This window comes from Lolium perenne, chromosome 1, assembly GCF_019359855.2.
Source record: "Lolium perenne isolate Kyuss_39 chromosome 1, Kyuss_2.0, whole genome shotgun sequence".
Lineage (NCBI taxonomy): Eukaryota > Viridiplantae > Streptophyta > Magnoliopsida > Poales > Poaceae > Lolium > Lolium perenne.
The window spans coordinates 87,881,676-87,953,600 of record NC_067244.2 but is presented as its reverse complement, the minus strand read 5'-3'; the positions used below and the strand labels follow the sequence as shown (position 1 = coordinate 87,953,600).

General features: G+C 44.0%; 3 protein-coding genes across 7 annotated transcripts; all 3 read right to left on the bottom strand.

The window, feature by feature from the left end:
- Positions 1–44,291: 44,291 nt before the first annotated feature.
- On the bottom strand, positions 44,292–45,347 carry LOC127304797 (uncharacterized). 4 transcript variants are annotated; one of them, XM_051335385.2, is made up of 3 exons: positions 44,908–45,347; positions 44,697–44,821; positions 44,292–44,599 (listed from the first exon to the last, which is right to left on the bottom strand). In XM_051335385.2, the coding sequence occupies exons 1-3, from the start codon at positions 45,058–45,060 to the stop codon at positions 44,497–44,499; spliced, it is 381 nt and encodes a 126-aa protein (XP_051191345.1). In that variant the 5' UTR covers positions 45,061–45,347; the 3' UTR covers positions 44,292–44,496. The 4 variants fall into 4 exon arrangements, with proteins under 4 accessions (XP_051191345.1, XP_051191351.1, XP_051191356.1 ...); XM_051335391.2 differs by having other exon boundaries at positions 44,292–44,596; positions 44,908–45,334; XM_051335396.2 differs by having other exon boundaries at positions 44,917–45,332.
- A 143-nt stretch (positions 45,348–45,490) lies between these two features.
- LOC127304778 (alanine aminotransferase 2) lies at positions 45,491–51,688 on the bottom strand. 2 transcript variants are annotated; one of them, XM_051335368.2, is made up of 14 exons: positions 51,532–51,688; positions 51,352–51,402; positions 50,296–50,346; positions 50,094–50,159; positions 49,960–50,021; positions 49,811–49,889; positions 49,627–49,731; positions 49,153–49,263; positions 48,918–49,055; positions 48,768–48,842; positions 48,553–48,673; positions 46,444–46,598; positions 45,962–46,165; positions 45,491–45,719 (listed from the first exon to the last, which is right to left on the bottom strand). In XM_051335368.2, exons 1-14 carry the CDS (start codon positions 51,586–51,588, stop codon positions 45,603–45,605), a joined length of 1,392 nt encoding a protein of 463 aa, XP_051191328.1. In that variant the 5' UTR covers positions 51,589–51,688; the 3' UTR covers positions 45,491–45,602. The 2 variants fall into 2 exon arrangements, with proteins under 2 accessions (XP_051191328.1, XP_051191335.1); XM_051335375.2 differs by lacking the exon at positions 45,491–45,719 and adding an exon at positions 46,301–46,375 and having other exon boundaries at positions 46,043–46,165.
- Positions 51,689–53,401: 1,713 nt separating this feature from the next.
- On the bottom strand, positions 53,402–58,150 carry LOC127304767 (alanine aminotransferase 2). The gene is made up of 15 exons (XM_051335360.2): positions 57,970–58,150; positions 57,032–57,082; positions 56,720–56,770; positions 56,385–56,450; positions 56,256–56,317; positions 55,583–55,661; positions 55,390–55,494; positions 55,186–55,296; positions 54,960–55,097; positions 54,760–54,834; positions 54,539–54,659; positions 54,303–54,457; positions 54,145–54,219; positions 53,855–54,058; positions 53,402–53,729 (listed from the first exon to the last, which is right to left on the bottom strand). Exons 1-15 carry the CDS (start codon positions 58,006–58,008, stop codon positions 53,613–53,615), a joined length of 1,449 nt encoding a protein of 482 aa, XP_051191320.1. The 5' UTR covers positions 58,009–58,150; the 3' UTR covers positions 53,402–53,612.
- Positions 58,151–71,925: the final 13,775 nt, after the last annotated feature.

Below are 71,925 nucleotides of genomic sequence, written 5' to 3'. Positions count from 1 at the left end.
ATTGAATCTGGGGGAGTGACAGCAACCCCTAAGGTTGTGGATGTGCTGTTGCCACTAGGGATAAAACATCAATGCTTTGTCTAAGGATATTTGTATTGTTTACATTACGAACAGTACTTAATGCAATTGTCTGTTGCTTGCAACTTAATACTGGAAGGGGTGCGGATGCTAACCCGAAGGTGGACTTTTTAGGCATAGATGCATGTTGGATGGCGGTCTATATTCTTTGTTGTAATGCCCTAAGTAAATCTCATAGTAGTCATCATGATATGTATGTGCATTGTTATGTCCTCTCTATTTGTCAATTGCCCAGCTGTAATTTGTTTACCCAACATGTTATTTATCTTATTGGAGAGACACCACTAGTGAATTGTGGACCTCGGTCCATTCTTTTACATCTGAAATACAACCTACTGCAATCATTGTTCTCTTTTGTTTTCTACAAGCAAACATCATTTTCCACACCATACGTTTAATCCTTTGTTTTCACCAAGCCGGTGAGATTGACAACCTCACTGTTAAGTTGGGGCAAAGTAGTTTGATTGTGTTGTGCAGGTTCCACGTTGGCACCAGAATCCCTGGTGTTGCGCCGCACTACACTCCTTCACCAACAACCTTCACGTGATCTTCATCTTCTACTGGTTCGATAACCTTGGTTTCTTACTGAGTGAAAACTCGCTGCTGTACTCATCATACCTTCCTCTTGGGGTTCCCAACGGACGTGTGCTTTACCGTCACAAGCACATACTGCGGCACAGCCGGAAATTGCGGCGTTCAGGATCTGAGTAGCTGATTTACTGGCACGGACTGTTGGGGTTCCGAGGAAGGTGTGGTATGCACCCACGCTCTTTTTGCCGAAGGGGTTGGGTTTAGCTGCGGATCCTTCCTTGGTATCCGGCGAAGCGTCATCCTCGTCCATCACCTCGGAACTGTCCTCCTCTTTGTCCTTGTTCTTGCCCTTGCCTCCTTTGCCGCGTGGGCGGTGCTTGCGGGCTCATTTGTATCCTGCTTCTGGGTCAGTTTTTAGATCGTTGACCCACTTGCAGTGGCGGTTAGTGTGAGTGGACTTCCCCGTAGCCAGATCCAGATGGGCTAGGCAGGGAATGTCTCTGTACTCCAAGTAGGTTTGGGGAGCGCGGGTTCCGGCAGCGGTGACCTCATCACCCCGTTGCTGGCCCCTGCTGGCTCCGCCTCCGCGGCCGCGGCCTCTTCCGCCTCCTTGACCTCCGCGTTGGAAAGCTATGGCGACCCTGTCGGATCCGCCACTCTTCTGGTCATCAGGGGATTTTTCCGCTTAGTGCCACTGCTGTTACCGTTATCACGGTTCTTCTTTTGCTGATGCATGGGTATTGTTGTAGCTGCTAGATCTCCGCCTGCGTCGTCATCGGCGGCAGTATGATCGCTGGCAATGGAGATCATGTCATCCAAAGTCAGTTTGTTTGCGTTAGCCAAGCAAGTGAGCTTGTGCCGCAGCAGTCCTCCCCTCTGCAATCCACCTATAAAGGTGTGCATAGCTGTGGTGTTATCAACATTCTCACACTCGTTCCTGGTTGCTAGCCATCGAGTGAGGAAGTTTCTTGATGTTTCACCCTTCTTTTGGATACAGGCCCGTAGGTCGCTTGTCGTAGCAGGTCTTTTGTAGGTGCCTCTGAAGTGCTTTTCGAAGGCGTTCTTCAGGTCGAACCAGCAAAACATGGAGTTTTTCTCGAGGTCACTGAGCTAGATCCGGGCTGGACCTACAAGGTACAACTGAAGCATGCGGCAGGCGATATTAGGGGTTCCTCCAGCGAAGGTTACAACATTGTAGTAATCCTCGATCCAGGTATCCGGCCTTTCCATGCCATCATAATTCTTAAAGTTTCCAGGTAGCTTGAGGTTCATCCTTGGCTTTTGTTCCTCTCGAATCATCCTGCCAAAGCACTTTGGGCCAATGTAGTCAGATCTGTATTCATTGAGACGTTCCTGCGCATCACGCGAGCCATTGCGGGGGGATTTTGAGCGTGAGCGAGATCTCCGGCCACCCCCTCCGCCTCCACCGCCGCCGCCACCGCTAGGTGGTGGGGAGGGAGATCTGCGAGGGGGCCGATGCGACCTCTTGCTTCCGCCTCCTGATTCGCCTCGCCCTTCGCGATGCTGACTCCGGTTTCGACGGCTGCCTTCACCATGGTGCTGGCTGCCTTCGTCGTGCCGGCTTCTGCGAGGCTCCGGGTCGCGCTCCTCGTTCCGACTCCTCCTAGGCTCGGGCTCACGATCACTGTTCTGGCTTCGGCGGGGTTCCAGCGTGCGCTCCCTGTTCCCATTCCTTGGAGGAGGCACGTTGTCGCGGATATTGATCCCACCAGGCCCGTGGGGTCTGGTGTTTCCGGCTGGACTATGTCGGCGAGGAAGTGGAGGACGCGGATATCCGTTGGGCGGAGGTGACGGATTACGGTACTTGTCCCTACCAGTGTACTTCGCATCCTTTCCCTTCTTTTGATCTGACAGAGGTGTCTTTGATGGTACAGGGATTGGATTTGGATGTTCTCTGGTTTTCCTTCTGCGTTCCGAGGATCCGGTCCGTGATTCATCATCGCGATGACGATTGTCATAGGCGTCCTTTGATACGTCTCAAACGTATCTATAATTTCTTATGTTCCATGCTACTTTTATGATGATACTCACATGTTTTATACACACTTTATGTCATTATTATGCATTTTCCGGCACTAACCTATTTACAAGATGCCGAAGAGCCAGTTCCTGTTTTCTGCTGTTTTTGGTTTCAGAAATCCTACAAAGGAAATATTCTCGGAATCGGACGAAATCAACGCCCAATATCTTATTTTTTCTGGAAGCTTCCAGAGCACCGAAGAGGGGCCAGAGGGGAGCCAGGGGCCCACCCCACAAGGCGGCGCGGCCAAGGGGGGGGGCGCCTGAAGGAGATATGCCCAAGAGGCAATAATAAAAGTGGTTATTATATATCTTTATGTTTTGATAAATATTTATATATCATGTATAATTGTATTAACCGAAACATTAGTACATGTGTGATATGTAGACAACAAAGAGTCCCTAGTATGCCTCTTAACTAGCTTGTTGATTAATGGATGATTAGTTTCATAATCATGAACATTGGATGTTATTAATAACAAGGTTATATCATTATATGAATGATGTAATGGACACACCCAATTAAGCATAGCATAAGATCACGTCATTGAGTTATTTGCTATAAGCTTTCGATACATAGTTACCTAGTCCTTATGACCATGAGATCATGTAAATCACTTATACCGGAAAGGTACTTTGATTACACCAAACACCACTGCGTAAATGGGTGGTTATAAAGGTGGGATTAAGTATCCGGAAAGTATGAGTTGAGGCATATGGATCAACAGTGGGATTTGTCCATCCCGATGACGGATAGATATACTCTGGGCCCTCTCGGTGGAATGTCGTCTAATGTCTTGCAAGCATATGAATAAGTTCATAAGAGACCACATACCACGGTACGAGTAAAGAGTACTTGTCAGGAGACGAGGTTGAACAAGGTATAGAGTGAGACCGATGATCAAACCTCGGACAAGTAAAATATCGCGTGACAAAGGGAATTGGTATCGTATGTGAATGGTTCATTCGATCACTAAAGTCATCGTTGAATATGTGGGAGCCATTATGGATCTCCAGATCCCGCTATTGGTTATTGGTCGGAGTGAGTACTCAACCATGTCCACATAGTTCGCGAACCGTAGGGTGACACACTTAAGGTTTGATGTTGAAATGGTACAACTTGAATATGGAATGGAGTTCGAATATTTGTTCAGAGTCCCGGATGAGATCCCGGACATCACGAGGAGTTCCGGAATGGTCCGGAGAATAAGATTCATATATAGGAAGTCATATTCCAAGTTTGGAAATGATCCGGTGCATTTATGGCAGGTTCTAGAAGGTTCTAGAAAAGTCCGGAAGAAATCACCATGGAAAGTAGAGTCCCGGAGGGACTCCACCTTGCATGGCCAGCCAACCCTAAAGGGGAGGAGTCCAAGGTGGACTCCCCAAGGGTGGCCGGCCAAACCCCCTCATGGAAGGGGGGAATCCCACCCCAAGTGGGATTCCCACCTTGGGTAGGTTTCCCTACACATGGAAGGTTTTTGGTTCGGGTCTTATTCGAAGACTTGTAGTCCAACACTTGGGGCTTCCACCTATATAATGAGGGGAATAGGAGAGGGGGCTGACCACCACAAGCCCATAGCTTGGCCGCACCCCTAGGTTGCCGGCCACCCCCTCTCCCAAACCCTAGCCGCCCCCTCTCTCCTCCTCTTCTCCCGCACGCTTAGCGAAGCTCCACCGGAGATCTCCACCGCCACCGCCACCACGCCATCGTGCTGCCGGATTCAAGGAGGAGCTACTACTTCCGCTGCCCGCTGTAATGGGGAGAAGGACGTCGTCTTCATCAACACCGAACGTGTGACCGAGTACGGAGGTGCTGCCCGATTGTGGCACCGTGATCAAGATCTTCTACGCGCTTTTGCAAGCGGCAAGTGATCGTCTACCACAGAAATAAGAGCCTACTCTTATAGGCTTTGGAAATCTTCAAGGGTTAGTCTTGATCATCCCCTCGTTGTTCCCGTCTTCTAGATTGCATCTTGGCTTGGATTGCGTTCTCGCGGTAGGAAATTTTTTGTTTTCTATGCAACGTTATCCTACAGTGGTATCAGAGCCGTGTTTATGCATAGATGGTTGCACGAGTAGAACACAATGGTTTTGTGGGCGTTGATGCTCTTGTTATCTTTAGTTTGAGTACTTTGCATCTTTGTGGCATAGTGGGATGAAGCGGCTCGGACTAACTTTACATGACCGCGTTCATGAGACTTGTTCCTCGTTCGACATGCAACTTGTATTGCATAAGAGGCTTTGCGGGTGTCTGTCTCTCCTACTATAGTGAAGATTCAATTTACTCTTCTATTGACAACATTAGTATCACCGTTGTGGTTCATGTTCGTAGGTAGATTAGATCTCTCTCGAAAACCCTAAACCACGTAAAATATGCAAACCAAATTAGAGATGTCTAACTTGTTTTTGCAGGGTTTGGTGATGTGATATGGCCATAATGTGATGATGAATATGTATGAGATGATCATTATTGTATTGTGGCAACCGGCAGGAGCCTTATGGTTGTCTTTAAATTTCATGTTGAGTAGTATTTCAAAGTAGTTGTAATAGTTGCTACATGAGGTGAACAACCATGAAGACGGCCCCATGAACCTTGACGCTACGCCGACGATGATGGAGATCATGCCCGTTGATGATGGAGATCATGTCCGTGCTTTGGAGATGAAGATCGAAGGCGCAAAGACTAAAGGGCCATATCATATCACATATGAATTGCATGTGATGTTAATCCTTTATGCATCTTATTTTGCTTAGAACGCGACGGTAGCATTATAAGATGATCCCTCACATTAATATCAAGATAATAAAGTGTTCTCCCCTCGTATGCACTGTTGCATTGTTTGACGTTTTGAAGCATCTCGTGATGATCGGGTGTGATAAACTCAACATACAACGGGTGTAAGCCATGTTGCACACGCGGAATACTTGGGTTTGCTTGATGAGCCTAGCATGTACAGACATGGCCTCGGGACAATGGAAACCGAAAGGAGGTTGAACACGAGTCATATGGATGATATGATCAACATGTTGATGTTCACCATTGAAGCTACATCATCTCACGTGATGATCGGTTTTGGTGTAGTGGATTTGGATCGTGTACCACTTAACAACTATGAGGGATATTGTATTAAGTGGGAGTTCATTAGTAATTAGATTAAAACATGAACTAATTATCATAAACATAGTCTGAGTAGTATTTTGAATTAATTTTGTAGTATCGGCATCCGTTTTCTACCATGCGCTAGTCTTGTTATTGAGATAGAAATACTGTTAAAATCTGACAAGAAACTTTAAGGATTGGTACCGTATTGTTAAAGAATCAAGAATTGTTTAAGTCCTATTGCAAACTTTTAGTAAATCTCACATTGTTGATTCAAAGAGCTATGGTTTCAATTAGTACCTAAAGTTATCTTGTCTCCGTGAAACTTGAAGTTCAAATCTATTTGAAAAGTAAGGAGCTGAAAATTTAGTTTTCAGAAATAATCAAGGTATGAGATATATGTGATATCTAAGACCTTATTGCAAGATGATAGAATATAATTTGGTGAGACTACATAAACTCATAAGTTTTATGGGAATGTATGAAGGTTGAAGACGCCAGGCGTCACAATCCTCCAACTATTGGGGCACTAATAATATTCGCATATCCATGAAGTTATCATCCTTAGTATGCACCGTTGCTAAGACTCGTCGTTTCGAAGCATCACGTGATGATCGGGTGTTATAGATTCTACGTGTGCTTACAACGGGTGCAAGCTAGATTTGCACATGCAAATACCAAGGTTAAAACTTTACGAGACGAGCCTAGCATGTACAGACATGGTCTCGGAAAGTCGTCATGATATGATGGATAAAATTATGAGTGAAATTGTTCATCATATTACAAAGTTACTAATAGTGAAATCTGGAACACTTGTCATATGATGATCAACTTCAAAGTAAGAACCTCAAGGTTATTGGTATTTGACCAACAAAACCTAGAAGTTAATGATGTTGAAGTGTTTTTCTGAATAATGAGGAAAGCTAAAAGAGAAACTGCAAAAGATATTTTGGCAAAAAGAAAAGAAAAGACTAGAAAGTCTAGCTCAGGTGTATATAAATGATATACATGTTATGGTAGTATTCCTAGTTAAGTCACACTATGAAATTCTTGGGTATTAGTACTATATTGGTTGGTATGAAGTGTCATACAAAACAACGCAATACAAGAATACAATGGCCTAAGTGACTGACAAGGAATATGATAGGAATGCACGTCTGGAACAAAATAAAGTGTTATTATGTTCGTCGTTGGCATTCTATCTAGCCCTTAGAATTTATAATAAAGAACTTAATAATTGTTATTTTGCTCTGTTCAAATACAAACAATGAGTTGTTCAAATTATGACATTACTCCATGTACGATGGATAAGTTATTATAAATCTTAATGGTGAAACACACATACATAACACTGACGCTAAAATGCCATAAGGCAAATGATTTGAATTCCACTTATTTGTGGAACCGCCATTTAGGTCATGTTAGGAAAGAATGCATGAAGGAACTCCATGCAAATGGATTTTTTTTTGGAGTCATTTGATTTTTGAATCATTTGGCGCTTGCAAATCTTTTCTAAAGAGAATGACTAAAATACCGTTCATAGGCCAAGAGTTGAACGGGCAACTAAATTAGTGGAAAAATACATGATGATGTATGTGGTTCACTGGACATAGTTGTGTGCGGGAGATTCTTCTACTTCATGAAAACTTCAAACAATGAATTGAGTATATATATATGGATATATTCGATAAGGAAGAAGTTTGAAACATTTGAATGGATTCAAATAAATTTCAGCATGAAGTAGAAATCATCGTAATAGAAAAATCAAATATCTATGATTGGATCATTGGGAAAATATTTGAATTACGAGTTTTAGCGAACATCTAAGAGAGTCATGACATTGTTCTACAACTCACATTTCTTGGAGTATCATAATGATGATATAGTATCTGAGAGATGTATCCAAACCTTGTTGGATGAATGATGAGATAAAATATTGATGCCATTATATTTTTTGTGGATTATGCTTTAGTGACTACCGCTTTTACACTTAATAGAGCATCATCATGATCCGTTGAAATGACATCATACGAGTTATGGCATGGGTATAAACCCTGATAGTCCTTTCTTTAAATTTTGGTCTAAGAGTTTACAACCAAAATCGGATAAATGTCTTTGTAGGTTATCCCAAAGAATTGATTGGGAATTCTTTCCACTGTGAAGTAAACGACAAAAGTGTTTGTTAATGTTACTTGCTTATTTCAAAGAAATTGTTTTCTAGCGAAATATTTGAGTGGGAGGACAATAGAACTTGATAAGGTTTATGAACCTGAGCATAATGATCAGAGTAGCGCAGCATCGGAAATTGGTTCCGGAAGCGACCACGACGATCATGGCTCCCATGACTACAAAGTGTTTTTGCCATGGAGATCGAAGTACATATTGAACCTTGTAGGTATGGTTTACTTTGTGATCAAATAAATGATTTGTGGACAAAGGATTGATTGTGAACAATGATAAACCAACTACAAACAAAGAAGTTATGATGGGCCCTGACTCCGTTAAAATGGCTATACGCCATGAAATCCAAATACGTTTTGAAAGTAAATGGATCTATAAAATTGATGGACTTGGATGAAATATCCTTGAAGAAGCTCGACTTGTCGAAAAATTGTTTACGACAAAGTTCAAAGAGTTGACTACGATAAGATTAGATCTTCCGTAGCAATGCTTATAGTCTATGTGGATTATTCTAGTAATCACTACATATTTCTTTTATGAGATATGCTAGTAGGATGGAAAAATACATTACTTATCAGAAGTATGTATTAAAAGGTGTATACAAGATACAACCAAGAGTTTTGCTGGTCCGTGGAATACTAGATAGGTATACAAACTTCAATTTGATGAAGTAAGTATAGCGGAGTTTGAATCTTCACTGGATGAAATAGTCAAAGAGTTTTTGATTTCATCAGAGACGATGAAGAGGCTTGCATTTGCAAGAAATTAAGTGGGAGCGCTGAGACATATTTATAATACTTTATGTAGATGACATATAGTTGGTTATTGATGATGTAATTATATACTTGATTAAAAGATTTCATTGAGAATTAACTTCAATGAAAGGATATGGACTGAAACAAATTTAGTGTCAAGATCTATGAAGATAGATTGGAACACATAATAAGTTTAAGTCAAAGTGCATAGAATAGATATTGAAGTAGTTCAATATAGAAATATTAAGAAAATTTTCTTGTCATGTGAAGTTTTAACAAGACTTGAGTGTATCTGACACTCAATGAGTAAAAACACATGAGTGATTATAGATCACAAATAATATGTACACAATCAGATGTCATGTGCTCTTAAAAATGTTATGAGCATGTACCAGAATGATTCATGTGATGATCATTGAAAAACAGTAAGAATATTCTTGAGTACTTAAGAAGAACCAAGGATATATATATATATAGTTTTGTATGGAGAAATGACAAACAAATCGCTGTAAAGTGTTGCACCGATATTTGTTTTGTCACATATGAAAATAAAATTTCAATCTCAAATTAGACTAAGTGTTGTTTAAAAGGTAGCACAATGAGCTAGAAGTTGTTTATGCTAGATTTAGAAGATTTCTAAATATTGCGACGGATTCTGCAAAATAAGGTAGAGTATGTCATTGTTTTGAAAATGACAAAGGATGTTAAAGTCAAGAGGTTCTTTGAGAACTTGGTGTAGTTCCGACAGAGTCAGAACTTTGAAGCTATATTGTGTGTGACAATATTAGTGACATATTTTAGACCGCGGAATTAAGGTTCCACCAAAAGACCAAACATATTTAATGCCGACTCATTTGGAAATAAGTGATGCGTTGAGACGCAAATGAATTACAAAATACATACGTTTCTGAGCGTGTCAGATACGTTGACTAAAACCTCTCCCGTGAGCAATACATGATAAAGCACCGGAAGGCCAAGGTGTTATATCTTTACAAATGTAAACTAGATTATTGACTCTAGTGCAAGTGGGAGACTGAAGGAGATATGCCCAAGAGGCAATAATAAAAGTGGTTATTATATATCTTTATGTTTATGATAAATGTTTATATATCATGCTATAATTGTATTAACCGAAACATTAGTACATGTGTGATATGTAGACAACAAAGAGTCCCTAGTATGCCTCTTAACTAGCTTGTTGATTAATGGATGATTAGTTTCATAATCATGAACATTGGATGTTATTAATAACAAGGTTATATCATTATATGAATGATGTAATGGACACACCCAATTAAGCATAGCATAAGATCACATCATTGAGTTATTTGCTATAAGCTTTCGATACATAGTTACCTAGTCCTTATGACCATGAGATCATGTAAATCACTTATACCGGAAAGGTACTTTGATTACACCAAACACCACTGCGTAAATGGGTGGTTATAAAGGTGGGATTAAGTATCCGGAAAGTATGAGTTGAGGCATATGGATCAACAATGGGATTTGTCCATCCCGATGACGGATAGATATACTCTGGGCCCTCTCGGTGGAATGTCGTCTAATGTCTTGCAAGCATATGAATAAGTTCATAAGAGACCACATACCACGGTACGAGTAAAGAGTACTTGTCAGGAGACGAGGTTGAACAAGGTATAGAGAGATACCGATGATCAAACCTCGGACAAGTAAAATATCGCGTGACAAAGGGAATTGGTATCGTATGTGAATGGTTCATTCGATCACTGAAGTCATCGTTGAATGTGTGGGAGCCATTATGGATCTCCAGATCCCACTATTGGTTATTGGTCGGAGTGAGTACTCAACCATGTCCACATAGTTCGCGAACCGTAGGGTGACACACTTAAGGTTTGATGTTGAAATGGTAGAACTTGAATATGGAATGTAGTTCGAATATTTGTTCGGAGTCCCGGATGAGATCCCGGACATCACGAGGAGTTTTGGAATGGTCCGGAGAATAAGATTCATATATAGGAAGTCATATTCCAAGTTTGGAAATGATCCGGTGCATTTATGGCAGGTTCTAGAAGGTTCTAGAAAAGTCCGGAAGAAATCACCATGGAAAGTAGAGTCCCGGAGGGACTCCACCTTGCATGGCCAGCCAACCCTAAAGGGGAGGAGTCCAAGGTGGACTCCCCAAGGGTGGCCGGCCAAACCCCCTCATGGAAGGGGGGAATCCCACCCCAAGTGGGATTCCCACCTTGGGTAGGTTTCCCTACACATGGAAGGTTTTTGGTTCGGGTCTTATTCGAAGACTTGTAGTCCAACACTTGGGGCTTCCACCTATATAATGAGGGGCATAGGAGAGGGGGCTGACCACCACAAGCCCATAGCTTGGCCGCACCCCTAGGTGTCCGGCCACCCCCTCTCCCAAACCCTAGCCGCCCCCTCTCTCCTCCTCTTCTCCCGCACGCTTAGCGAAGCTCCGCCGGAGATCTCCACCGCCACCGCCACCACGCCGTCGTGCTGCCGGATTCAAGGAGGAGCTACTACTTCCGCTGCCCGCTGGAATGGGGAGAAGGACGTCGTCTTCATCAACACCGAACGTGTGACCGAGTACGGAGGTGCTGCCCGATTGTGGCACCGTGATCAAGATCTTCTACGCGCTTTTGCAAGCGGCAAGTGATCGTCTACCGCAGCAATAAGAGCCTACTCTTATAGGCTTTGGAAATCTTCAAGGGTTAGTCTTGATCATCCCCTCGTTGTTCCCGTCTTCTAGATTGCATCTTGGCTTGGATTGCGTTCTCGCGGTAGGAAATTTTTTGTTTTCTATGCAACGTTATCCTACAGCGCCCCCCTACTGTGTGGGCCCCCTAGGACCCCTCCGAGGCTGCCCTTCCGCCTACTTAAAGCCTCCGTCACGAAAACCCTAAACGAATAAGCCAAGATACGAGAAACCTTCCAGAGCCGCCGCCATCGCGAAGCCAAGATTCGGGGGACAGAAGTCTCTGTTCCGGCACGCCGCCGGGATGGGGAAGTGCCCCCGGAAGGCATCTCCATCGACACCACCGCCATCTTCATCGCCGCTGCTGTCTCCCATGATGAGGAGGGAGTAGTTCTCCCCCGAGGCTGAGGGCTCTACCGTAGCTATGTGGTTCATCTCTCTCTTTGTGATCTAGTTGAATATCATCCATGTGCTACTCTGGTGATGTTATTAAAGTATTCTATTCCTCCTCCATGATGTAATGTTGACAGTGTGTGCATCATGTAGTACTTGGCGTAGGTTATGATTGTAATCTCTTGTAGATTTATGAAGTTAACTATTACTATGATAGTATTGATGCGATCTATTCCCCCTTTCATATCCTGACGGTGACGGTGTGCATGCTATGTTAGTACTCGGTCTAAATTGCAATGGTCTATCATGCACTCTAAGGTTACTTAAATATGAACTCCAGATGTTGTGGAGATTGTTAACTCCGGCTTGAGGGAGCTCTTGTAGCCCTACACAATGAATGGTGTTTGTTATCCAACAAGAGAGTGTAGAGTAGTTTCAGTTATGTGATCAATGTTGAGAGTGTCCACTAGTGAAAGTATGATCCCTAGGCCTTGTTTCCGAATATCGAATCTCCGTTTATTTACTGTTCTGCTACATGTTTACTTGCTGCAATATTTATTTCAGATTGTTATTACCACTCATATACATCCATATTACTTGTATTTCACTATCTCTTCGCCGAACTAGTGCACCTATACATCTGACAAGTGTATTAGGTGTGTTGGGGACACAAGAGACTTCTTGTATCGTAATTGCAGGGTTGCTTGAGAGGGATATCTTTGACCTCTACCTCCCCGAGTTCGATAAACCTTGGGTGATTCACTTAAGGGAAACTTGCTGCTGTTCTACAAACCTCTGCTCTTGGAGGCCCAACACTGTCTACAGGAATAGAAGCGTGCGTAGACATCATCCTTCTGCGTGGTAGAGATGCAATGATCCGGGTTGGATTCCAACCTGCGCGAAGTATCTGCCTTGCTCTGCTGCTTCATTGCTGAGGCGACGAGTGTACGGACGTAGTCGATGTCGATCTCCTCGCCCTTCTTTTTCAAGATCTCCGCAGCCTTCTTCATATTATCCTTTGGAGTTGCGAATGGCTGTTGCTCGGTGGGAGTTGCGAAGGTGATCTTGCGAGGAGCTACAACTTCTCGCCTGATTCTATCAGCCTCCTGTTGAGCCTCGGTGATCTTGTCTTCCCAATGTTTCCGGAGTTGCTTGACTTTTGCCAATGATTCGTCCACCTGACGTTCTCGTTTGAGAATTTTGTCCACGAAATTCGCGGCCTCCTTCCTCTCGTCTAGCATTGCTGCTGCAGTGGTGGCGAATTTTTTGGCTGTCACCAGCATCTCCTGTCTCTTGGCTTCTAGAGCTTCCGCATTTGCTGCGTCTTCAGGTGTTATTGGTTTGTTGAGGATATCCGAGTGTGCGATTGCATACATGCCTGCCTGCTCAACCAGTTCTTCTGGGGACAGGACTTCCTTCTACGGTCGTTCCCGTGATAGCGGAGATCCTGCATTGGATGGCTGTGGATCGGAGTGGGTATTCTCATCTTCCGATTCCCGCTGATCCAGCGCTGCCAAGGTTGCGAGGACCTGCTTAGGCTGGGCGGATTCGACTTCAGTCTGATCATCGGCTCCAAATTCCTTCATCTTGCGATCGAATTCTTTGGTATCCATAGAGGAGGTATCCCCGGAGATTGGGCTCAGGTTGCCCAAGATCGATTCTTCACCCGGACCGCCGCTTTCTCCGACAGCCTGCTGCTGATCCGGAGCGACGCTCTTTTCCGGTGCCTCAACCTGCGTGGGGCCAGCTCCGACTTCCTGAGGGACGGCTCCTGCGGTATGGGCTAAGAAGTGTACGAAGTGACATCTTTGCTTTTCTAACACCTGGGAGACCCAGGCGGATCTGCGTTGGTCTTCCACCTTTATTTCCTGCTCAGGGGCGGATTGGGTGGGTTTTGATTTTTCCAGATCTAAGGCGGAATCTTCGCTAGGAAGCTCCAGCATCTCAGATCGGATCTTCGCGACTGCGTCCTGCTCGGCGGCGGTCGCGTCCATGTTACTTACCAGTGCGTTCCCGTCGGAATCGACGGTTTCGCCGATGAAGATGTGTATGCCGCCAACTGGGATGATGGAGAGCTTGGTGGGGTTGGTCCTACCCGGAATCCAGCACTCGTCCTGGGGGACGATCGGAAAGTTTCCGGCGTAAAGGACGTGCCCCACAGCGATGGAGTCGTCGTAGCTTGCCATGGCGGAACCCTCCCGGTTCCGGCCTCCAGACGCCGCAGGCCCCACGGTGGGCGCCAACTGTCGTTGCCTATTCGACAATACCACGAAGGAGGTATCCTCACGAGGGGGAGAAGAAGTAGGGGCCATAGGGCGGAGAGCACTCGGGACGGTGGTACGCGATTTACTCAGCTTCGGAACACCTGCACGATGGAAGGCCTACTGATGCTTGTTTGGAATTATCTGGGCGCTTTCGCGTTGTTACAATGAGTTGTGGTTGTCTCGCTTCTTGCTCGAGATCTGCCTCTAGGGCTCCCGGGATCCGGCTTATAAAGGCGCACGGATCTAGGGTTTACATGGAGAGTCCTAGCAGGATTACAGATTGCCTAACTACGGTACAATGTCTTGCCGTGTACGTCAAGGATCCGCCTTCCATCTACGTCGTACTGGATCCGGGTTCCTCATGGGCCTTCATGGATCCGGCCTCCTCCGAAGGTCGGTTAGGATCCGGCTTCCCTATCCTGGGCTGGACTTCATCCTTCATAATCAACAGCAACTGGGCCGCCCGATGGGCCACATACCACATCACCGTCTGTGGGCCACCCGGGCTTGCCGGATCTAGGCACTGTCGATGGTACACCCATGAAGTATACCCACAACAGCCATCGAGCTGGACTTCATCGGGATCATCATCACAATCATCTCCACCACCAGCACCATGATCACGGCCGTCTCCACGCCGTCCCACTATAACATCTTGGGTTTGATACTTGTCTAGTTCATAGGGGAAACTTTCCAGGTGTTGATTACTCCTTGTAGTTGATGCTATTGAGTGAAACCATTGAATTAAGGTTTATGTCCATATTGTTATTCATCATTATATCACTCCTGCTTATGATCCATATGATGTCTCGTGAGTAGTTCGTTTAGTTCTTGAGGACATGGGAGAAGTCATGTTGTTACTAGTGGAACTATGTTGAGTAATATGCAATGATCTGATATTTAAGTCTTGGTGCTATTCTTCTAGTGGTATCATGTGAACGTCAACTACATGATACTTCACCTTTATGGGCCTAGGGGAATTATCATGTATTTGGCTACTAATTGTGGGGTTGCAGGAGCAACAGAAACCCAAACCCCCGTTAGGAAACCGGTGCACGAGGGAGTGTAGGATCTCAAAGTTTAAGGCTGTGGTTAGATTTATCGTAATTACTTTCTTGTAGTTGCGAATGCTTGCAAGAGGTATAATCACAAGTATTTATTAATCCAAGTATGGGGTAGTACATTAGCATAGATTCACCCATACAACACTTACCAAACCATTGAAGATTATTCAGCTATGTGAAGCGAAAGCACTTGACGTAATTCCCATGTGTTCTCATGAACGTTTGGTCAGCATAAGTAAAACAACCGGCTTGTGCTTTGCTCTAAAAAGTATTGGGCCACTCGCTACAATTATTATTACTGCATTTTATTTACTCGTACTTTATTTATCTGCAATTTCAAATACCCTTGCAAACATGTTTGCTAGTGTTTACAGTGAATCCTCGATCAAAACTTCTCGTCAACACCTTCTGCTCCTTGTTGGGTTCGACACTCTTATTTATCGAAAGTACTATGATACACCCCTGTACATGTGGGTCATCAAGCTCAAGTATGGATCATGGTGGGTCCGCGCTTACGACGACATCATCCAATGGGCGGAGAGGATCGATGACGTCAACTTCTTGGAAGAGGTACTTTGCCAAGCAGCTTTGCGGTCTGCCTGCTACCGGCAAAGCCTCAAACGGTACCACAGTAGGCGGGTGCGCCCCCGCGAACTCGAACCTGGGGACTTGGTCCTCACGCGAAGGTTGTACACCAAGGGCATGAACAAGTTGTCTCCAAAGTGGAAGGGACCTTTCCAGGTAGCACATGTGACCAGACCCGGCTCAGTCCGGCTGGAGACTGAGGATGGTGAGCCCGTGTCGAATTCTTGGAATATCGAGCACCCGTGTAAGTACCACCTCCTCAAATATTATCCCTGAAAGCTCCACTACCTGAGGAACAGTCATGTTCAGGACCTTTGTTTTTTTTTTACTTTAAAAAGCCCGGAAACAAGAGTTTTCCGGCAAATCCAAAAGAATACGACGCACGATAACCAGGCCCATAGAAGGTGCCCTGGGCGTCATATAAGCCGTCGTAAGCGATAAGTACTGCATTTGAGGGCCTGGCCAACCCAGAGTTAACCGTTGTTATCAGGGGTTTTGCCCTACCATTAATGATAAGATTCCACAACTAGAGCCTCCCTAGGTCGGAAAATCTGAGAACCTTGTCATTTATAACCTTGTAGTGGGCATAGTGCGATGTTCAAAGCTGAATGTGGGCAGGGGGTTGGGTGTGGGGACGCCTCGATACGTCCTATTTCTTTGCCCCCATCAACTCTAACATCCCTATGCTTAGCAAGGGATCTGTGGTTGCAGAAATAAACCGCCTCCAAGGAGAGGGCGAGGACACGCATAGGCGAGCGTCGTCTGAGGCTGACAAAATAGGTAGTAAAAGGAGATAAGTATAATCATATATGACGCATTTTCTTGCTGCAAACATTTACTGATGATGCTAGTTCATGATTACTTGAAAAGTACGTTAAACGCTATTTGTTATTTTAATTGATGACGCTGCCAAGCTACCTGTTACAGTAAAAAAAAAGATACAATAGAGGCAAAAGACCGACATCAAACATCACACTTCATCCCTGCGACTATGGTAGCCACATATGGAGCAACGGCCTTCTCTGCACCCAACTGTTGAAGCCCGTCGTTAGAAGGCTCCAGCAGCTTCAAAAAGGGAAAGCCGGCGGCCAAGGCGTACACTGGAGGAAGGATGAGCTTGGCAGTGGCGGCAACTACTCGCTCGCCATCCACCTGCATAACCTCGTCGAGCCTTGGATGCAAAGCCCGAAGCTCCGAGACCAGGTGGTCGAAGAACGGAAGGAGGGTGGAGATGCCTGTCTCGTTGATGATCGTCGGAGACATGTCAAGTTGCTACATTGGAACCAGAGCGGCGCGCGCCAAGCCGGCCAGCGCGCCGGCTTCGGTGCAGCCAAGTGACGACAGATGGTCCAACCCATTGGCGAAGTTGTTATGAGCTGCCTCGGCTTCGTCTCTGGCCTTGATGAGGCGTTCGATTTGGCGGTTGCGGCGGATGAAGCGTTCGCCTAGCAGCCTCTCTGAATCAAGCGCCTAGTCGAGGCGATGTTGAAGAACCGCCTCTCGATTAGCGGACTGTTGCTGAATGGCCAGGAGCTGCTTCCACAGGGTCTCCTCCCGTTTAGCCGCGCTGATGGCCGCGCCAGTCTCGTGGCGTCGTATCTCCTGAAGCTGTGATGACGACCACTCCTCTAGGGGCTTGAGGGCCTCGTCGCGGTTGAAAAGCTAGCCCTGCAGGGCCTCCACCGTGGAGAAATGATCCGTCTCACGGGCGTTCCCCTCCTCCATGACTCGTAGCAGCTCGCGCTTGAAGGAGCACTCTTGTTCGGCTATGCGCCCTTGAAGTGCGAGGACGGACGGTGCCGCTCCCGCCTCAAGGTCTTTCTTTCCCTTCAGCACCTTGAGAAAGACTCGCTCGAGCTTGCCCTTGGCTTGGGAGGCAGATTTTCTCTCTGCTCGAAGGCTAGCCAGCTCACGGGAGATGTCCTAGCGCATCTCGTCTAGCTCGCGGTGCTGCTGGGCCTAGACATCAGTGGTCCTTTTCTGCCTCTCGTCTGTCTGGAGAGCGCAAAGTGCGAATTTCCGTTGCTGGGTTTCCAAACTGGCAAGGGCACGTCGTGCATCCTGAAGGTTTGGGAATCCAGGAGGAGCCCCGCTGGGGTATGGGCATACTGATGAGGGACAATGTACAGGCGGGGCGGGCTATTCTGTTCGCTATCGAAATCTATGGAGGACCACCGACAGCGCCACAGGTCACTGAGGCCTAGCTCAGCCACTGTCCAGAGGAAGTGCCATCAGAGGCATCTGCCTTTGGCGGTGGAGGGCGGTTGGTGTTGGCAGGGGCGTTGCCGTCACCAGCTTTGGAGTCGGAAGACACCGTTACTAAGCTCTCACCCAAGGGAACCTTGGTCGGGTGCTTGGTACCTGCAAGATGACCAGTGCTTCAGGAGTCCGTCGCTAGAACAATGTTCCCAAATACGGGCAGTCACTTAGAAGCTTACCGGTGCCTAACTGGTCCGCAGGGAAGACATCAACATATGAGGGGGCGGAGCGCGACACCACGAGTGTTGAAAGAGCTATGGGGCTGGGAAGACGGGACCCCATTGCCCGACTCCTTATCCCCGGATAGGGGCGTCTCATCGGCAAGCACGGTACAAAGATAGCGCCTCTTGGCAGGAGGCGAATCCACCGCACAGTTGTCATTGCCCGGTTTCACAGGGCAGGTTGTCATTCTGGAAGAATGAATAAGACTAACGGATGAGCTTTAATGTTAAGAGTAGTTACTTCGGCCAACGAAGGCGAAGAAAAGAAGGCAACAGTGGCGAAACGCCTAGCTGCGATTGAGCAGCACACTCCCTGAGGTCTTGGGCTTGAGGCTCAAGGGACGCACCAAAGAAGGTTCTTCGGGTAGTGTGACAGGAACCTGGGAACGCTCTCCAGAAGATGAGGCACGCCTCTTGCCAGGTGGCGCCCTGCGCGGAGACTTGGCCGACCGGGTCCGGTGAGCAACCGCGCCCCCAGCAGAAGGCGCGTCCTCCCCGCTGCCAGAGGACGAGGTGACGTCCTTGAGGATCGGCCCTGGACAGCGATCGCTGGCCATCAATGGAACAAGCCGCCACCAGCCAGGGATGTCACCCTCGAACTCAGCGGGTGGGGGATGCCCGATGTCGGGCCACGGGGATTCCTAGCGCCAATTCTTGTGTTCCTCGTATTCCGACGAGGAACTCCACACCCGCCGAACCCCGTACTTGTCGCAGAGGGGCATCGGCTTTAGGATCGATTTGATTCCTCATCATGAAAAAGGGAACAACGCAGGAAGGAAGCGACACGGGATGCACCTTGCCCCCGAATAGCCAGTTCACCGTTGCCTTCACCATCCGGGGCTCCGTCCCGGAGGATGGGCCGACGAAGAGTCGGGTGCGGTCTGAGAGCCCGCCATACTCCCATGAGGGAAGGGAACGCTCCTGGAGAGAGGTGATGCATCAAGATATATACTCTTGCACGACATGGTGACCGGTCATGCCGCGCTTTCGCAGCTCTAGTTGTAGGGATTTGTAGCATAGAAAACAAAAAAATTCCTACCGCAAGAACGAATAACAAGCCAAGATCTAATCTAGTAGATGGTAGCAATGAGGTGAAGATCATCATACCCTTGAAGACCGCTAAGCGTTAACGAGATAAATCTCGTGGTTGATGTAGTCGATCACTTGCCTCTTGCAAAAGCGCGTAAGAGATCTTGACGGTGCCACAATCGGGCAACACCCCCGCACTCGGTCACACGTTCGGTGTTGATGACGACGTCCTTCTCCCTGTTACAGCGGGCAGCATATGTAGTAGATCCTCCTCGGAATCCCGCCAACACGAAGGCGTGGTGACGGTGGTGGTGGAGATCTCTGGCAGCGCTTCGCCGTAAGCACCGCGGGAGAATAGGGAGGAGGGGACTGGCTAGGGTTTGGGAGAGGGGGCACTTAGGCACCGGCCTTGGGTGCCCTAGGTGGTGCCACTCAAGTGGTGGCCGGCCCTCTCCCTCTCCCTCTCCCTCTCTTTATATAGGTGGAACCCTCTAGGGTTTTCCCCAAAACCAAATTGAAGTCCAACTCCAAAACTACCATATTGGTGAAACCTAAGGGAAGTGGGATTGCTCCCTTTCCTTCTCCCTTGGCCGGCCAAGGTGGTGGAGTCCACCATGGACTCCACCTTCCCTCTTTGTTGGCTGGTTAGGGTTGGTGGAGTCCATCCGGGACTCCACCTTCCATAGTGATTTATTCCGGAAGGTTCTAGAAAATTCTAGCGCCTTTCATAAATGCACCGGATCATATCCAAACTTGGAAAGTGACTTACTATATATGAATCTTATTCTCCGGACCGTTCCGGAACTCCTCGTGATGTCCTGGATCCCATCCGAGACTCTGAACAACATTCGAACTCCATTCTATATTCCATATCTACTTAAAACGACATCAAACCTTAAGTGTGTCACCCTACGGTTCAAGAACTATGCGGACATGAGCGAGACCCCTCTCCGATCAATAACTAATAGCGGGACCTAGAGATCCATAATATCTACCACATATTCAACGATGACTTCGTGATCAAAAGAACCATTCACATAAAATAACAATTCCCTTTGTCTCGCGATATTTTACTTATCCGAAGTTTGATCGTCGGTATCTCCATACCTAGTTCAACCTCGTTACCGGTAAGCACTCTTTACTCATACCGTGATATGATATCCCTTGTGAACCAGTCACATGCTTGCAAGCTAATTGGATGTCATTCCACCGAGAGGGCCAAGAGTATATCTATTCGTCATTAGGATGGAAAAATCCCACTATTGATTCACGTGCCCCAATCCTATACTTTCCGAACACCTAATGCCACCTTTATAACAACCCATTTACACAGTAGTGTTTGGTGTCATCAAAGCATCCATCCAGTGTAGGTGATTAACATGATCTCATGGTCGAAGGAGTAAGTTACTATGCATATTAAAGCTTGAAGCACAAAGAACTAAATGACTTGATTATATGCTACGCTTACTATGGATGTATGTCCATCACATCATTCACGTAATGGTATGACCTTGTTATTAATAACATCCAATGTTCATGATCATTAAACTATGATCATCTATTAATCAACAAGCTAGTTTAACAAGAGGCTTACAAGGGACTCTTTTATGTTTACAAAACACACATGTATTAATGTTTCCGGTTAATACTATTATAGCATGAGATGCAAACATTTATCATAAACACAAAGATATAATAATGACTACTTTATTATTGCCTCTTGGGCATATCTTCAACAGTCTCCCACTTGCACTAGAGTCAATAATCTAGATTACATTGTAAGGTACCTAACACCCATGGCGTTCTGGTGTAAGTCATGTTTCGCTCTAGGAAGAGCTTTAGTCAACGGATCTGCCACATTCAAATCAGTGTGTACTTTGCAAATATTTAAGTTGCCATCTTCGACATACTCACGAATAGAATGAAAAGATAGCTTTATATGCTTCAGCTTCTTGTGTGACCTTGGCTCCTGTGCCTTGGCTATGGCACCCATGTTGTCACAATAGATGGTCATCGGGTCCAAAGCACAAGGAACCACACCAATCTCAGTAATGAAACACTTCATCCACATTGCCTCTGATGAAGCCTCCGAAGCCGCTATGTATTCCGATTCAGTTGAAGATTTCGCCACAATGCTTTGCTCAGTGTTCCATTCCTGGATTACTTTGATATCTGCTGGTCAAACTAACAGCATGTGCGATATCCGGTCTTGTACACAGCATGTCATACATGATAGAGCCTATGGCCGAGGCATAGGAGATTTTGTTCATATTTTCTATTTCTTCGGCCGTAGCAGGACTTTGAGTTTTACTCAAGGTCTTACCCGGTAACATGGGAAAGAACCCTTTCTTGCTCTCATCCATTCTAAACTTCTTTAGAATCTTTTCCAGGTATGTACTCTGTGAAATCCTATTAGGCGTCTTGATCTATCTCTATAAATCTTAATGCCTAAAATGTATGCTGCTTCTCCAAGGTCCTTCATTGAAAAACACTTATTCAAATAGCCTTTGACACTACTTAGAAGTTCTATATCATTCCCAATCAACAATATGTCATCTACATATAATATCAGGAATGCTACAGAGCTCCCACTCACTTTCTTGTAAATACAAGCCTCTCCATGGGTTTGTATAAATCCGAAGTCTTTGATCACCTTATCAAAGCGTCGGTTCCACCTCCGGGATGCTTGCTTCAGTCCATAAATGGATCGCTGAATTTTGCATACCTTGTCAGCATTTTTAAGATCAACAAAACCTTTGGGTTATACTATATACAACTCTTCCTCAATGTCACCATTAAGGAATGCCGTTTTGACATCCATCTGCCAAATTTCATAATCGAAAAATGCAGCTATTGCTAACAATATCCTCATAGACTTTAGATTCGCTACAGGTGAGAAAGTATCATCGTAGTCAACTCCTTGAATTTGTCAGAACCCTTTCGCGACAAATCGAGATTTATAGACAGTAATATTACCATCAACATCTGTTTTTCTTTTGAAGATCCATTTATTCTCGACAGACTTATGGCTATCAGGTAAGTCTACCAAAGCCCATACTTGGTTATCATACATGGATCCAATTTTGGATTTCATGGCCTCTTGCCATTTGTTGGAATCTGGGCTCATCATTGCTTCCTCATACGTTGCAGGGTCTTCATCATTGTTGTCCACAATCATGACATTTCACGCGGGATCGTACCAATCAGGAGTGGCACCAACCCACGTCGACCTGCGAGGTTCAGTAGTAAATTCGTTCTAAGTTTCATGATCACTATCATTAGCTTCCTCACTAATCGGTGTAGATGGCACAAGAACATCTTTCGGTGTTGCGCTACTCTGATTTTCAAGAGAAGCTTCAGTAACCTCATCGATTTTTTACTTTCCTTCCAGTCACTTCTTTTGAGAGAAACTCCTTCTCAAGAAAGGATCCTTTCTTGGCAACAAAGATTTTACCTTCGGATATGTGATAGAAGGTATACCCAGTTGTTTCTTTAGGGTATCCTATGAAGACGCATTTCTCCGCTTTGGGTTCGAGCTTGTCAGGTTGTAACTTCTTTACATAAGCTTCGCATCCCCAAACTTTAAGGAACACAAACTTAGGTTTGTTTCCAAACCAAAATTCATACGGTGTCGTTTCAACGGATTTAGAAGGTGCCCTATTTAAAGTGAATGTTGATGTCTCTAATGCATAACTCTAAAAAGACAACGATAAATCTGTAAGAGACATCATAGATTAAACCATATCCAATAGAGTTCGATTACGACGTTCGGACACACCATTGCGTTGTGGTGTTCCCGGGGTATCAACTGTGAAATTATTCCGCATTTCTTTAAATGCATGCCAAACTCATAACTTAGATATTCACTTCCACGATCAGAACGTAGAAATTTAATCTTCTTGTTACGTTGATTTTCTACTTCACTTTGGAATTCCTTAAACTTCTCGAAAGTTTTGAATTTATGTTTCATCAAGTAGATATACCATATCTACTCAAATCATTTGTGAAAGTAAGAACATAACGATAACCACTGCGCGATGCTACACTCATTGGTCCACATGTATGTATGATTTCCAAAAAGTCTGTAGCTCGCTCCATAATACCAGAGAATGGAGTCTTAGTCATTTTTCCCACCAGACATGTCTCGCATCTATCAAGTGATTCAAAATCAAGTGATTTAAGTAGTCCATCTGAATGGAGTTTCTTCTTGCGTTTCACTCCAATATGACCAAGACGACAGTGCCACATGTATGTAGAATTATCATTTAATTTCTTTCGTTTAGCATCAATGTTATGTATATGTGTATCACTACTATCGAGATTTAACAAGAATAAAACATTCACCTCAGGTGCATGACCATAAAAGATATTATTCATATAAATCGAACAACCATTATTCTCAGACTTGAATGAATAACCGCTTTGCAATAAACAAGATCCAGATATAATGTTCATGCTTAACACAGACACCAAATAAAAATTATTCAGATTTAAAACTAATCCCGATGGTAGATGTAGGGGAGCGTGCCGACAACGATCACATCGACCATGGATCCATTTCCAACGCGCGTCGTCACCTTGTCCCTTGCTAGTCTTCATTTATTCTGTAGTTCCTGTTTCGAGTTACAAATATGAGCAACTGAACCAGTATCAAATACCTAGGCACTACTATGATTACTACTAAGATACACATCAATAACATGTATATCAGATATACCTTTCTTTTTTATGTTGTCTCTCTTCAGATCTGCCAGGTACTTTGAGCAGTTCCGCTTCCAGTGTCCCTCTTCTTTGGAGTAATAGCACACAATATCAGATTTGGGGCCAGCCTTGGGTTTCTTAGGAGGCGCGTCAGCTTTCTTGCCGCCCTTCTTGAATTTACCCTTTTCCTTAGGCTTGACCTGCTTCTTGAACTTGGTGGTCTTATTTACCATCAACACTTGGTGCTCTTTCTTTAACTCCACTTCAGCAGTTTTCAGCATTGAGAAGAGTTCAGGTAACGTCTTGTCAATGCACTGCATGTTGTAGTTCATCACGAAGTTCTTGTAACTAGGTGGCAGTGATTGAAGAACACGATGAATCCCCAAGGCGTTACGAATCGTTATTCCCAAGTCTTGGAGTTTCTTCACGTGCCCAACGTGCTCGCTAACGGAGCTGCCCTCTTCCATCTTACAGTTAAAGATTTTTTCAGAAGCATCATAGCTTTCCACGGCCGCATGAGTTTCAAATGTCATTTTGAGCTCACTGATTATATCATGAGGGTCGTGGGTCTCAAAGCGTTTCTGAAGCTCCAATTCTAAACCGTAGAGGATTGCACACTGAACTGTGGAGTAATGATTCTTCCGAGTGAGGTAAACATTTTTAGCCTCATCGGTAGCTATTTCTGCAGGTGGGTCACCCAATGGTGCATCGAGCACATAGAGCAGTTGCCCACCAGTGAGGACAATCCTCAAGTTACGGAACCAATCCGTAAAGTTGCTTCCATTGTTTTTCAACTTTTCTTTCTCTAGGAACGAATTAAAGTTGATGGTAGGGGTCGCCATAATCTACAACATATTTGCAAAGAGTTTAGACTAAGTTTATGATAAATTGAGTTTACTATTAATTCTTAAAATTAACTAAGTGAACTCCCACTCAAAACAATATCCCTCGAATTGTCTTAGTGATTACACGAATCAAATCAACTACACCAAGTCCGATCATCACGTGAGATGATGTAGTTTCAATGGAGAACATTAACATGTTCATCATATCATCTATATGATTCATGCTTAACATTTCGGTCTTCCATGTTTCAAGGCCATGTATGTACATGCTAGGCTCGTCAAGTCAAACCTTAGTTTCCGCATGTGCTAATCTGGCTTGCACCCGTTGTATGCACATGTTGAGTTTGTCACACCCGATCATCACGTGATGCTTCGAAACAACGAGTCTTAGCAACAGTGCTAACTAAGGATGAACACTTTATTATCTTGATTTTTAGTAAGAGGGATCATCTTATAATGCTACCGTCGCGATCTAAGCAATATAAGATGCATAAAAGGATTAACATAACATGCAATTCATAATATGATATGATATGGCCCTTTTGTCTTTGTATATTTTATCTTCATATCCAAAGCTCGGACATTATCTCCATCATCAACGGGCATGATCTCCATCATCGTCGGCGTAGTGTCAAGGTCAATGGCGTCGTCTTCATGGTTGTCCACCACGTGTAGCAACTATTACAACTACTTTGAAATACTACTACTACATGAAATATAAAGACAACCATAAGGCTCCTGCCGGTTGCCACAATACATAATGATCATCTCATGCATATGCATCATCACATCATGGCCATATCACATCACCAAACCCTGCAAAAACAAGTTAGACGCCTCTAATTTGGTTTGTATATTTTACGTGGTTTAGGGTTTTCGAGTAAGATTCAATCTACCTACGAACATGAACCACAACGCTGATACAAGTGTTGTCAATTGAAATAGTAAATTGAATCTTAATTATGGTGAGACAAAACTGACACCCGCAAAGCCACTTATGCAATAAGTGTTGCATGTCAAGCGTGGAGCAGGTCTCATGAACGCGGTAATGTGAAGTTAGCCCGGGCCGCTTCATCCCACCATCCTGCAAGATTCAAAGTACACATAACAAGACACAACAAAAGCATCAACGCCCACAAAACCATTGTGTTCTACTCGTGCAACCAATCTATGCATAGACACGACTCTGATACCACTGTAGGGATTCGTAGCATAGAAAACAAAAATTTCCTACCGCAAGAATGAATAACAAGCCAAGATCTAATCTAGTAGATGGTAGCAACAAGGTGAAGATCATCATACCCTTGAAGATCGCTACGCGTTAATGAGATAACTCTCGTGGTGGATGTAGTTGATCACTTGCCGGTTGCAAAAGCGCGTAGAAGATCTTGACGGTGCCACAATCGGGCAACACCTCCGCATTCGGTCACACGTTCGGTGTTGATGACGACGTCCTTCTCCCCGTTCCAGCGGGCAGCATATGTAGTAGATCCTCCTCGGAATCCCGCCAGCACGACGGCGTGGTGACGGTGGTGGTGGAGATCTCCGGCAGCGCTTCGTCGTAAGCACCGCGAGAGAATAGGGAGGAGGGGAGTGGCTAGGGTTTGGGAGAGGGGGCACTTGGGCACCGGCCTTGGGTGCCCTGGGTGGTGCGGCTCAAGTGGTAGCCGGCCCTCTCCCTCTCCCTCTCTTTATATAGGTGGACCCCCCTAGGGTTTGCCCCAAAACCAAATTGAAGTCCAACTCCAAAACTACCATATTGGTGAATCCTAGGGGAAGTGGGATTGCTCCCTTTCCTTCTCCCTTGGCCGACCAAGGTGTTGGAGTCCACCATGGACTCCACCTTCCCTATTGGTTGGCTGGTTAGGGTTGGTGGAGTCCATCCGGGACTCCACCTTCCATATTGATTTATTCCGGAAGGTTCTAGAACATTGTAGGTCCTTCCATAAATGCACCAGATCATTTCCAAACTTGGAACGTGACTTCCTATATATGAATCTTATTCTACGAACCATTCCGAAACTCCTCGTGATGTCCTGGATCCTATCCGAGACTCCGAACAACATCCAAACTCCATTCCATATTCCATATCTACTTAAAACATCAACAAACCTTAAGTGTGTCACCCTACGGTTCGAGAACTAAGAGGACATGATCGAGACTCCTCCACGATCAATAACTAATAGCGGTACCTGGAGATCCATAATAGCTCCCATATATTCAACGATGACTTCGTGATCGAAAGAACCATTCACATAAAATAACAATTCCATTTGTCTCGCGATATTTTACTTATCCGAAGTTTGATCGTCAGTATCTCCATACCTAGATTAACCTCATTACCGATAACTACTCTGTACTCGTACCGTGATATGATAACCCTTGTGAACCAGTCACATGCTTGCAAGCTAATTGGATATCATTCCATCGAGAGGGCCCAGAGTATATCTATCCGTCATTAGGATGGACAAATCCCACTATTGATTCACGTGCCTCAACCCTATACTTTCTGAACACTTAATGCCACCTTTATAACAACCCATTTATGCAGTAGTGTTTGGTGTCATCAAAGCATCCATCCGGTGTAGGTGATTAACATGATCTCATGGTCGAAGGATTAAGTTACTATGCATATTAAAGCTTGAAGCACAAAGAACTAAATGACTTGATCATATGCTACACTTACTATGGGTGTATGTCCATCACATCATTCACCTAATGATATGACCTTGTTATTAATAACATCCAATGTTCATGATCATGAAACTATGATCATCTATTAATCAACAAGCTAGTTTAACAAGAGGCTTACTAGGGACTCTTTTATGTTTACAAAACACACATGTATTAATGTTTCCGGTTAATACAATTATAGTATGAGATGCAAACATTTATCATAAACACAAAGATATAATAATAACTACTTTATTATTGCCTCTTCGGCATATCTCCAACACTAGAATCCGCTAATACATTGGCACCAGGTCCTCATCGTCCTCATCTTGATCCCCCCATCCGGGGCGTCGGGAGGGCGTGGAAGATGGGTCAGAAATGATGTCCTCCCACAAAGGGAATCAGACGAAGCACCACGAGATCTGCCACTCATCCCACTTCTTCTTATCCACCGAGATGTAGGCCTCGGTTAGCCTGTCCCAGAGGCATAAGGTGACCCCGCCTGGCAGAACAAAGGAACTGAGGGCATCACACTCACAAAGTCCTCACGGAGAAACTGGAAGATAGCCAGCACCAGGACGACACTGGGATGAAGCTGTGCTAATTGCAGGTGGTAGGAGGCGAGGATAGCCTTCAAGTAGGAACATAGCGTAGGATTCATACCCGATGCTAGCAAACAGGAGAAGACCCACACGTCTCGCGAAAGGCGGCTGCCGACAGGGGATCCGGCATGCAGGAGCAGGGTGCCCCATGTCGTCTTGAGGTTGAGGGGAAGCTACGATACCGTCCAACTTGTTGAAGCCTAGCTCATTCAACCCCTCGGGGAAGAAGGGGACTGACACCCTCCACTCAACCTCGTGGTGCTCGTGTCGGGTCAGGTGTGTCGTGTCACCTTTCCCACTGACCGGGGCTGATGCGGGGTGGCTTTCGGACACCTCCACCTCAAGACCGTCAAGTGCAGCCCCGCCTATCGTCGACGCTACACCATGGACAAGGAGTCCCCCAAGTGGACCAACAACACAAACCCCCGCCATATATGTCAAGGTGAACTCTTTCCTCTCTATGGTCAACCTCAACACCAACTTGAATGGTATGCTACCTCATGCCTATCATCATTATGTCTATAGGTGCCGACATCGACAAGGACCAAGAGAGAAGGAACTCCCATGGTGCAAGGAAGAGAGAAGAAGGAGAAGGAAAGAAGAGAAGAAGGAAGAGGAAGAAGAGGCGGGAGGAAGAGGCCCAGCCGGCCCAGAGGCCGGCCAAACCGGGCCCCAGGCCGGCCAGGCCGGTCCCAGGGCCGGTCAGACCGGGCCCCAGACCGGATCCACCCCGGCAACAACCGGCGTCGTACCGACGCCAACCAGGGAAACTTTTGCGAACTTCCCGGTCTGGCGCCCGGTTGACCGGCCCTGGCGCCAGGCCGTCTGGTCCTAGGCCCGGTTGGCGCCCGGTTGACCGGATTTCACGGGTCCGACTCGACCGGAAACTGCCCGAGTCGATCCACCGCATACCTTTTCGGCCCAAGTCGCCTTGTACCTCTATATAAGCACCTAGGTCATCCCCTTGACCCCTTAGACAAGATTTAGGCTTAGAAATGGATTTGAGCTTTGTCTCCCTAGGGTTTCATACCCTTTGTATCAAGGCTACCCTTGTTGGATGATTGGATTTGGTGTATGAGATTCTAGTGCTACCCACTCTCTCCCCCACTCCTAGATTCATCTCCCTCACCAATCTCTCCGCTCGGAATTCTACCTCGCATCTCTTATGGGTTGATTCTGTTGGCGTGGTCCATCGAGCCACGGGGTAAGTAATCGATTGTATCGGGTTGGTGTGCGTGCGTGAGTTCCTCGTGTTCATCGTGTTCTTCGCGCTCTCCCTCTCCTCCCCCTTTGGATTTCGGGTCAACCGCAAGATCGGGCCACAAACGGGGTCTTAGACCTCATCATATGGTATCAGCGCTCTTGGTTACCGCGATTTTGACCCTCCACCCACCCGATTTCGTTCCTAGAAAATTTTCCACAAAATCCCCAAAAATAGCCCTAAATTGCCTTTTGACCGATCTGTGATTTGGTTGCATTTTGAGTGGTTTTGGTTCGTGGATTTGGTGTTGTTGTGCTTGATCTACTATTTCCCCAACTTTTAGCCTCCAATTCCATCGTTTCCCGTCGATTTGCTCTTTTGGTTTTGGTTCGGGGAAGAACAGGAGAGAGAAACCACGAAACCCGGTTGAGAAACCCGGTTGACCGGCCCCCAGACCGGACCATCCGGCCCAGCACCCGGTCGACCGGGCGCCAACCGGACCAGCCGGTCCAGAAACTGGTCCAACCGGCCCCCAGACCGGGCGCAGCTCCGCGCCCTCCTCCGAGCTCGTTTTCGGCTACCGCCACCACCACCACCACCATCATCGCAGGTATAACTTGCAGTTTTCCCTTGTAGCCCTCTTCCTTTTGTGATCCATCCTATCGAGCATTGCTTGTTTAGTGTTGCGAGACATTGCACGTGGCCCCGATTGTGAGGTGTGTGTGTAGTGTGGAGTAAAGCTTCCAAGCAAACACTCGTGTGGCAAGATAGCAAAAGTGAGGCTAACGCTAACATAGTGCGTGAAAAAGCCCCAAAAACACAAAAAGAGTGCAAATAGCACCATACATCCATACATACAAAAGAGTCAAAGTGCCACCATAGATACAAAAGAGTGCAAGTGCCACCGTATACAAAAGTCATAAGCTTTTAAGCAAACGAGAGAAGAGAAGAGAGGCCGCATGTGAATCTTGTTGTCTCTTCATTTGCAACCAAAGCTTTGCCTCTCCTTGTGTTAGTGTGACACCGAGCACCTTTACATACACTTTTTCGCTCACTTTTGGTTTCACTAACCCCGCTTATCCCGTGTGTGTGTTCCACAACTTTTCCGTGTTTATAGTGATCTTCACATTGACATTTGGATTTTTGGACCTCACCCACTTTTAACAACATACTCGATCTTGGATTTCGTCTTTTAGCTTTCAACCATACTCACCTAACACCATATTTGCTAGCTTTTGCGTGTGGTTTTGCGTGTGTCCCCGATACACTTGATCTTGCTTTTGGCTTGGTTGATTGCCTCAATACTATCTTACCTTGGTAAGAGTGCGAGGTAGTCTCCTTCCGCTAACATACACCATATAGATCTTGTCATGCTAACATGTATAGTGACGAAGAAGATACGGAGGAGTACACGGAGCACTTCGAGGAGGATACCTCTTCAAGCACCGCGGATGTGGACGAACATGTGGAGCTCGACACCGACTATGGCTCCACGAGCATCACCGACATGACCGACATCGAGGAGCTCTACATCAACAATGGCTCCTCAAGCATGGACGACATGGTGGAGCACCACCTTGAGGACGACATCGCCGAGCTCTACATCGACAATGGCTCACCACTCATGGACGACATGGTGGAGCAACGCCACGAGTACGACATCGACGACATGGCACCACGAGTACGACATCGACACCATGGCGGAGCCTCACCTACGCTCCACGATGAGCAAAGACGATGCTCCCACGTACACCTACGTCGCCAATGGAGCTACATATGAAGATAGAGGACCTCCAAGATGGCACCATCATATGGAGCATCAAGAGCGTCCCCAACATGATCGTCATCGACACTCTTCTACAAGCTCCACAAGGCGCCCCAAGCAATATGCCAAGTCGCATGAGCCATCATCTAGGCATGGCAAGGACCGTCATCGACTCACACCATCTCATGATAGTCGTCGACCACTACCACCTCATGGTCTACATCGGCATACGTCACCACATGAGCTTCGCCGCCACAAGCCACTTCATGATCGCCATCGACCAACATCCCCCAAGGATCTTCGACGACACTCATCAACACATGGTGATGAAGCACGACAACGAGAGCCTCGACATGAAGACGACAAACACCATCATAGGGTGTCTACCACTCCAAGGATGGAGAGGGCACATCAAGAAGACCTTCCTCATAAGGCGACTTCTCCCTCTTGTGCCACCACCACAATGGCCCCTACCTCGTCACATGCCTATGGACTCCGATGCTACAAGTGCAAGCAACAAGGCCACCCTCCACGGGAATGTCCCAATCTCCTATGTGAGGTGTGCAAGGCCAAGGGTCACATGGCATGGCAATGCACATCGACGAACGCCGACATGCTCCACTTCGACGAGCTACAAGGCCAAGCCACCAAGAAGCCTACGGCGCCCACACTTCAAGATGAAGACCTCCAAGGCCATCGCAAGGATGATGTGGATCCGAGCCTAGCTCTCCACGACACTACGGCGCCACCAATGGAGGACGACTTGGGAGGCGATGGAGTTGAGATGGTTGAGCATGGGAATTTCCCTTCAACCAAGGAGGCGCATGGAGATGAGAAAGTCGAGCCTACTCCCCTATGCTTCATTGATGAGTTGGTACCAATCCCATGTGAGCATGAGAGCCACTTAGCCCACTTGAGTGAGAGTGATAGTGAGTTGAGTGACTTCCACCCCATATGTGAGTTTGAGTGCTTCCGTTTGGAGGACATGAGTGATACACAAAGTGAGTTGAGAGAGGTAGATGATAGGTCCATGGAGGACATCGCTTTGGCTAACACATTAACCTCTCCCTCTTTGGTGTCTTCTTATGTTGCACTAGGTTCCACGGAGGACGAGTTCCCGCTCATGGAGACGATGTACATGGTGCATGAAGATGATGATATCTCACCATGCTTGCTTCAAGACGGACATGTCGACCACATGGATCTTCCTACCTCCACAACACCTACCTCAAATGAGTCGGCCTACAAAGGTAACAACATAGGTGTTGATGATGCCATGATCCCACTAGTGGACATGATGCCTTTTGAGTGCATGCATGATCTCGATGATCCATTTGCTACTTCACATGCTACTTTCATTTTCCCATGCAATACTTTGCTTGTTAACATTGTTGATCATGTGGAAGTGAATGCTTGTGATACCATGACCATGCCATGGTATGAGAGCTTTAATTTTTCTACCATTGCTTGCAATATGTCGACCACTTGCTCTTTCCCATGTATTGCTTGCAATGATAATGACAAGGATGACATTAGCTTCCGCATGCTTTGCCTCTAATGTTTACACCATTCCATGATCCTTGCATCCAAGATTGTGAACAATTGCTCTTTCTTATGCTTGATATGCAAGAATGCTTATTTCATTGTCCACGAGATGGCCCCATAGCCTTCTCACTTTTTGATGATCATGAGTTACCACAGGCCATGAATGCACCTTCTTGCCATATGCACCATCGCCATGCATTTCATACTATCTTGATTGACACTAATGGTGATGTGCACAAGACATGGAACATCATGATGGATGATGTGTTCCTCTACCATGCACACACGCTTTTTGTTTTCTCTTTTGTGTGTATAGGTACCCGAATGACAACTTCCACCGCTACGGAGCATGAGCTCACGAAACGCGCAATTGAGAGCTACCCCAACAAGGACGAGATACATGATCTAACCCATGGGATTCACACCAAAGGGTATGTCCCCAAACGCCTTCGCCCTCGTGTGTTTCCGGCTTATCTTGTCGAGCTTCCGGTTGGGACCAATGCCTCGTCACCTCTTTTGCTTCTTATGCAACATATCTTGACACATCTTGTTGGCACAATGGGTGTTGTATGTCTTGATGTTATCATCATACACTCCGAGAATCTCAAGGACCATGTCATACATGTGAGAGACACCTTATGCATCTTGTGCCACATGTCACACAAAAAGTTGCTCTTCTTTGGATTTCTCATTTCTTCGATGGCAATGGAAATGGATTCTTTGAAACTTGAGGATAATCAAACTCGGCTCACGCCAACCATACTTTCCCAAGCTAGAAGTTTCCATCTCCTTGCCATTGCACATAACAATTTTGCCCAAAATTTTGCCGCCGCTACTTGCCTTTTGTGGGACAATATCTCACAACACATTTTTGACACTTTACAAAGCAAACTCTTACATGCACAAATTTTTGCCATACCACATTTTGGATACATCGACACTCTTTTGGTTCCCATTTTTGCCAAATGCCTCTTGGAGAAACGACTTGATGCTTCGTATTTGATTGAGAGCCTCTTGTTCGCCGATCACCAAATTGGCATCCACAAGCTTTCCATTCGCAAGTTGTTTTTCCCCAAGTTCTTCTTCGACCGCGACTTTGTCCATCCATTACTACATGGGAGAACCGTCATGGCCTACATCATCGTTGAGGAGGCGCAAGAGTCGAGGACGACTCTTCCCCAAGGGGGGAGATGATGCTGTCGGACACCTCCACCTCAAGACCGTCAAGTGCAGCCCCGCCTATCGTCGACGCTACACCATGGCCAAGGAGTCCCCCAAGTGGACCAACAACACAAACCCCCGCCATATATGTCAAGGTGAACTCTTTCCTCTCTATGGTCGACCTCAACACCAACTTGAATGGTATGCTACCTCATGCCTATCATCATTGTGTCTATAGGTGCCGACATCGACAAGGACCAAGAGAGAAGGAACTCCCATGGTGCAAGGAAGAGAGAAGAAGGAGAAGGAAAGAAGAGAAGAAGGAAGAGGAAGAAGAGGCGGGAGGAAGAGGCCCAGCCGGCCCAGAGGCCGGCCAAACCGGGCCCCAGGCCGGCCAGGCCGGTCCCAGGGCCGGTCAGACCGGGCCCCAGACCGGATCCACCCCGGCAACAACCGGCGTCGTATCGACGCCAACCAGGGAAACTTTTGCGAACTTCCCGGTCTGGCGCCCGGTTGACTGGCCCTGGCGCCAGGCCGTCTGGTCCCAGGCCCGGTTGGCGCCCGGTTGACCGGATTTCACGGGTCCGACTCGACCGGAAACTGCCCGAGTCGATCCACCGCATACCTTTTCGGCCCAAGTCGCCTTGTACCTCTATATAAGCACCTAGGTCATCCCCTTGACCCCTTAGACAAGATTTAGGCTTAGAAATGGATTTGAGCTTTGTCTCCCTAGGGTTTCATACCCTTTGTATCAAGGCTACCCTTGTTGGATGATTGGATTTGGTGTGTGAGATTCTAGTGCTACCCACTCTCTCTCCCACTCCTAGATTCATCTCCCTCACCAATCTCTCCGCTCGGAATTCTACCTCGCGTCTCTTCCGGGTTGATTCTATTGGCGTGGTCCATCGAGCCACGGGGTAAGTAATCGATTGTATCGGGTTGGTGTGCGTGCGTGAGTTCCTCGTGTTCTTCGTGTTCATCGTGTTCTTCACGCTCTCCCTCTCCTTCCCCTTTGGATTTTGGGTCAACCGCAAGATCGGGCCACAAACGGGGTCTTAGACCTCATCAGTGGCGGTAGCGCCACCCTTCTTGCCTGAGGCCGCGGAAGCCACGTTTTTCCTCTTGGGCACCATGGATCTGAAGGAGGGAGAGAACGCGAAAGAAGCTGAAGGAGATGAGGATTTAAAACCTCCTCACCAATGTGTGTGGGTATATGCATGCTCTTGGCTGGGGATGGTACTCCCATGTAATTGCGAAGCACAACACATGATGATGGGGCTGAGGGTGGTTGCGCCCTTTCATTTTAATTTTTCAGGAATTGAGGACACATCTGGCGCTGCAAAGTACTGACGAGGTTAGACCTCGGCACCAAGGATTCATGGGTGCATAACTGCGTGCACACCGACACACCTCGGGATAACGCGTCTCAAACTTCGCGGTTTGCTAGCCCTCGCCCGGGGGCTACCGTCGGCGTAACAAAACCAGGGATCCTCACGATTACGCCGTGGCTCGCGGGGCCGAGTCCATTGCCTACATCAAGATTCATGATGGAAAATTCAGGTGCGTGTTGTGATGAATCGAGTGTAACTTTGCTAAAATTCACCTTTGACATAGGCAACTTTGAGGCGGGCAAGCACTATTGGACAAAGAAGAGCCAAGACGGCAAGTCAAGACAAGGAGAACATGACAAACAGGGCAAGTAGTGACCCTTGGTCACTCCTCGGGGTCACCCCCAGAACAGGGTCGAGGGACGGCCGAGCAAGGCAGCCAGGACAAGGCGTGGCCCGGGTTGCCCCGGGAAGGACCAGAAAACCGCCTCTCCTTGGCCAGGCGCGGCCCGGGAGCGGAGGTCAACCGAACCTGACAAGGCATGTCAGGTTCATCCTTGGGAACAGGCGATGCTCTTGCAACCCTGCGCGTCATCATGGCGCTGACCGGCAGAGACCTGCATAGTAGACAGTAGTGACAGCTCGCTGCCCGAGTTGTCACACCACCATCGAGTACATCGGCGCACCGCCAGTGGTCATCCATTGGCCACCCACACCACCCACCTGCCCAACGTCCGCGTGGATCCGAACGATTGAGCCCAGGAACACCCTTGGGCGGAGCTCAGATTAGCCGTTCTGGAGACCCCTTATGATATAAAAAGGGGGCTCCTCATCGGCATAGCGGGGTTTGGACCGTTCAACCTTAGTTCATACGTGTTAGTGCGATTTGTACTGCTCGACCTAGCTCAGTAGGAAGAGAGACGTCATGAGAGAGAAGAGACTGCAAAAGAAAGAGCAAGCCCGGGAGGTGTAGAAGCTATATAAAGCATCCTCGCGGCACCTGAGTGATCATCTTGTATAGTGTCCACCCCAGATAATCCACCAAAGTAGGACTTAGGGTTGTTAGCCAAAGGGCGGCCTGAACCTGAGTAAAAAATGATCGTGTGTGCTTTGCGTATGCTTTTCCTCCGCCTTAGCATGATCCTAATGCGACATTGTGGCCGGAACACCTTCGTGCCTACTATCGAACAAAATAGGGGTGTGCTCATCCCCAATGTCTACATAGGCTAGACACGACAAATTCTTTATTCTATCTCAAACAACTAGGCTATACAGCATCTTTCCTTAATATTTATATGTTGACGTACATATAAAATACTAAGAACAAAATTAGAGATTCCACTCATTTTCTTGCAAACATAGATATCTTTTTAAATTTGAATAAAATCCAAATTATTTGATCTTTAACCAAAAACAAAGATTTCTATTTCCGAGATGCCTTGCTTAAATTCTTCTTTAAGATTGCAATCCTTTATTAGTATCATTGGACCTTCAAAACTTTCAAATTGTATTAAATACAAATTTTCCCTTAACAATACTTTGTTGAGGAAAACTTTATTTTGGTGTCCTCTTCACATATAAAATGTGTAATGATTACTAATAAAATCCTAATGGATTGATAGCTTCACTATGGAAGATAAATCTTCTCATAGTTAATTTCCATTGAATTTGCCGGGAACAAATTAACGACTAATCGAGCTATTTGTGAATAGTTGACACTAATAGCATCCGTTATTCATAAATATTAACTCTTTATCCATCAAGTATAAACTCTTTGGATAAATACTAATAGTTCACATATGTGAATTCTGTTTTGGATTAAATGATTATATGCCCATCATCGCTTCCTCATAATTCGTAGGACTAGTCATATTTTATTTCTGAATAAAAGCATGTTCATGATGGACTCATAATGTCTTAGAGAAGTTATGTGACCGTGATGATCTACGAATATAGATTAGAGCATATATCAGAGTTTCGTGATTGTCATCACTTACTCTTCTTTGACTAAGATTATCATGGCTGATGAAGCCCGACCTTCGGTCTTCATCGCATCATGTGCTTCATCGCCAACACGTCAAGCAAAGGTGAATCTTATCCTTTATGTGTGCCTACAATAGCCTATATGGAATGGTATGCTACTTCATCCTCCATCATATGCATATGATAGGAATACATCGCCAAGTATGGAGGGAAGTGAGGACACCATAGATGCTCGAGGACTGAAGGCCGAGGTCACGGAGGCATGGAAGTGGAGATAGAAGAAACTCTAGGTGCAGCTACACCGGAGTCTCTGGCCTCATCGACTCACACCGGAGTCCCCGACCGATGAAGATCAAGACCGGAGTCTCCGACCTACATACATCGGAGTCTCCGACCTACATACATCGGAGTCTCCGGACTAAGTGCGGCGCCTGCCACAAGTCAATTCGGGCCAAGGCCCATGTACCCCCTTGTATGCCTAAAATCCCCCTTCATTAGACTAGAGTTGATTGATATGAAAATTTGCTTAGGCCTCCACAATCCCTAGTGGATTAGGGAAACCCCCTCCTCTCTTAGACATCAATCTTAGAGTTGTATCAAGCCACTCCTTATATGATGTGTCTTTCACACTTGTGATTCTACCGCCGGTCTCTCACACGTGTGACTCTATAAATCTACCAATCTTTCTCTCGGGGATTCAACCTCGTGTCTTTCTCTCGAGAGATTCTATCGGGACAGTGGTTCGGGCTATTGGGAGTGAACCAATATTGTATCGGGTTGTGTTGCATGTGTTCATCGTGTTCTTTGTGTACATCCCTCACCCCCTCATTTCTAGGTCAATTCGTGAGATCGGGCCACACAATCGAGGCTTAGTCCTCATCAACGGCACCGAGAATAATTTCCGATGTTGCGCTATTTCAAAGAGTGTTCAACACTTCATCTGTCTCAACCTATTTCTATCTTGTCTTTTCTTTCATGAGATAAATCTCTAGAAAGTTTCCAATCCTTGGAATACGAGATAGAATTTATAATCACTAATATTCCTTGACTATTTCTATGAGGATGCATCTATCCGAATTTTGAGATCGTGTTTCTCTATCAATTTTTTTGATATCAACAATTGATTCCAAAAAACAAAAACTTAATATTTATCTTGTACAAGATTAGTATGAAGTTGTTTCCCAACGGATTGATGATTAACTATTAGCAAACAAGTGTGGAGGTCTCTAAAAACTTGCTACAATAAGACTTGATAAATGTGATCAAGAACATCCAAAGAAATTCGTGTAAAACAAATTGCATGCACCATATCTTTGAGGTGTTCATGCTTATTTGTGATACTATCACACTCTTTAGTAGTGTATATCAAAATTTCTTTTGACATTTGATATTTTTCGTATATGTGCATCATCAAGAACTTCCTAGTATAAATCAGCAATAATAGGTGCGCCATGAAATGTATTATTCATAAAATTAGAACAACGAGGTTCTCTTATTTAGACGAATAATTTTCTTTACAAGAATATGATAGATATATCATATTTGCTAAAAGCACCTAAAATTTAATTTCTAAGATTTAAACTAATTCCTATGGTTGAAGCACACCAATAACCTTGTATATCGAATATACCTTTGATGGTTCCCGCCCTTTTATCAGCAATGTAATTGGGACAATTTCGCTTCCAGTGACCCATGGCTTGACAGTAGAAGCACTCAGATTCATACTTAGGTCCATACTTGTGTTTCTTAGTTGGTGCAACATTCCTGCTATCGTTCTTTGGAACACCATATTGCTACCAGGAATGTTAAGCACCATATCGCTACCAGGAATGTCCAGTAGGTATCAATAAGGAGAACCACCCGTAAGGGTGGAATAATAAAACTTCGAGAGTGGCAGAACAAATCACATAAATAAATAAAACCATGCAATTTATAAAACCTGTAATAATGTAAGAGTAAGGCAATTAGGATAAGGTATCCATCAAGAGGTGGCTTGCCTTTGTTGGCTATTTGTCCCTAGACTTGTTCTTCAGGAAACTCTGCTCTTCATTTCTCTTCGAAATTCTCACCAATATCTGCTCCTTCTTCTCCGATGGTGTTCGCATTCTAACGTCGCAAAATAAACGGCAAACAATCAATATATAGCCATAGCATCAACCACACACAAGACTAGTAGCAAAGCACTCAACCACAAGCCCTAAACATATCAAATAAAAAGTACCTAGGACAAGATGGTGGTTCTATTATAAAAGGACTATTTCTATTGTTACTAGGAAAGACCTTAACAACATCTATTGGATAAAAAGGCTTTGCACCACACCATGATATAATACACACAGGTACTAGTAGGTAATGACTTTTGGAAACCACTAGAAGGGGTATGGTGCCAAAGTTCATTGTAAAACATTTTAAACTAAAACAACCCAATTTCCTTAGAGGTAAAATAAGCAAATCATCAAATTAACAAGCCACTCCAGAACAATGCACACAAAAATTTGGTGAAATCATAGAGAGTAAAGCTTGACTTTGTAAAACTACAAAAATTGGAGTCACCCAAATTGGATTTTTAAAACAAGAGATATGATTTTTCTAAAACTAGAATTGGCTTAGGAACTAATTAAATGGCCTAAAAATTTATATGTCTCACAAAAATACAAATAGGATATCTACTGGAAGCTAATATCATGTGGGACTCACATGCACTGGAATCAAACATAAATTAGTGTATAAATAATTTTACACAATTTAACAATGCAGAAACTAGAGCAATCCACTTTTAAAGCACACAAACATAAATGACTATAAAGGCAGTAACAAACATACTAACAGATAGGTAATGAAAAATGTGATCCACCAAATTTGGTTTGGTATTTTTCTGAGCTTTAAAATAATTTCCACAATTTCTATACTGAAAAGGCACACTGTTTTGGTTATAAAATCCTCAGAAATAAAATATAGATCAAAAAAATAATTCCTCTTACCTAGATATAGCCTAACATGGTATCTAATATAGGAACTTGGTTTTGTTGCAATTTTTTATTTTTCAAACTAAAAATCAAGAAGTGGCTTACTAGCCAGATCTTGGTCTCCAAACCATACAAAAACTAGGAAACTCCTGCTAGGGTAACCTACACCAAAAATTAGATACTGAGATTTACTATGCCACAAAATTTCCCCTACTGCAAAAAGATCAACAAAACTCTCACAAATAATTAAACATCATACCAGAAACATTTCACCAAAATAACTACCAGTAAATATGTATAGCGGTAATTCACAAGAACTTAACTGTATGTGGTTAAAGATTGGTTTAGGGACATGTAAAATTTTGAATTACTCCATTTGGATCCAAGGTGAATTTTTAGTGAAATAAAACTGAACAGATCATATATGGGGTTGATTTTTCAGAGAAAAAGAAAAGGAAATGGGGATGGACTGAGGCGAATCGGTCATATCTGAGAGGATCAAAACGGGCCGGCCCAATCGCGGATGTGGACGCGGGAGGCGCGTTTGAACGCTTGCCGACAAGGCTGTCCACGTCAGTGCGCGCGGGACCTAGGGGACTCCGCATGGAACCGTCAAAATGAAGATCCGACGGTGCTTGCTTTTCTTCTTTGGTGAGAACAGGGATGCGACGCGGTGACTCGCCCTAGCGACACAGGGAGGAATAGAGGTTCACCTAGGGAGTGCATGAGGCGGCGAGAGGAGGCCGAGGACATCGCATGGGTGCAGGGCAGTGCCAGGGCGGCCTTAGCTACAACATGCAAGGGCTCAAACGTCGGCACGGAAGCGGCCGCCGGAGACGTCCGTGACGGTGGCGATATGAGCGCGACCTCCATACTCCACCCTGAGACATGAGACAATGGGTGTTAGGTAGATCTCGAGGAGGCGCGCTCGTCGGTGCAGAGAGGGAGGAGAACGGGTGGCGGAGGCGACGACAACCATCACCGATCTGCAGTTGCGCTCAACCGTGAGCACAAGTGACAGGGAGAGAGACGGGATCTCTACGCTGGGTTGAGGATAGAGGAGTGAGAGAGGATCCCGGTGGCAAGAGTGTATCGCTGGGGGAGGCCTGGGAGCTTTAAAAGGAGAGGGAGATGGTGCACGGTGGCCGTAGAGCACGGTTCGAGGGCGACACATGCGCATACGCAATTGAGCAAAGATGCGACGGATTCATGGACATGGGAGTGTCCAGGGTGCCTTGCGAGTGAAGGGAGTGGGAGGCGCTTGCTGAGATGCTCGGGAGCTGTCAGGATCTACATACGTGCCAAGGTGTTCGACAAGAAGAAAACGACGAAGACAACATCGATAGAGGGAGGAGAGGTGAGGATGAGTCCTGGGCAGCGTGCCTCAAAGGTCCAGGGCCTAGGTTTTGACAGGAGGGGTGGTGGTGAGCGGGAAGGAGGGTGGCGTGCCAAGCGGGGGTGACCACGGAGTTGGCAAGCATGGGAGAGAGGGTGGTGGGGCAGGGCAAGTCTCAGGAGCGAGCGGAGGGCAGAGAGAGGGCATATGAGGACTGTGGCACAACCAACAGAGAAGAGGAGGTCATATCCTTGCTATCCACTATTTCGGACGCTCGCGGGAGAGAGAAGAGAAGAGGGAGATAGAGGTTTAGGGCTTGGTCAAAGGGAGACAGAGGAGAGTGCAGGCGTGCCAGAGGTGCAGGTGGATGACCATCCATTGGCCCGGGGTGGGGTTTGCAGCATGAGGTGTGATCAAATCTTGCCCAAGATATACACCGACCTACTCCTCCCTTCTCTCCAAATGCTAGCAAACAAAAGAGGGTAGTGTTCCTACTGTGTTGGTCGACCAGAGAGAGAGAAGCGTGCTGAGGTGGTTAACTACATGGTTTGGTGCTGATGCAAAGTGGTTAGAGAGATTTAGAGAGAGCTAGGGCAAAACTAGATCAACAACAAGACATGGCCAGCCACTTTTTCCCTACTTGCATGGCCTAGATGGCATGGAACTATGCAAAACAAAGCAAGGGTTAAGTGGTGCTAGTGTTGGTTTGATGCAAAAGTGGCTTTGATGTTGCTTTGGAAAGAATTTGAGAAATAGAGATGGAGATGGACATTTCTGCCCTAGAGGATCAAATGATCATTAAGAGGATCATGGCTAGGAAAAATAGGTGGTGATGTAAATTTGACCAGAGATGTACATTTGTTACCCCAAGGTTGCCATTTTAATTTGAAAACATTTGGTATAGGTTTGAATCACTTTCTATGTCTATGGCTTAGTTGATGGAAATATATTTGAAAAGTATTTAGAAAAAGTTGAGGGTGGCTAGTTAAAACATAAGATTTCAAAAATCTCTACTTACTTTATTAAACAAGATAGGTTTTCATAAATTTTAAAATAACCAAGATAAAGCAAGAAAAAGTATAAGCACCATAAACATGCATTTTGTCAAAAACAAAAAAGCAAGGAAGACAATTATATAGAAATTAACTTTGGGTGGAAATAAGGTGATATAAAGTACCACCCCCATTTCCTATTTTTATTTAAGGAAAATAATTTGAAAAGGTTTATTAAAACTAGAAGTAGTTTTGTAGTTAAAACTAGAGAAGAAAATAAATAGGGTTTTGAAAATTTTCTTTAAAAGAAAGTAAGAGTAAACTTGGGAAATAAGATCTCAAGGGTAGATGATTACTACATAATGTAACAATCATTTCCACACTTGGTTTGGTGAATATTAAACTTGAATTTTTGAGAAAAACAAAAGATTAGAGTGGGAGAAAAAATCTAGAGCTAAAACATTGGATAGGGTATAAGATCCAGATGAAAATATGGGTTGAAAAGATAGCACGAGACATGCAAAACGCTGGAGTTGTAAAGGGAGTTGAATAGATGAGATTCATGCATTGAGTTCACCTATAACAGTTGTGGGTGCTTACCAATCAGCTGCCAAAGATTGAATCTTTTAAGCCTGCCAAAACATCTTATTGACTTGGCTTCAAAAACCATCAAGAAAAAGTGGGTAGATGGGTGATCTGGTCCAAGGCATTGGTAGGGTTGGGATGTGCATATGAAGGGGTAGATCAAGGGATAAGTGCATTGCCTCAGATGGCAAATGATGAATATAGCTAGAGGCTCAAAGACTGAATCTGATAACTGTTTTAGGACTTAAGTAAAATTTGGAGCTGTTCCAAAGTTGATGCCTAGAGTACAAGGCATAGGTGGATTAGAGAATAGATAATCACCATTCTTGAATCAAGGACAGGTTGAGCTAGATTACATCACAAAGATGAATTTTTAAGTAGGCACACTCAGATTTCCAGAAGTGGAAAGGTTTGAATTGGAGTAGAGAAGATTGAATCCAAATACATATATGGATTAGCCAAGGCTTGGTTGTGAAGAACTGATATTGATGTGTTGATGTGTTCAAGAAAATTTTAAACCAGCACATCAAGGCAATTCATCAATAAGCAGAACAAGATAGTTCATCTACAAACAAATCAGGACAATTCATCTTTAGAAAAAGATTTTGTTTTCCCTGACTTTTGCATTCTGGACACTAAATAAGGTTGCAAAAGTTGGGGTGTTACAATAATTCTAATTAATATTTTTTTTAGATTGATAAGAAGAGATCGTGCCCGGCTAGCTGTACCTATTCAGCAAGAACTCTGAATCGAATAGGAAACACGTAGCTTTGCTGGATTAGAATTGGGAAGCCACGAGGCCCATGATGGCATGATGGGATGTTAACTTGGCATCACCGCATCAAGCCTTATTCACGTATGATATGAAAACGATTTTGCAGTTTTTGTCTCACATCGAGTTTTTGGTCGAGCGAACCAAAGACAACTAATGGGCTGTTAAACCGGCTAACATGTTATGTGCAAGCAATTATCTAAGAAGTTGTTGTTTTGTGATTAAAAAAAATGAGAGTTGTGATTTTGTGATAAAAAATCATCAACTAGTGATGTTAAGTGATAAAATCTCGAGGGATTGGGGAGGAAAGAGGAAGGAGAACGGCATATAGCCACACGCCACTTAGGCAAAACTCACACGCAAAGTCCTAATTGGGGCCATGGGGACGAGCAGAACGGACTTATCGGGGCCATAATAATCGGTCGCTTGCAAGCTAGATGCAACGTTCAATTCAGATCATCCGAAAACCGAATCAAAGAGCAGATTCTTTTCTTGACATAACATGATAAATAGGAATTGAGAATGAATCGGCGTGAATTGGCAGGCAAGCAAATCATTTCTTATCCAGCAGACACTAGAAGTAGGAGTTGACCTGGTCGATCAGCCTCCAACCCTTCCTGTATATCAGATACTTACTACTACCTCCATCAAAAATAAGTTTTTATAAAAATGATGCATCTTTGTTATAGATACATCCGTATCTAGAAAAAGTTAAGACATTTATTTTTGGACAAGGTATTACATAGCAAGCAGCATCCATGGATAGGAGATTTACGCATACAATCGACACACCATGCTTCTACAAAGACTTGAAAGATCACCACGAAATTAATCTACGCGTTTAAGCCATTTTCACTTCTTCACAATGCTAGCAGCAGTCTGGAGATTGCTCCAGTCGATCCCGCCCGCGATCTGCAGCGTCCTCTCCCGCCAATCTTCTGTCTTCTTTAATCTTCTGGCCAGAACAGCAAGACACTGGTAAGTTACTACAGTACTCTGTCTGATTTAAAAAAAAAATATAACAGACATATATAGTGATGAACAAAGCTTACCTCTCTTTGGTCAAATTCTGCATATCTTGCCAGGTGAGTCTTGGGCCTTCGTCCAAACCCTCACACACAAATTCACCCTTCTCATCAGTGTAACAGAGGATGCCCATGCTTTTTTCTTCATAAACCTGGACACAAAATGATGTCTCAGATAACCAAAAGGTACTGGTTTTACATATCACATGGCATAGTTTTTGGAAAGAACAGGCCCTACGTTGTTCACCTTGCAGGTGAAGCTGGAAGAACTGGAAGCTTGCTTGGATTCGGATCTTGAGCAGCTATCCATGGAAGATCTTGTCAGAATCCTTGAGCAATTCTTCCTTGGAACGACGATTGCAGTAGATGGGTAGAACCTTAAGGCAGCCATGGCTGATATGGAGACGTGAAACCATAGAACTACTACTAATCATGGAGTACATGTCATGTCAATGGCCATTAGTTGGGAAGTGGTGGATGAAGTTTTAAATAGGGATGTTAGGTCAATGAAGCTGTGGCAAAGCAGATCATTGGCTATGGCCTTAAGATTAAGCTCAGCTGCTCAGCTAAAACAGTTGGTGCCAAATTCCTTGTTAGCATTATTGGATAAAAATATTCAGGCCATGACTCATGACAATGACTTCCAAATTGCTTCCCACCAAATTTCCCCACCTCGTGTCTCAGGTTTTACAGCACACCAAACAGGATAGATTGATAATTTTTAGGTAAACTTTATAGTTATACAGCTCTAGGACACAATGGGTTGTACTATGAGAAAAATTGCATTTGTCTGATATATTTGCAGTTCATAGAGAGGCGGAGAAGGAAAAACTCAAGAGTTCCAGATATAAATTATGTCCTTGACAGTTACAAAGATCATGTTTTTTCTGTCCAGATTTCTAAGTTCTGCGACACATACAATAAGATGGACTTTTAATCGTGAAATTCTCCCATAAAAGCTTCATGGAATGCCTTAAAGCGATAGATGAACAGTTGTACTTTCTCCTCCGGTTGCAGGATTGTGCATCTGAAATGCCATGTGCCAGGTACCTTCAGATTATAAACATAGAAAGAAACATAATATTAGAATACCAACATGGAGGAAAAGGAAATGTGCTGCAAGGACATGCACTCAACCTCCATAGACCAGATAGTCTTGACAAAGATCTAAATCCCAAAGACCTAGTTTCCTCTGTAATAAAATAAAGTTCCTATGTTTGTTTCTTGTTTATTCAGGACTGCTATAGACTGTTCGAGAGTCAAGTACACAAAAATAAGTGCATCACACTCACTTGTCCAAACACAGAACCAGGTAAAACAACAATCCCAGTGCTTTCAAGAAGGCGGAGAGCGTAGAACACATCTGGTTTGGTGTTCATTGCCTCAGCAGCTGCAATAGCCTTTTTAGTCAGTCGAACAGATGGGAATACAAACATTGCTCCTTCAGCCTTGCTGCAAGTCATGCCTTCGAAGCTGTTGAATGTCTGCACCATGGCCTAAAACCAGTCCAACAATACGATATTTGGAGTTAACAATATTGCCCTTTTTCTAGAAAGTATATTGCACGCTTATCACTGTACTATAATAGAATCAATAATGAACTCATGGAAGTGAATGCTATAAAAGGGAACCTCTGCACACTAAGATAATAATAATATGATGCGACCCCTTTCTTCCTGGTAAAAGGTGTATGACTCATCTCCAACCTGACAAAATCAGGCTTATTAAGATGTACATATTAATGCAAAGACGCGATGTGACGCGATTTACTGACCATTGGTGGGTTCATGGCTAGGCTCATGAGGATCTGGCCGGAGATGTTGGAGCATGCACTTAGGGATGCCACTTTATACATTTGTTTCCGAACTTCAGAATTGAAGCCAGTGACCTCCATGTAACCCCCCCTTCTCCCACATTCTCCATAGTACCCTGATGGAGAAGATGAGACTTCTAAGAAATATCCATCCATTGGAACATATGATGATACATGATACTTGGTTTGATAAACAAGTCAACAGAGTACGCCAGACACTCCTTATTAACCAAAGGATGCCTGGAAACTATAATGGAAAGCCAATAGGCAAAGGGTGAACGGCGTGTTAGATGGAGTTAAGTATTCTGCTCACATTCAAGTGAACTAATGGGTTCAATTTCGAATATACAAGTCATTGAATTAAGAATGTTTGAGAAAAAAAGTCATATGTTGGATTAATATGATTGTGTAATGACATAACTAATTATGCCTATTTTTTTACAGGCACTTTCTTACATTGGTTTTACTCGATGAGTTGAAAGTCCAAATATTTGAGAAAACGCCAAAGACTTTTGCGTTTCATTTCATTGGAAAGGAGTTTGGTACAATCCTCCTAGGAGGCCAGTTACAAGAAAGCAAGAAAGGTAAATCAGAGTTGAAAGTCCAATTTAAAAGAATCCTTTCTCAGAGTGCACATAACAAGATGCTTAGGCCCCTTCCCAATCCCTAGGCCCCTTCCCCCACCTCCCCCAAACCCTAGGCCCCTTCCGGCGCCGCCGCCGGGTAAAGCCCGTGGGGTGTGGCGGCGGCCCTCCCTCGTGACGCGACGGGGACAGCGGCCATGGAGCCTTCACGACGCGGCGGCGGCGACCCTTCCCCCTCCCGGATGGCTGGGCGGGTCGGACGGGGATGGAGGGACGGCGGCCCTCCCGCCTCCTGCAGATGGACGGGGACGGTGGCTAGTCTGTGCTGCGGCCTCCACGCCTCCCATCGGCGGCAAGCTGGTGGTGGCTGGTGGTGGCGGACAGCGCCATCCCCTCCGCCTCGCGCCAGTGTGGGGCGATGATCTTGGGCTTTTCCCGCGGTACGAGGTCGCCCGGGGCAGCAGCCTTGGGTTCGACGGTGGAGGCAGCCTTCTTCTTCGCCGGAGGAGGTCGGCTGGTTGCTGGGGTGGCGGATCACGAGATCCCTCTACCCCGGTGATGAAGATCTAGTCGACGACGAGATAGCGCCGAAGGGGCCACCGGTGAACACCGAGCCTTGACTTCGTTCTTGGTGGATGATGGCGGCGGCTATTGGCGTCGTTCCCTTGCGAAGGCATCATCTTTGCTGGCCTCTCCGTTTGCTCTTGCCGAGTAGGGGACTTGCGGCTGCCGGTGAAAACCATGCCAAGATTGGCGGGCGATGGCGGCGTTAAGCGTCGCTTCCTTCTTGAAGGCATCGTCGTTGCAGTCCGCGGGTACTTACTCGTGCTGCTCCGGGGGAAACCCTAGATCCGGCCAGGATCGGACGATGACGGCGCACCCTGCGTCGTGCTACCTCTTGGGGCATCGTTTTTGGAGTAGCGGCTAGATGGAGGTGGTTTTTGGTGGTGTGATGTTCATCTACCACATTGTCGTCGATGTGTCTCAGCGGCGTGGAGCTGCGGGATATTGAAGACGGGCGAGGACTGTTGGACGCGTGCAGGATGGTGGAGCTGTTTGGTGTTATGGTGACATCTACGGCGGGCCTGGCATGGTCAATGCGTTGATCTCGCTTGGAGATGGGTTCGAGATAGATGGCGGTGCGAACTCTGTGATGTGTGCAATGGCGCACCCTCAGAGTTTTGCTTTTTGGATTTGTACCGTCAGGGAGTACGGCCTTGTTCTTGGTCCCCCCTTCATCGTAGGTATAGCGAGTTGTCGCTAGGAAGGTGGCTTCGAGTTGATCTTTGTATTCCCCTTGTAAGGCATTGCGAATAATTAATAAAGAAGAAGTTGTGTGCATCCTTTGGATGCAGAGGCTGGGGCTATGCTCCTTGATCGAAAAAACATAACAAGATGCTTCTCCCTTTCATTTTAGGACAAAGTAACAAGAGAGTATAACTTGAGAAGAACATATGGATGAAAACAAGAAATAAATTCCATATACCATTAGAAACCGAATGGAACGATATAAGAGATATATCTCCTTCCCCGTAACCCATGGACCGTGCTATCTTCTTGAAAGAGTTAAATTTCTTTTCATCTGTGTAAACATTTTCTTGGTAAACCTACCAGTAAGTTTAAGAAAGGATACAGCAGGTTACGTATACAAATTCAAGAAAAATATATAGATTCTTGTTAAGTAAGATACAAAAACGTCACCTCATCTGCTATAAGAACAAGGTTTTCACTCCTGCAGAATTCCACTATTTCACACTGGTTTTCCCCCACGAGAACCTATGCACAATTTGATCACATTAAGACTTGTAGAAACTTATAAAAACAGCACCAGTCAATGACCACTAAACGCACCTGTCCAGTAGGGTTGCCTGGATTTACAACCACAAGTCCCCTTACGGTGATGCCCTCAGATCGGCCAGCATCCAGGTGCTTCTTCAGGTCTGAAATGCTCACACTCCAACCTCCAGACTCGTCAAGATAATATGGTACCTGAGAAAGCAGATATCTGTTTAGCGCAGGTTGGCACACACAGTAAAATCGTAGTTGACGTGGATTCATTTTTTGCTTAAGTAAATGCAGTACATACAAGAGTTGCACCACACAGCACCATGGAACTTGTGTACAGAAAGTGTGATGGAACTGGGCAAAGGATGCCATCTTTTTCACCTCGTATCAATAGTTGCATTACCATATGAACCTGTTGGAACTCAAACAAACAACTCCATTGTCAAGAATCACATCAGAAATAAAAGGCAAGGCAGATAACAATAACTTTCAGCATGAATGTTTAGTGAGCTGCTCCTGTTGTCATGTTATATCGGGTGCATTAAGTCATTCATATATTAGTGCTACGGACAAGGTTTGCAAAAAAAATTAGCTAGTGCTAAGGACTAAAGTGCAACAAGAACTTCCACAAAGTAGTTTGACAGTATATGGGACATAACATTGTCAGAATGACCAGCAGTCACAGAGAGTATAATATCTCAAATTATTATTGAGAGTGTTATCCATAAGATCATGGATGAAGGAATTGCTCGAAATATGATGAATCAAATAGTACCGGTGGGGCCGCTCCATCTGTTAGGAAAATGTCCTCTGCGTAACACGGGAAACCATCACGAGAGGCTATTCCAACAGCAATTGTATTGCGCAGACCTTCAGTACCCTAGAGGTGAAAGCGGGCAGTGTTTAACTAATGCTCATTTCCGCATTTGTCAAAAGAGGTCCTGGAATCAATGTCTTGCCTGACAGTGACTGTATCCTCCTGTTGCTCTCCCAGGAATAAGATCTAGAATCTCCCTTGCCCTTGCTATTGCGTCAGGACTGCAATATCAGCAATGAGTTATAGTTTACGAAATGAATCCACATTTTTCAAATGCTGTGTGGTGTTTACCTGAATATGGAATTAGTTACACTCCAGTGTAGAAGATGTGGGTAATCACACAAGGCAAGAACCTGGAAGAGAAGAAAACATCAGGGAATTAAGAAATAAGATGGTTAATAAAATCATATTAAGCAATCACCCACCTCGTGGAAGAACTTATTTGGCTGTTGTCCAAGGGAATGTGGATTGCTAAGGTTGCAATAGATTATCTAGTGGATGAAATAGCAGAATTAACCACATGGAAAAACAAGAAACACTAACAAAAGTAGACGTGGCAAAGCTCTACGTTTAAGTGGCAATGGTTACTTTTGGTTCAATAATGTGATGGGATCCACTGGAACATACCTCATTGAAAGGGTATGAACCTGGATCTTTTTCTAGCACTTCTTGCATGCGCTGCACACCAATAAAGAGAAGTGAAGATCACTCATTTTTTATGATGTAGAAAGCCCAAGTTACAAATAATTTCTAGTCTGCGGAAGTAGGTGCAAGATAGTGGAGAACGAAAAGTAAATGGAAATTACCATATAATCAGAATTCAATTTGGGTGTATTGCACACAATCCCTGGCTGTAGTGATAAAGCAAATCAACAGGGTAAAAGGAAGAGACGTATGACGGTAGCTAATGAGCCTCGCTATCTTCTCCTAACAACACAATATTTTAACATGTCAAGCTTCGCCTTTTCCACCATGGATTTAGCCGATTTATCGCTGAAATTGGGCAATACTCACATACACGCGCATACACTCACCCCTATGAACGCACACACTCACATCCTACCCCTATGAGCACCTCCGGAAGACTGAACCGGCGAATTGGATCTTGAAATTGACGAAGTCACCACAGGCGCCTCGCTGTCGACGGGAACGTCGCCTCCCACTGAATGAATATTCCGCCTTTATGAGACACACAGATGTCAAACCTGGGGTTTGAACTCTGGTGGGCCACCCTCCTAAACACCCAACCTCAGGTTGGTTCTCGAAATTGGGCAATATTGATTCTCATGTCCTAGTAAGAGCCTCTTTGGAACAGACGAATCAGGGACCCAAGGGGAAAAAAATCGTGTGAGAGGTGCTTGGTTGTAGGACCGCTTCAAGGTAGGGAAATTTCTCCACATTTTAGAGGGACTCTAATATTTGGGTCTGACCTCAAGGTACAAAACGAACTCCTCTGAAATTTCGCGTGCCTTTTCTCTCTCGTTTCCATCTCTAATTAAGTAGGAGTAGCATCTTACAATAAAAAAAAAACATGTCCAACGATCTGGTTTGAGCAGCTAACATGGTTATGTTTCATGTACGGCCGCTCACGCTGTCACTACACCACCTTCCAGATTTCTTGGGCATTTCAATCGCGTGGGAACAAATTTGGCTGAACAGCTTGACCTCAATCTGAAAAAGTACCTGCGCGCGGCGGGCAATGGCTCCCCCGAAGTGATCCGCGAGCGCCAGAACCTGCAAATGCGGGAGGCAGGGAGCAGGGGACGCAAAACATCAGCATTGCTTAAGAAAAGAACCATGCGCATTCGGCAAGGAAGCGCATGCGGGCGGGCGGCGTCAGATATACAAGGAAAAGTCTCCCACCTTCGGGTTTAGAGAGTCCACGGTGAGAGCGCGGGCGGAGGCAGGAGCAGGAGACATTGCTGCTGCCGCCGCCGACGACAAGGGGGGAAAGCGAATGCGATGGGAGCGGCGGCTTCGGAAGAGGACAGGGAGAGTGAATGCCAGATGCCAAAGGGGGGCAGCGCGGTGCGACACGTGGTACACGATTGAGCGGTCGCGTTACGAGGCCTTTGCCCTCGAACACACACAGATCAGGTGTGTAATATGCGGTTTAAATTCGAAAAAATCTGAAAAAAATCATGCATGTTCATAGCACATATTAAGATAATCTCTAAAAATTTCAGACCAAAATTCGAAACATACATCGAGAAATAAAAAAGAGAAACTCAGATGTGAATAGTCTACTCAGATTTGAATTCGAGAACTATTCATGACAAATTTCTCTTTTTTGTATCTCGATATATGTTTTGAATTTTGATCTGAAATTTTTAGGGGTTATCTTAATATGTGCTGTGAACATGTATGATTTTTTTTCAGATTTTTTCGCAATGTTTAAATTTGGCTTTAGGCCGCATGTCACCTGATTTGTATCCCGAACACACACGTACTCGTTGCGTTCCAAATTATCCCGTCTTCTATATTTGGTCAAAGTCAAAAACTTCATAAATTTTTGATCAGTGTATGAGAACAAAATTAGGATTTGCAATATCAAATACATACACTATGGAAGTATAGATGTTGAATTATTTTTCACATGTCTGGTCAAACTCTATAAAGTTTGATTTTAACCAAAAGAGGCTCACCCGTGATAGGAAATAGTCATAATACTAGATTTTCTGAAGATACCTGGTTAGGTGATTAACTCCCTCAGGATTATTTAGAAAATAATATATCTCAAGAATTACATTTAGAAAATTAAGGTGCCATTTAAAATCAGATTTTTTATATGGTTTCCTCATCGTAAGGTGATCCTAACCTAAGATAATTAATTAAACATAGTTGCAGGGTTGTTCTAGATGTTATTTTGTAATCAAGATGAGATAATACAACATTTGTTTTTACATGTCCTTTGGCAAGAGTTCTATGGAGAATTATTTTTACGATTTACAATATTCCACCACCGACTAATATTACAAATTTGTTCGGATATTGGTTAAATGGAATGTCGAAAAAAGATAAAGGACATGTTAGAGTTGGTGTGTGCGCTTTACTATGGGCCATTTGTCATGTCCGTAATAACTTTATCTTTAACAAAAGGATTTTTTTTTTCATCATTTCTGCAGGTTATTCCTTTAGTTACGTACTGGATCCATATGTGATCCTATCTTCAGCCGGCGGAAGTACACCAGGACATAAATATTGAGTATAACCGTTTGGCAATGGTACCATAGGATTTTTCCAGCCGGTGTGGTTAAAAAGCACCTTACATGAAGATTCTTTGTTTTTTTTTGCTTCTAGTTATTTTTAAGTGGCTTACCCATGTTGAGACTTTGAGTGATTCGTGATTCGTGATTATTTGTAACTTCCTGTACTCTCTAAATAATACAATAAAGAGTCGCATGCATTGATTGATGCAGAGGCAGGGACTTCCTAATTTCGAAAGAAAAAAAAAACTAATAAATATACAGAGTAGCAAGCTAAGTTATACGAAAAAAACATGCCGTTGGATTCGTATTCGAAAAATGTTTCCAGTGATCAGAGATCTCCTTTCTGACATATAACTCATATTTAATTAGTTCAAATCACGATCAAAGTTTGGCTCAAAATTCTTTGGAGACATATAAATCCAAACAGAAGGAGAACGAAATAACCAAAAGAGTTATACTAGCCACACACACACACACACACCAGACGCTAAATCCTTACATTTCATACCGAGACTGAGCAGACGAGAAGGGAAATAAAACTTTCCTCAGTTGCCAATTTGCCATCAAAGGTATCAGACTGGCCTCTGTTTCAGTTAACTCATATTTATAACACACAAAAAGGACGCCATGGCTTAGCTTTATTTTGTTTATTCTACAGGATGCTGCTCTCAAGGGGGCGAAATAACTATATAATAAAATCCATGAAGGTCCTGTATGGTACAGCACAAAAGCAGTTTAGTCGTGGTACTCCGCCATGAAGGCCTCATGGAACACCTTGAAGCGAGAGATGATTGCCGGGATCTTCTCCTCCTGAGGAAGGATTGTGCATCTGAAGTGCCATGTGCCAGGAACCTGTAGAATAGACAAACGGAACATTGATGACCAATGTCAGGGAACTGGTGGAAGTAGATGCAATGTATATTATTTCTAACCCTAAGTCCATAAATAGCCTTTGTTTCAAGACTATGTTTACTCACCTGGCCAAACCCAGATCCAGGGACAACAACAATTCCAGTTGACTCGAGGAGACGAAGAGCATAGAATGCATCAGGCGCTTTGTTAGCAGCTTTCGCAGCCTGAATTGCCTTCTGTGGGAGACTAAGCTGAGGGAAGAGGTACATTGCTCCTTCAGCTTCGTTGCATGTAATTCCATCAAGTTTATTGAATGCATCCTCCAGTGACTGCGATCAAGAATTCCACATCAACAAATTCAAGTCCTTTAAGAAAGCCATTTAGAGTTATCCAGAGAAAAAAAGACACACCGCACCTTTGCACGACGAGTTAAAGACGCGATGATCCCATCTTTTTCTGCCTTGTATGAAGCATATGATTCATCCCCAGCCTGCAGAATCCAACAGTGATATTTAGATGGAGAACTTTGCATTCTTTGTCAGGGAAAGAAATTTAAAAAAAGACGTATTTGACCTTTGGTGGGTTCATGATGAGACTAGCAAGGATCTGGCCAGAGATATTGGAACATAAGTTCACTGATGCTATCTTGTATATCTGCTCTCTCACCGGAGCACTGAAGCCAGTAATCTCCATGTAACCTCCTCTTTTACCACACTCTCCATAATATCCTGGTGGCAGCAACAAAATATTTTTTGACACTCCAGCATGGATAAGGAAAGAAGAATAAGCAAGTGAATCATTGTACCTACCCTTAGAAACAGATTGATATGATACTAGAGGGAGATCCTCCTCGCCATAGCCCAAGGATCTCACTATCTTCTTGAAAGAATGAAATTTCTTATTGTCAACATAGATATTCTCTTGGTATACCTAACAATAGAGATTACAGTGTTAATGTTACATACGACAGAAGAAATAGAATTAAGCAGCCCAAAGTTCGTTGGGATGTTTTCACAGCCATCATCCTCACCTCATCAGCCAGAAGAACAAGACCCTCATTTTTGCAGAACTTCACTATGTCATATTGGTTTTCCTCAGCAAGAACCTAAACGTAAATGAGCCATCTCAATATTGATCTTGTGTCCTTTTTATACAGACATGGTGTGCATACCAAGATGCAGCAAGCAAAGATGTTTTCTAACTCCGAAAGGAGAAACAATGAGCACAAACCTGTCCAGTTGGATTTCCTGGATTGATAACCACCAAAGCCCTAACATCGATGCCTTTTGACCGAGCATCTTCTAGTTGCTTCTTAACATCGGAGATTTCCAAACCCCAGCCTGTCGATTCATTGAGATAATATGGGACCTGAAAGATAATGCTCTCAATTTAGGATTGGTGCAGCATGAAACGCTACTATACTGAACTACTTTTGTCAGGTCAACAGAGTACATACGAGAGCTCCGCCATGAAGAGCTATGGAGGCCGAGTACAAGGGATACTGAGGAATAGGAACAAGAATGCCATCTTTCTCATTCCTTATCAGTAACTGCATCATCAAGTGCACCTGGCAAGGGAACAATAATATGATACACGACTTAACTACTTCATGTTTGTTCATAAATTGTCTAGCAATTGAAGGACAATGTACAGTTCATACCCCCGGACTTGCTCCATCTGTAAGAAAGATGTCATCTGCATTGGCAGGGAATCCATCTCGTGAGGTGATCCCAGCAGCAATTGTATCACGAAGTCCTTTGATACCCTAGGAAAATGAGAAAAAGCAAACTAAGTCATCGTTCTCTTTTTTCTCCTGGTTGCAGGTAACAAAATGTGCAAAGGTAGACGACTACCTGGCTATGACTGTATGCCCCTGTTGCTTTTCCAGGAATCGAGGCAAGAATCTGCTTTGCCCGAGAAATAGAATCAGCACTGCAACAAGATGAAGCATCAGGTATCATATGCAAGAATCTCACACTTCAGTTAAGACAGATGGATTAGTTGTAGGAATCTTCTGATGATCAATGAATAGTTATTTTTGGTATTTTGATAAAGTTAATACAAAGTAGTAACGAAGGGGGGTATATCTACTGCTGACCCTTAGCTATATGTATTATGCTAATGAAAGGGGGGTCAAATTAACTTGAAAAAAGCACTGGAAGAAATGGTGGAGTTGATCCTAGATATATTCAAGTCCAAACTGAAATAGTCAGCAAGAGAAAAGGGTGAACTACCTTCCCTATTTCACTATCATATAAAACAAAACGCACTATACCCTAGGAATGCTCACAATTTTTAAACCTATGGAGTTTAGGTTTGCAGTTTTGCAGATTGGCAGGTCACACTTAGAAATATTGCCACGATTGTGTTTTTGCCTTTTCGGAATCATTCAGGTTCATTTGAATGTCCCGCAAACATTTAGCATGATAGCACCTGGTTAAGGGTATCCGCTTGGAATCTCCCGTATTCTGAAGTTTTCCGTACAATAGTTTCATGGTGACGAACTATAAAGATGGTTATATTCACCTGAACAATGATTTGATTTCATCTCTTTGCAACAGGTATGGGTGATCACAAAGCGCAAGAACCTGCGTTATAACATATAAGTATCTGGGAAAACAAACAATAAACTCTGCAGGTAGAAAATTAGCATACCTCCCTGAAGAATGTAACTGGCTGCTGACCAAGAGACTGTGGGTTTCCAATGTTGCAATACAGGATCTGCATGTAAGAAGTTGAATGAGCTAAGATAATTGTAAAACATAACTGTTAGGCATGCAGTCTGATTCTGCAGCCGTCCACATCTCTGAAGATCGTATGCATGCGATAACGCCAGCCTAGCACACGTTCTGCATGCCACTCTAGCAGGATCTAATCCCCGATGACTTCTCTATATAAATTCTACCCCACGAGGAGGAATATAATGCATTGTGTGATTGAGTTCAGCTGAATATTGAAGCTTTCAGTAACAATAGAAATCTATCTATTACCTCATCAAAAGGTAGAGATCCTGGTTGAGTCTGTAGCTGTTGCTGCAAGCGCTAGAAACAAAAAAAAAAAAAACCTGGTTAAGCAATTCTAAGCAAAAACTTATTGGCTCAAGAGCTGGCATCCCTCAGAAAACTACAGCATTGTTGTTAAAGCATATCAAAATACTAATACCAAACAATTGCTCGTACAAAGTTGAGAATAAAAGAACATCCAACTGAAGTTTTATTAGGCTGATTATTTAAGAACACGACTCAGACTAAAATCTGAATAAAGTCAATTCCAAATTAACACTTAGTGGTAACTTGAAATACCTGAGCATGGATGACAATCTCTCCACGGACTGCATACTCACATTTCAAAACCTGAACCAGTGAGAAGAGAATTAGCAAGGTTCCTCTGTATCAGAAATTGCACATAGTTGATTGAGTGATGGACAAATTAATTAGTGGTCAGTTCATTATATGCCTTGTCACCAACTACATCACGCTCCTTTCAACAAGAGCAAAAAACTACAACATGCTAAAACACCCACCTCGTCATTGAATTGTACTACTGCCAGACAAAAACGAACGCTGACATTGCATTGCCAATGTCACACAAAAACTGCGTGCCAGCAGATCAATAGTACTGGCAGCATCGAAGTAAACGCACTATACTTGTAATAACTTATATCCAATCAACTGCTGAATAATTATAACTTGGAGGCTAAATGATTCTCCCTTTTCTTTTTGACTGTTCATCATTCCAGGGCCACATTAAGACCAAAGCATCTTTAGGGTTCTCCCAAAAAATAAAATCCTCATTTTAAGTTTAAATATAGTAGATCCAGATCACTAGAGCGGAATAATCAAGCATGGTAACTACCACAGGTCCACGATCGAATCAGAATTATTCATCGTGTCATCTACGTCAGTGGCTGATCTACGTCACTCCTGAAATATCACCAGCCTTGCTAAAATTAACCGAGAGACAAAAAAAAGGAACTAAAATATAATAAAATCTACTGCATACATGAAAATAGAGACGAAGGAGAATCCGAGGAAGTAAGAAGGATTCCTTCTCGAATGCAACAAAAAAATAATAATAATCAGAGCCAAGACTCGTCGAAGCAAACAAGAACCGGAGCCCAGCGCCGCCCAATCAGTTCACAGATCACCTGAACAAGCCGTCCCCCACGGACCTCATCGAAATCCCCCAACAAGAAACAGACAGATATGAGAAGGGAACGGAGAGGGTGCCCCTGACTCACCTTGGGGTTCAGGTTCTCCACGGCGACGGTGGCGGCCATGGCGAGATCAAGTCAAGGTGGAAGGAGCGGAGAAGCGAGCACTAGTATTACGCCTCTCGCAGTGGTTGCTGTCCGTCTTTGTCTTTCTGCGGTTTCGTGGCGAGTCGGGGAAATCTGGGAATGGAATGGATGGTGTTTATAAAAGGGAAGATCGGGAGGATGCAAACAAAGGGCGGAGATGAGAGGTGTTGAGTCTTTCTTTCACCCACAGGAAAAGGAAAGCGGGGACAAGCCGTGGAGTTGCGGGTGGGCCCACGGGAGCCGCCGACCTCAGCTGCGGTTTTGTGTCCAAGATTTGGTTTAGGCAAGTCTTGGCCATTTTGGTTTGTTCCCACGTCACATTCCTATATCAAATAGGGTTGCCATATTGCTTTTGCCTTTTTGTTCTTATTATGTATGTGTCTACATATTATTATTCAGCTTTGGTTTTCGGCTACATGAGAGGTTGGAGGCAACGTAAAAGAAAAAGTTGTGCATTGATGTTGTCACATTAGTTGAGATGATCATGATCTCCCCATTAAAAAATATGGACCATCCATCTTAAAATATAAGGCGCAATCGATTTTTTGATGGTCAACGACTTGCAACTTTGACTCTGATCGATTTGTATTATACTATGTTCACAATATTTGTATAAAATATATGAGATGAAATGAAAGAATTTTGCAAGACGAATCCAACGAGTCCCTCTATACATTCCCAATTCATATAGTTTGGTATATAGTAGTGGTCAAAGTCCCATATCTAAGACCAGAAAAAAATATTAGAGTGTCTTATAGTTTAGGACGAAGGGAGATAGTTTAATTTTTTTGCGTCTATGTTTGTGGTTGTAATTGAAAAACGAGAGAGTAGGGGTATCTAGCAAACCGTGGTCATGTGAGGGAGTATTAAGTAGGGCTTGTGTAGTTATGTATGTCTACCATTTTGCGAAGATCATATGACACTTTTGCCACAAGTGGCAAGGCAATGTTTTTCAAAGAGAGTTGGATGTCTTGTTGAGTGTGACCTACTCATATGTTAAGAGAGCGTCGGGGGTGTTGGACATGGGTCTTGGACAATCGGGACTTCAAAATGGTGAAGCCATATTCCCTCATCAACGTCGGTTTGAGTCGTACCAGAATATTTGGATTCAAAAATATAATTTAGCTAGCGTGGCTTGAAGTTCTAGCCATCTTCATTGGTTGGATGTGAATGTGTCCCTATCACTTGGTGTTCGTATATAGGCAAGGGGTCCATGACAAATAAACAAAACTCCCATGTGTGGTAATAGTGTGAGGATTTATGAGTAAACTTCGCTCACTAGTTAAGGATGTATTCTTAGAAGAGACGAGGTAGTGCATGGTCCTAGTGAACTAGTGGTGTAGCCCATCCACCCATCTAAGTGGTGGGTTTTTCTTCATTAGTTTTGTCCTTGACTTTGTCTTCTATGTCTTTTTATGGTGTGTCTGTTTGGATATTTGCCTGCATAGGTGTCATGTAGGCTTGGATGGGACCTCGTAGATGAATATTGTTAATTAGCATATCATACTGTTCATGCCTCAAATAGGGTTATGTAATAAGTAAATGTTTCACAAGGATGATTTGCATTTAAACACATGCAAAAGTATAGAATTTTGTAGAATAAATTTGCTTGCACAATTCGAGAAAAATGTATATAATCCCTTTGTGTACCACACAATAAAAAGCAATGTTGACACTACTAGAAAAACCATTATAGGTAGAAATACCATCTGTGGCGCACCTAAAGGTGCATGCTCCACAAAATTATTTCTGTGGCGCATGAAATTGCATGCTCCACATAAATTTTGGAGATTATGTGGCGCATACACGGGTGGTGCGCCACATAAACTTGCCTTTCTGTGGCGCATGTGCACAGATGCGCCACAGAACCTTTGTGGGGTCCACCACTGCACATGGGCGAAGGGTTTTCTGTGGCGCATGTACCAACATGCGCAACAGAAATTCAAACTTCTGTGGCGCAAACATGCGCCACAGAATACCCTGTGGGGGATGATACGTCTCCGACGTATCGATAATTTCTTATGTTCCATGCCACATTATTGATGATATCTACATGTTTTATGCATACTTTATGTCATATTTATGCGTTTTCCGGAACTAACCTATTGACGAGATGCCGAAGGGCCAGTTGCTGTTTTCTGCTATTTTTTGTTTCAGAAATCCTAGTAAGGAAATATTCTCGGAATTGGACGAAATCAACGCCCAGAGTCTTAGAATTGGACGAAGCTTCCAGAACACCCGAGAGCCGCCAGAGAGGGGCCACAGGCCCACCAGATGGTACGCCGGCGCGGCCAGAGGGGGGGGGGGCGCGCCCCCTATTGTGTCGTTGCCTCGTCAGCCCTCGGACTCCGCCTCTTCGCCTCTATAAAGGTCCCTGACCTAAATCTTCGATACGGAAAAGCCACGGTACGAGAAACCTTCCAGAGCCGCCGCCATCGCGAAGCCAAGATCTGGGGGACAGGACTCTCTGTTCCGGCACGCCGCCGGGACGGGGAAGTGCCCCCGGAAGGCTCCTCCATCGACACCACCGCCATCTTCATCACCGCAGCTGTCTCCCATGAGGAGGGAGTAGTTCTCCATCGAGGCTAAGGGCTGTACCGGTAGCTATGTGGTTCATCTCTCTCCTATGTACTTCAATACAATAATCTCATGAGCTGCCTTACATGATTGAGATTCATATGATGATGCTTGTAATCTAGATGTCATTATGCTAGTCAAGTGGATTTTACTTATGTGATCTCCGGAGACTCCTTGTCCCACGTGTGTAAAGGTGACAGTGTGTGCACCGTGTGGGTCTCTTAGGCTATATTTCACAGAATACTTATTCACTGTTATGAATGGCATAGTGAAGTGCTTATTTATATCCCTTTATGATTGCAATGTGTTTTGTATCACAATTTATCTGTGTGCTACTCTAGTGATGTTATTAAAGTAGTTTATTCCTCCTGCACGGTGTAAAGGTGACAGTGTGTGCATCGTGTAGTACTTGGCGTAGGCTATGATTGTGATCTCTTGTAGATTATGAAGTTAACTGTTGCTATGATAGTATTGATGTGATCTATGCCTCCTTTCGTAGTGTGAAGGTGACAGTGTGCATGCTATGTTAGTACTTGGTTTGGTTATGTTGATCTGTCGTGCACTCTATGGTTATTTAAACATGAATATCGAATATTGTGGAGCTTATTAACTCCGGCATTGAGGGTTCGTGTAATCCTACACAATTAGTGGTGTTCATCATCCAACAAGAGAGTGTAGAGTATAGCATTTATCTATTCTGTTATGTGATCAATGTTGAGAGTGTCCACTAGTGAAAGTATGATCCCTAGGCCTTGTTCCTAAATACTGCTATCGTTGCTTGTTTACTGTTCTACTGCATCTGTACTGTCCGCAATATTACCACCATCAACCACACGCCAGTCCTGGGCAAAGCACTTTTCTGGTGCCATTGCTACTGCTCATATTTATTCATACCACCTGTATTTCACTATCTCTTCGCCGAACTAGTGCACCTATTAGGTGTGTTGGGGACACAAGAGACTTCTTGCTTTGTGGTTGCAGGGTTGCATGAGAGGGATATCTTTGACCTCTTCCTCCCTGAGTTCGATAAACCTTGGGTGATCCACTTAAGGGAAACTTGCTGCTGTTCTACAAACCTCTGCTCTTGGAGGCACAACACTGTCTACAAGAATAGAAGCACCCGTAGACATCAAGCACTTTTCTGGCGCCGTTGCCGGGGAGGAAAGGTAAAAGGTACTCACACTCCGGATCTCGGCTACTAAGCTATTTTCCGCCGTTGTAAGTACTCGAAGCTATTTCCTTTAGATCCTGCAATTGCATCTTTTTGTTTCTTGTTTTACACTAGTTTGGCATAATGGAAAACAACAAAAATATGAGAGATCTTTATGAACTTTATCTTGAATTAGGACATGATGTGTTTGAAGAGAGAATTAAAAAACCCATGGAACTTTATATGCATGCTAATGAGAATGTTATTAATATGAATGCTTTGAACACTATTGTTGCTAATGCTATGGAAAATTCTAAGCTTGGGGAAGCTGGCTTTGATGAGCATGATCTTTTTAGTCCCCCAAGCATTGAGGAGGAAATTTACTTTGATGATACTTTACCTCCTATTTATGATGATTATAATGATAGTAGTCTTTTGTTACCACCTGTTATGGAGGATAAATTTGATTATGATTACAATATGCCTCCTATATTTAATGATAGCTACTTTGTTGAATTTGCTCCCACTACAACTAATAAAATTGATTATGCTTATGTCGAGAGTAATTATTTTATGCATGAGACTCATGATAAGAATGCTTTATGTGATAGTTATATTGTTGAGTTTGCTCATGATGCTACTGGACATCATTATGAGAGAGGAAAATATGGGTGTAGAAATTTTCATGTTACTAAAACACCTCTCTTTTTGCTGAAAATCTTGAAGCTGCACTTGTTTTATCTTTCTATACTTGTTGCATTATGCTTCATGAATTTGTTTATTTTCAAGATTCCTATGCATAGGAAGCATGTTAGGCTTAAATGTGTTTTGAATTTGCTTCTTGATGCTTTGTTTTGCTTCAACTCTTATTTCTTGCGAGTGCATCATTAAAACTGTTGAGCCCATCTTAATGGCTATAAAGAAAGCACTTCTTGGGAGATAACCCATGGGTTTATTTTGCTACAGTAACTTTGTTTTATATTTGAGTCTTGGAAGTTGTTACTACTGTAGCAACCTCTCCTTATCTTTATTTTATTGCATGGTTATGCCAAGTAAAGTCTTTGATAGCAAGGTTCATACTAGATTTGGATTACTGCGCAGAAACAGATTTCTTGCTGTCACGAATTTGGGCCTAATTCTCTGTAGGTAACTCAGAAAATTATGCTAATTTACGTGAGTGATCCTCAGATATGTATGCAACTTTCATTCAATTTGAGCATTTTCATTTGAGCAAGTCTGGTGCCTCAATAAAATTCATCTTTACGGACTGTTCTGTTTTGACAGATTCTGCCTTTTATTTCGCATTGCCTCTTTTGCTATGTGGGATGGATTTCTTTGTTCCATTGACTTCCAGTAGCTTTGAGCAATGTCCAGAAGTGTTAAGAATGATTGTGTAACCTCTGAACATGTGAATTTTTGATTATGCACTAACCCTCTAATGAGTTTGTTCCGTGGTGTGGAGGAAGTTTTCAAGGGTCAAGAGAGGAGGATGATACAATGTGATCAAGGAGAGTGAAAGCTCTAAGCTTGGGGATGCCCCGGTGGTTCACCCCTGCATATTTCAAGAAGACTCAAGCATCTAAGCTTGGGGATGCCCAAGGCATCCCCTTCTTCATCGACAAATTATCAGGTTCCTTCTCTTGAAACTATATTTTTATTCGGTCATATCTTATGTACTTTACTTGGAGCGTCTGTATGTTTTTGTTTTTGTTTTTGTTTGAATAAATGCTTGTGTGGGAGAGAGACACGCTCCGCTGGTTCATATGAACACATGTGTTCTTAGCTCTTAATGTTCATGGCGAAGGTTGAAACTGCTTCGTTAATTGTTATATGGTTGGAAACGGGAAATGCTACATGTAGTAATTGGTATGATGTTTTAAATAATGTGATACTTGGCAATTGTTGTGCTCATGCTTAAGCTCTTGCATCATATACTTTGCACCTATTAGTGAAGAAATACATAGAGCTTGTTAAAATTTGGTTTGCATGATTGGTCTCTCTAAAGTCTAGATATTTTCTAGTAAGGTGTTTGAACAACAAGGAAGATAATGTATAAGTCTTATAATGCTTGCAATATGTCTTTTATGTAAGTTTTGCTGTACCGGTTCATACTTGTGTTTGCTTCAAACAACCTTGCTAGCCTAAGCCTTGTACTGAGAGGGAATACTTCTCGTGCATCCAAAATACTTGAGCCAAACACTATGCCATTTGTGTCCACCATACCTACCTACTACATGGTATTTCTCTGCCATTCCAAGTAAATACTTCATGTGCTACCTTTAAACCTTCAAAATGCTTCTCAATTTGTGTCAATGTTTTATAGCTCATGAGGAAGTATGTGGTGTTTATCTTTCGACCTTGTCATTTACTCTTGACAGACTTTCATAATGGACTAGTGGCACATCCGCTTATCCAATAATTTTGCAAAAAGAGCTGGCAATGGGGTTCCCAGCTCCGATTAATCAAACTTCATTAATAATTCTCTTCACATGTTTTGCTCTGATTCATCAGTAAGCAACTTAATTTTGCAAATAGACACTCCTCCATGGTATGAGATTGATGGTAGGCACCCGAGGATTCGGTTAGCCATGGCTTGTGTAAGCAAAGGTTGGGGGGAGTGTCACTCATAATAAAAACTAAAGTACATGTGTAAACAAAAGAGAAGAGGGATGATCTACCTTGCTGGTAGAGATAACGTCCTTCATGGGAGCCGCTCTTGAAAGTCTATTTGGCGAGGTAGTTGGAGTACCCACTACCATTCGTTGACAACAACAAACACCTCTCAAAACTTTACTTTTATGCTCTCTATATGATTTCAAAACTTGAAAAGCTCTAGCACATGATTTAATCCCTGCTTCCCTCTGCGAAGGGCCATTCTTCTACTTTTATGTTGAGTCAGTTTACCCATTTCTCTCTATCTTAGAAGCAAACACTTGTGTTAACTGTGCATTGGTTCTTGCATACTTGCTTATTGCATTTGTTATATTGCTTTGCATTGACAACTATCCATGAGATATACATGTTACAAGTTGAAAGCAACCGCTGAAACTTAATCTTCCATTGTGTTGATTCAATGCCTTTACTTTGAATTTATTGCTTTATGAGTTAACTCTTATGCAAGACTTATTGATGCTTGTCTTGAAAGTACTATTCATGAAAAGTCTTTGCTATATGATTCAATTGTTTAACCATTGTATTTACCATTGCTTTGATCGCTGCATTCATTACATATCCTTACAATAGTATGATCAAGGTTATGATGGCATGTCACTTTAGAAATTATCTTTGTTATCGTTTACCTACTCGAGGACGAGCAGGAACTAAGCTTGGGGATGCTGATACGTCTCCGACGTATCGATAAGTTCTTATGTTCCATGCCACATTATTGATGATATCTACATGTTTTATGCATACTTTATGTCATATTTATGCGTTTTCCGGAACTAACCTATTGACGAGATGCCAAAGGGCCAGTTGCTGTTTTCTGCTGTTTTTGGTTTCAGAAATCCTAGTAAGGAAATATTCTCGGAATTGGACGAAATCAACGCCCAGAGTCTCAGAATTGGACGAAGCTTCCAGAACACCCGAGAGCCGCCAGAGAGGGGCCACAGGCCCACCAGATGGTAGGCCGGCGCGGCCAGAGGGGGGGCCGCGCCCCCCTATTGTGTCGTCGCCTCGTCAGCCCTCCGACTCCGCCTCTTCGCCTATATAAAGGTCCCTGACCTAAATCTTCGATACGGAAAAGCCACGGTACGAGAAACCTTCCAGAGCCGCCGCCATCGCGAAGCCAAGATCTGGGGGACAGGACTCTCTGTTCCGGCACACCGCCGGGACGGGGAAGTGCCCCCGGAAGGCTCCTCCATCGACACCACCGCCATCTTCATCACCGCTGCTATCTCCCATGAGGAGGGAGTAGTTCTCCATCGAGGCTAAGGGCTGTACCGGTAGCTATGTGGTTCATCTCTCTCCTATGTACTTCAATACAATAATCTCATGAGCTGCCTTACATGATTGAGATTCATATGATGATGCTTGTAATCTAGATGTCATTATGCTAGTCAAGTGGATTTTACTTATGTGATCTCCGGAGACTCCTTGTCCCACGTGTGTAAACGTGACAGTGTGTGCACCGTGTGGGTCTCTGATACGTCTCCGACGTATCGATAATTTCTTATGTTCCATGCCACATTATTGATGATACCTACATGTTTTATGCATACTTTATGTCATATTTATGCATTTTCCGGCACTAACCTATTAACGAGATGCCGAAGAGCTAGTTGCTGTTTTCTGCTGTTTTTGGTTTCAGAAATCCTAGTAAGGAAATATTCTCGGAATTGGACGAAATCAACGCCCAGGGGCCTATTTTGCCACGAAGCTTCCAGAAGACCGAAGAGGAGACGAAGTGGGGCCACAGGCCGCCGCCACACTAGGGCGGCGCGGCCCAGGGGGGCCCGCGCGGCCCTAGCGTGTGGGGCCCCCGTGACGCCTCCTGACCTGCCCTTCTGCCTACATATAGTCTTCGTGGCGAAACCCCCAGTACCGAGAGCCACGATACGGAAAACCTTCCAGAGACGCCGCCGCCGCCAATCCCATCTCGGGGGATTCAGGAGATCGCCTCCGGCACCCTGCCGGAGAGGGGAATCATCTCCCGGAGGACTCTTCACCGCCATGGTCGCCTCCGGAGTGATGAGTGAGTAGTTCATCCCTGGACTATGGGTCCATAGCAGTAGCTAGATGGTCATCTTCTCCTTATGTGCTTCATTGTCGGGTCTTGTGAGCTGCCTAACATGATCAAGATCATCTATCTGTAATGCTATATGTTGTGTTTGTTGGGATCCGATGGATAGAGAATACTATGTTATGTTGATTATCAATCTATTACCTATGTGTTGTTTATGATCTTGCATGCTCTCCGTTATTAGTAGAGGCTCTGGCCAAGTTTTTACTCTTAACTCCAAGAGGGAGTATTTATGCTCGACAGTGGGTTCATGCCTCCATTAAATCTGGGACAGTGACAGAAAGTTCTAAGGTTGTGGATGTGTTGTTGCCACTAGGGATAAAACATTGATGCTATGTCCGAGGATGTAGTTATTGATTACATTACGCACCATACTTAATGCAATTGTCTGTTGTTTGCAACTTAATACTGGAAGGGGTTCGGATGATAACCTGAAGGTGGACTTTTTAGGCATAGATGCATGCTGGATAGCGGTCTATGTACTTTGTCGTAATGCCCAATTAAATCTCACTATACTCATCATATCATGTATGTGCATGGTCATGCCCTCTCTATTTGTTAATTGCCCAACTGTAATTTGTTCACCCAACATGCTATTTATCTTATGGGAGAGACGCCTCTAGTGAACTGTGGACCCCGGTCCATTCTTTTACATCGAATACAATCTACTGCAATACTTGTTTTACTGTTTTCTGCAAACAATCATCATCCACACTATACATCTAATCCTTTGTTACAACAAGCCGGTGAGATTGAAAACCTCACTGTTTCGTTGGGGCAAAGTACTTTGGTTGTGTTGTGCAGGTTCCACGTTGGCGCTGGAATCCCTGGTGTTACGCCGCACTACACTCCGCCGCCATCAACCTTCGACGTGCTTCTTGGCTCCTACTGGTTCGATAAACCTTGGTTTCTTACTGAGGGAAACTTACTGCTGTACGCATCACACCTTCCTCTTGGGGTTCCCAATGGACGCGTGTTGAACGAAAAGACATACGTCAACTACGCGCATCAAGTAAATTTCTGGCGCCGTTGCCGGGGAGATCAAGACACGCTGCAAGGGGAGTCTCCACAATCCAATCTCTTTACTTTGTTTTTGTCTTGCTTTACTTTATTTACTACTTTGTTAGCTGCATTATATCAAAACACAAAAAAATTAGGTGCTAGCTTTACTTTATTTACTGTCTTGTTTGCACTCTATATCAAAAACACAAAAAAATTAGTTACTTGCATTTACTTTACTTATTTCATCATGTTTCCTGTTAATTTTACTGTAAAAGATATACCGGTAGGACAAGGGTCTATAATTGGGAGAGATAATATAGAAGAATTTTTCACCCATGTTAGTATGCGTGAAGATCTTAAAGATATACCCCTTGCAAAAGCTGTCCCTACTTATGAAGATGCCTCTGTTTGTTTGGTACGCATGATGGAAGCTAGATGTATTAGTCTCAACCCCATGATACAACACATGTTTCTTACACTTTCTGATATGGAGAGGGGAGAGAAGAGAGATTTTGTTCTAAAAGTCTTAGTGCGAGAATTTGCGGATATAGCTAAAGAAGCTAGAAAAGTTTTTAGTAAGCATGAGAGGCTTGGTATGATCACCGATTTTAAAAGAACACTTGAAAAGATGGATATGGATAGAATTAAGTACACTAATAATGTTAATGATGGTGGGGAGATTAAAACACCAATACCATAAAAGCTCCTAGCGATGCATGAAGCTCTAGATGATAATTATGCTTGGCTTGTCCCTCAAAATTTGTTTGATGAGAATAGCAAGCCCAAGACTAATGAAAAGGGAGCCGCTGAAATCTATGTATCCAAATACAATGCATGGTTGAGAAAACTCCAAACCCCGCTGTAGACACTTCATCTCTTGATAATACTTGATATACACTTTCTGCGCCTAGCTGAAAGGCGTTAAATAAAAGCGCTTATGGGAGACAACCCATGTTTTTACTACAGTACTTTTATTTTATATTTGAGTCTTGGAAGTTGTTACTACTGTAGCAACCTCTCCTTATCTTAGTTTGTTGCATTGTTGTGCCAAGTAATGTCGTTGATAGTAAGGTTCATACTAGATTTGGATTACTGCGCAGAAACAGATTTCTTTGCTATCACGAATTTTGGGCCTAATTCTCTTTAGGTAACTCAGAAAATTATGCCAATTTACGTGAGTGATCCTCAGATATGTACGCAACTTTCATTCAATTTGAGCATTTTCATTTGAGCAAGTCTGGTGCCTCAATAAAATTCGTCTTTACGAACTGTTCTATTTTGACAAATTCTGCCTTTTATTTCGCATTGCCTGTTTTGCTATGCTTGATGGATTTTTCGATTCCATTAACTTTCAGTAGCTTTGTGCAATGTCCAGAAGTGTTAAGAATGATTATGTCACCTCTGAACATGTAAATTTTTATTGTGCACTAACTCTCTAATGAGTTGTTTTGAGTTTGGCGTGGAGGAAGTTTTCAAGGATCAAGAGAGGGAGATGATACAATATGATCAAGGAGAGTGAAAGCTCTAAGCTTGGGGATGCCCCGGTGGTTCACCCCTGCATATTTCAAGAAGAGTCAAGCGTCTAAGCTTGGGGATGCCCAAGGCATCCCCTTCTTCATCGACAACATTATCAGGTTCCTCTAGTGAAACTATATTTTTATTCCATCACATCTTATGCACTTTGCTTGGAGCGTCGGTTTGTTTTTGTTTTTGTTTTTGTTTTGTTTGAATAAAATGGATCCTAGCATTCTTTGTGTGGGAGAGAGACACGCTCCGCTGTTGCATATGGACAAATATGTCCTTAGGCTTTACTCATAGTATTCATGGCGAAGGTTGAATCTTCTTCGTTAAATTGTTATATGGATGGAAACGGGAAATGCTACATGTAGTAATTGGTAAAATGTCTTGGATAATTTGATACTTGGCAATTGTTGTGCTCATGTTTAAGCTCTTGCATCATATACTTTGCACCTATTAATGAAGAAATACATAGAGCTTGCTAAAATTTGGTTTGCATAATTGGTCTCTCTAAGGTCTAGATAATTTCTAGTATTGGGTTGAACAACAAGGAAGACGGTGTAGAGTCTTATAATGTTTACAATATGTCTTTTATGTGAGTTTTGCTGCACCGGTTCATCCTTGTGTTTGTTTCAAATAACCTTGCTAGCCTAAAACCTTGTATCGAGAGGGAATACTTCTCATGCATCCAAAATCCTTGAGCCAACCACTATGCCATTTGTGTCCACCATACCTACCTACTACATGGTATTTCTCCGCCATTCCAAAGTAAATTGCTTGAGTGCTACCTTTAAAATTTCTATTCTTCATCTTTGCAATATATAGCTCATGGGACAAATAGCTTAAAAACTATTGTGGTATTGAATATGTACTTATGCACTTTATCTCTTATTAAGTTGCTTGTTGTGCGATAACCATGTTCCTGGGGACGCTATCAACTACTCTTTGTTGAATATCATATGAGTTGCTATGCATGTCCGTCTTGTCTGAAGTAAGGGCGATTTACCACTTATTTAATGGTTAGAGCATGCATAATGTTAGAGAAGAACATTGGGCCGCTAACTAAAGCCATGAATCATGGTGGAAGTTTCAGTTTTGGACAAATATCCTCAATCTCATATGAGAACATTAATTGTTGCTACATGCTTATGCATTAAAGAGGAGTCCATTATCTGTTGTCTATGTTGTCCCGGTATGGATGTCTAAGTTGAGAATAATCAAAAGCGAGAAATCCAATGCGAGCTTTCTCCTTAGACCTTTGTACATGCGGCATAGAGGTACCCCTTTGTGACACTTGGTTAAAACATATGTATTGCGATGATAATCCCGGTAATCCAAGCTAATTAGGACAAGGTGCGGGCACTATTAGTATACTGTGCATGAGGCTTGCAACTTGTAAGATATAATTTACATAACACATATGCTTTATTACTACCATTGACAAAATTGTTTCTTGTTTTCAAAACCAAAGCTCTAGCACAAATATAGCAATCAATGCTTCCCTCTACAAAGGGCCTTTCTTTTACTTTTATGTTGAGTCAGTTCACCTATTTCTCTCCACCTCAAGAAGCAAACACTTGTGTGAACTGTGCATTGATTCCTACATACTTGCATATTGCACTTGTTATATTACTTTACATTGACAATATCCATGAGATATACATGTTATAAGTTGAAAGCAACCGCTGAAACTTAATCTTCCTTTGTGTTGCTTCAATACCTTTACTTTGAATTATTGCTTTATGAGTTAACTCTTATGCAAGACTTATTGATGCTTGTCTTGAAAGTACTATTCATGAAAAGTCTTTGCTTTATGATTCATTTGTTTACTCATGTCATTACCATTGTTTTGATCGCTGCATTCATTACATATGCTTACAATAGTATGATCAAGGTTATGATGGCATGTCACTCCAGAAATTATCTTTGTTATCGTTTACCTGCTCGGGACGAGCAGAAACTAAGCTTGGGGATGCTGATACGTCTCCGACGTATCGATAATTTCTTATGTTCCATGCCACATTATTGATGATACCTACATGTTTTATACATACTTTATGTCATATTTATGCATTTTCCGGCACTAACCTATTAACGAGATACCGAAGAGCCGATTCTTGTCTGCTGTTTTTGGTTTCAGAAATCCTAGTAAGGAAATATTCTCGGAATTGGACGAAATCAACGCCCAGGGGCCTATTTTGCCACGAAGCTTCCAGAAGACCGAAGAGGAGACGAAGTGGGGCCACGGGGCGCCGCCACACTAGGGCGGCGCGGCCCAGGGGGGCCCGCGCGGCCCTAGCGTATGGGGCCCCCGTGACGCCTCCTGACCTGCCCTTCCGCCTACATATAGTCTTCGTCGCGAAACCCCCAGTACCGAGAGCCACGATACGGAAAACCTTCCAGAGACGCCACCGCCGCCAATCCCATCTCGGGGGATTCAGGAGATCGCCTCCGGCACCCTGCCGGAGAGGGGAATCATCTCCCGGAGGACTCTTCACCGCCATGGTCGCCTCCGGAGTGATGAGTGAGTAGTTCATCCCTGGACTATGGGTCCATAGCAGTAGCTAGATGGTCGTCTTCTCCTTATGTGCTTCATTGTCGGGTCTTGTGAGCTGCCTAACATGATCAAGATCATCTATCTGTAATGCTATATGTTGTGTTTGTTGGGATCCGATGGATAGAGAATACTATGTTATGTTGATTATCAATCTATTACCTATGTGTTGTTTATGATCTTGCATGCTCTCCGTTATTAGTAGAGGCTCTGGCCAAGTCACTCTTAACTCCAAGAGGGAGTATTTATGCTCGATAGTGGGTTCATGCCTCCATTAAATGCAGGACAAAGGATGAAAAGTTCTAAGGTTGTGGATGTGCTGTTGCCACTAGGGATAAAACATTGATGCTATGT

Excerpts from the sequence above, each read along its gene's own strand:
- LOC127304778 (XM_051335368.2), bottom strand. The coding sequence starts at position 51,588 with ATGTCTCCTGCTCCTGCCTCCGCCCGCGCTCTCACCGTGGACTCTCTA. Across the intron at positions 50,160-50,295 it reads GTTCATACCCTTTCAATGAG|ATAATCTATTGCAACCTTAG; the intron begins GTATGTTCCAGT and ends TTCATCCACTAG. Across the intron at positions 50,022-50,093 it reads CAAATAAGTTCTTCCACGAG|GTTCTTGCCTTGTGTGATTA; the intron begins GTGGGTGATTGC and ends CTTCTCTTCCAG.
- LOC127304767 (XM_051335360.2), bottom strand. The coding sequence starts at position 58,008 with ATGGCCGCCACCGTCGCCGTGGAGAACCTGAACCCCAAG. Across the intron at positions 56,771-57,031 it reads AGATTGTCATCCATGCTCAG|CGCTTGCAGCAACAGCTACA; the intron begins GTATTTCAAGTT and ends TTTTGTTTCTAG. Across the intron at positions 54,660-54,759 it reads TTGTTCTTCTGGCTGATGAG|GTATACCAAGAGAATATCTA; the intron begins GTGAGGATGATG and ends CTCTATTGTTAG.
- LOC127304797 (XM_051335385.2), bottom strand. The coding sequence starts at position 45,060 with ATGGCTGCCTTAAGGTTCTACCCATCTACTGCAATCGTCGTTCCAAGG. Across the intron at positions 44,822-44,907 it reads TCACCTGCAAGGTGAACAAC|GTTTATGAAGAAAAAAGCAT; the intron begins GTAGGGCCTGTT and ends TTTTGTGTCCAG. Across the intron at positions 44,600-44,696 it reads CAGAATTTGACCAAAGAGAG|AAGATTAAAGAAGACAGAAG; the intron begins GTAAGCTTTGTT and ends TGTTCTGGCCAG.